Consider the following 72,089-nt stretch of genomic DNA (forward strand, 5'->3'; position numbering starts at 1 on the left):
TATATATTTATTGTTTACATTTAATGGACACATTTGTATGATATATTTTTATTATTATTTATGACAATAATTTTTATAGACATACCAATTGAAGAAAATATATATTATGTTTTGATATTTAGTGTAAAAAACATGCTAATAAATTGAGTGGAAATTATTTTTTTAATATAAAGAATAGTATTATATGAATAAATTGTATTTATGTTGAATAAAATGAAGAATGTATAAATAAAAAATAAAACTAAAGTAGTGTTTTAATCTTTTTAATTATTATAATTAAATTAGTTAGATATATTAATTAGAGAGAGATTTATTATGGTTATATTAGTTGTATTAATTGGGGAGAGATAGTGCATTTATTGTTGTATTTACATCTTTTTTATTTATTTTTAAATTTTTAAAACCTAAAATAAAACTAGTGACTTATATTCATTTCTCTCATTTCTTGCAATAATTTGATTTATTTCTTGAACATAAACATATATATATATATATATATATATATATGATTGATTTCTTTTGAGAACTACTTTGAGTTTTAAGAACTCGAAAGAATTCATCGTAACAATTTTTTTTCTCGAATTTATTTTACACATGTGTAATATGTAAGTGTAAGTGATGTACAAAAAATTACGGTATTTATTTACATACCGAATCGACTTTTTACACATGTGTAACTAACGTTTAAACTTGTGTAATTATCACAAATATTTATTCTCTCTCCTGCTTCATTTTTTAATCAAATTTAATCTCAGCCACATATTTCATATCATTTAATTAAATGTGTGGTTCAAAATTGAGTTTTTAAAGTTCTTAAAACTTACCATAGATCTCAAAATAACCCTCCCATATATATATATATATATATATATATATATATATATATATATATATATATATATATATATATATATATATAAAATAAGCTATATTGGGTACATCGGGTATATAATCGGGTAAATGAGTTTATGTTATCGGGTATATTATAAATCCCAAACCTGTCCTAAACCCGCGAAAAATTTCAAAACTATTTCCAAACCCGTCCCAAACCCTAATGGGTCGGGTATTACCCGTCCCATTTATGTCGGGTTTCGGGTTTTCCCATCGGGTTCTGGTTTTATTGCCATCTCTAATAAAAACTCATTATTTCGGGTATTAGAAAATTGTTATCGGGTGTAACCGGGTATAGGTATGAGGTATGACCGGTTTCAGGTATTTACGGGTATAAATCGAGTACGGTTCCAGGTACGGGTATTGAGCTCAAAAAGCATACCCTATTCATATCATACGGGTAGGGTCGGTTCCGGACTTCCGGTTTCGAGTATAGAATACCCGGGTATAAAAAAAACCGGTTCCGGGTATTTTTTTCGAGTCCGGTTCCGGGTACGGGTTTTTTGTGCACCGCTACCGACAACGTCGCTACCGATCAAACAATATTGGCAACCCTAAGCTGACATTAACTTTCAATATTTTTTATTTAACCTCAATGAGTAACTCACCTAACCCAATAAATCAGAAACCTGATTAACCTTAACCCAGCAAACCCGAACCTTAATAGGGCCAGGTAGCACTGTAGCAAGTTAATTTTAATTTAAAAAAAAAACCCGATTAACACCCCTAACTGGTACCAGCTTTGGTATTCATTTTATGGGGTTCAGTTTCGATAGGAGTCGTATTTGAAAATTTTGGGTATGTTTCACTACTTGTTCCGAACTAGGACAATGCCAACAAAATTGGGAACGTATTCAGTTTAAGTATTTTTTGCGCTACTAGCTGATATCGTCCCACCATACTTGGTACGTTATTCGGTTTATGCTTTTACTCAACTTCGGTTTCGGTAACTTATAGTATTAGTACTAGCCAATCTTAATTGAACTACAAACCCACTTGTAATAGCATTAATTTTTATAGTTTTCAGTGTTGATAAGAGTCAGTTTCGGTATTTTTCAATATTAATCACTACTTCTGAATCTTGACTATAATTAATTGAAGTACAAAGAAAGTTTCGTTATAGAAATAGTCTCATAGGTTGCGTATAGTGGAAAGATGCATAAGGCGATTTCATGCCATGTAGGCATGTTAACATCCAAAACACCACTCCGCTCCAAGTAAAGGTGGTGTTTGATGATGGGTCCACATAACGAGAGAAAGAAGAGAGGAAAAACACGGGACCACATATCATCCAATCAACATTTTCTATCTTTTTTTCTAATAATTTTCTTTACCTTTTTATTTTAATTTTTATTTTCTAAGCCATCATAACTAACTAGTTAACGAGCGAGCTAGTTAAAGCTCCAATACCTATGTGGCACTAACATAACTTTATAACTAACCCTTGCATTTTAAACCACAACACATAGTCATATAGCTTTAGAACGGCGGAATAAGAATATGTTAGCGGTTAAACCAAAAAAAAAAATATGTGAAGTGTTATAAAAATAAGACTAGGAGTCAATGAGATACCATTAAGAGCAGGACAATTCACACAACTTAAACCTATTATTATTTCAATTAACCGAAATAAGCATCAAGCATGTTTTGCAAAATCCTAATTCTTTCTTTAACTTATTATGGATAAATAATTAATTATGTTAGAAAAATAAACAAAATTTAAGTAAAATAATACGATAACTATGATTATAAATATAAAATTTACAAATAAAAATTTTATTTGTTTCTCGACCAATTTGAACTTGTACGTCTTTATGGATTTGTTCTTGATTCTCTAGAACCAAACGTGTAACTTGAGTCGGTTGGATGCTAAAATGAGTTCACACGTATCAAAGTCAAAACCATATACGATTTTAACTTTTATTCATAATTTTCGTTCAACAACATATGGAAAATTTAACTTGAAGATATAAAATCATATACGGTTTCCGTCCGTAGGGTTTCGACGAAACTATTGGGTTTTATATCAATTTTCTTTTCACGTATTCATTGTCCGTGGTTTTTGTTTCTCGCGTAATATTTTAGTGGATGAAACTAAAGCTATCAGTATTCGGTTAAGCGGAATGATTTTGGTATTTTCCCTTAATAAAACAAATAAGGTAGCTCCACTCCCAACGACCATCGCCACACCAGTTTCTCTCATCTCATCTCCTTTGTCTTCGGCCACCCCCTTCGTCTCTGGAGTTCAATGTTCCTTTTATTTATAAAAGATCATTGAGTGTTCTTTGATTCTCTCATTGTATTTTCCATATTTGACTAAACTAAATTATCGTGATTATGCATCATCAAGTATAGTGATGACACACATGTCTCTAAGGTCACATAGTAGAAATATTTTTCATTTTAACACAAGAAACAAATGTTCTTAGTCTCATAAGCTAAAGTATTAAGTAATTGATATTGACAGTTAACCATGAAAATAATAGATAATAATCGAGATTATCACTCTATAATTATGATAAATCTCAAAATATAGAACTCAAATCGATATATAATAAAAAGAGTTATACACTTATACGATACATTAATCATCAAATTAAAGTTTGATCAAAATAACTTAAAATATGATATCTTCCTTGATATTTTATCTTATAATTATGGGGGTGAACTTGTAACTTATGAGTGATTTGCTATTTGTAAATCATTTACCAATAATAACCCAATTAGGCTAGGGATATTTCTATGATTACATTCTTTTTCAAATTTGTTAATCCCCTAATTAGGTCGATGAATAAGGACTTCCAATAACTTTCCATATCAATTGTCGATTAGGGTTACGAATACTTAATTTGTCAATTTGCATCTCTCTATAACCATAAATAAGAAACCGGATAAGGAAAAAACTTAATCAAGCAAGATATTTGTTATTAAGACGTATTTCAGACGCGCCAGCCCTAACAACATCAAGATAAATAATACATATACTAACAATTGTAACAAACACCTGATTAGATGGTTGAGATGAAACCACTTAGTTTGCCAACCAACGTTTGTTTGAACATAAAGCAATTTAGCATCGGGGAACAACGTTGGTTCGAATAAAATCATCCATATCATCAAGATCGTGTTGGTCCAAAATCCTAATAAAGGGTTCGTCCAAACCCGTGTAAAAAGTCATTGTGAAAATTATCACTCCCGTCTCCTTCCTTCAGCGACGCAACCACATTGACCATTATTCCAATCATATTTTCCATCGACTACCACATAAGCGCACACATTATCCATTCAAAACACACGCTCAAACATAAAGGGTTATCACCAATCAGCAACCATAATCATTTTCATATTAGTTCAGTTACACATTTTTTTGCTTTGATAAAAACAAAATATATATGTCCTGACAACGATGAATTTTACGAAACTTTATGTTGTCAGTTATTCATATCAAATTAAAGCTTTATCATGTTTAAAATATTAACTAATCAGTTCAAAACTTTAAACATAAACATTATGACCAACATAAACTAACAAAAACCATCTTTTCCGTAACGTGATTAGTCAACAAAAATAACACCAACAAAAAGTTGACTTCAATATTTTAAAACCCAAAAAAGAAAGACAGAATTACAAATTTGTCCTTTAAAAAAAACCAAATTACGGTTCGTGTCATTTTTTTAGTTTCTTTGCAGGCGGTGTCCTTTAAACATTTTTTTTTTACACATTATGTCCTTTACGCTAATTGGGTTAGAAAAACTCAGTTAAATACCCTCACGTGAGGCGCATGTGAGGGCATTTTTGTCTTTTCGTCTGTACCTGCAAATTTATAACTCCTTCCCCTCATTTCTCTCTTCTTTCTCTCTCTACGCCACCACCATCACCACACCATCACCATACCACAACCACTCCGACCACCATACCATGACCCACTCCGGCCACCATACCCTGACCCATTTCTAAACCTTAACAACAGAAACAAAACTAAATCAAATACCCCCTACCTATATGCTAATTCTTGAAATTAACTTAGGGCTTTGATAATTTAGATGGTTATGAAGAATACCCAGAAACAATCTGAGACAACTCATCATCGTGATGCTCGATTTTTAAAGCCACGTCATCCATATCGAAAGCCACGACGACTTTAGATTTCCGGTGTTTGATTTTGTGATCTGGGTCGGTGTTAGATTTCTGGCGAAAGCAAAGGCGGCAGAGATACCGGCGGTGGCGGCGATGGAATGGAATGGAATGGAATCTGCACGATTTTTAGTGGGTTGGAGTGTTGTAGAGGATGATGGGCTAGACACGATTTTTCCGGCAAGGGTTTCAGATCTTGGCAAATTGAAGACGTCCGTGAAGGGGCAAATTGACCGGAAGATGGATCTGGGTTTGTGGGTTCTCCGGCGAGTTGGATCTGGGTTTGTGGGTTCTAAGCCGTTTGGTGTTGCAGGTTGGCCGGGATAAACGGTGGTCGGATCTAATGGTGGTCACAGAGATGGTGACACTTGTTGGTGGGGATAAGCGGTGGTGATGTTGGGTGTTGCAGCCTTGCAGGTGGTGGCGGTGGTGATGGTGGCCGGGAGAGTGGTGGAAGAATGAAAGAGTTTGGAGGTGGAATGGAGATGAAGATGGAGATGGGTTGGAGAGAGAGAGAGAGAGAGAGAGTTTATTTTATAAATATGAATTATTAATATATATTAAATTATTTTGAACTACTTCGTTGAAAAGACCAAAATGCCCTAACATGCGCCTCACGTGAGGGTATTTAACTGAGTTTTTCTAACCCAGTTAGCGTAAAGGACATAACGTGTTGGAAAAAAATGTTTAAAGGACAAAAAACTAAAAAAAGAACACGAACCATAATTTGACTTTTTTTAAAGGACAAATTTTGTAATTCTGTCAAAAATCAAAAAAAAAAACATACACACACAAGCATTCTAATATTTAATGAAAAGATATTCTCATATTCTAGAATAGACGTTTACAAAAATATTACGCGTTTCACATCTAAATGGCACTCCCGTAATTAACCCCAAATTAAAGGGCATAAACATAACAATATTCACCGATGAATTAGCGCGGCCCTATAAATTGAGTGGCTGGGTGTTTCACCATCTTCATCTTCATCTTCATCTTCATCTTCATATTCATACTTGAAATTGAAATTAGGGTTTTTTTGGAAGATCAATTTGGGGAAAATGGCATCTGAAGAAGGAATCGTGATTGGTGTACACAACCCTGATCAGTGGAAAGAGCAGCTTGAGAAACACAAGGGTTCTCAGAAACTGGTATAATTATAAATATATATATAACTATAACCCTAAAATTATTATTATTATTATTTTGTGTAATTGGTTATTGTTTGTTCCGATCGATTGAATTGTGACATACCCTTTTTGGGTTTTTGTTAATTTTGCTATTTGGAGGGCCAATTAGGGTTTTTTTTATGTTATATGATTGATTTTAATTGATTGATTTTGAATTGATTGACAGGTGGTGGTGGATTTCACGGCGTCGTGGTGCGGTCCGTGCCGTGTGATTGCACCGATCCTTGCTGATTTCGCCAAGAAGATGCCACGTGTTGCTTTCCTGAAAGTTGATATTGATGAAGTGGAGGTAAATGTTTGAAATTGATTGGTGCTTATGTCGTTTACGGGTGTAAACGAGCCGAGTCAAGCCTGAGCTTTTCAGGGCTTGAGCTTGGCTTGTAAGTAGTTTTAGTTTTTAAATGTTTGAAACTCTTGGAAGAGAGTAGTTTTTCAAGCTCGAGCGGTCCGGAGTCATTTATTATTTGTTTATTAAATTTTTGTTATACTTAAAGCATTTTTGATATTGAATTTGAAAAGGCCTTTTCAAAAAGTAATTGTGAAAAGGTAGGATTTGAGCTTTATAGAATACTGTTTTTTAACCCTTTTCAAAAACAAAAAAAAGGATTATCATAATTGCCAAACACATTTTAGCTTATCGGCTTTTTGAAAACACCATTCAGTCAATAAGCATTTTTCAAACTTAATGCCAAACATGTTTTTATACTTATCTTTTGTGTATGTCTTAATTATTTATTTTATAATATAACATAATTTGTATTATATGTGTTTTTCACAATTTTATTTATAACAATAATTATTATAAAATTAAATGTATAATATATTAACAAATAATACATTTTCGAGCTGGCTTGATCTTAACAAGTGAAGCTTGGCCCTAGTCTTGTTTACTAAACAAAGCTTAATTTTAGGCTCGAGCTCGTGTCAGCTTCGAGCTTTGATGAGCCAGTCTTGAGTAACTCATGAGCGGTTCGTTTGTTTGCACCCATAATGTTGATATTGTTTTAAAATTGGATATTATAAGCTTGAAAATGACGAATTGATTGGTGTTTGTTTGTTTATAGAGTGTTGCTCAGGAGTATTCGATTGAAGCAATGCCGACTTTCTTGTTCTTCAAGAATGGTGAGGTGATTGACAAGGTTGTGGGTGCTAAGAAGGATGATCTCCATGCCTGCATCGTCAAGCATGCCGCACCTGCTGCAACTGTATCCTCTGCTTAGATATGTTTATGATGATGATGTTTCAGCAACTTGTTTGAATCTTTTTTGTAATGGATGATGATTATGAACTTTTAGGTCTTCGTAACCTGTTTGGTGATTGTGATTTGGTCTATTATGCATAAATTAAAGTTGCTGAAGTTTTATGGTTTATAAGTTTGTAACTTTCTTTTTTGTGTTTTGATTTATTTGTCATTGGATAGAATTTATTTTTTATTTATATAATATTAAAAAGAATATTTACTAGACCATTAATATTTTTAGACCATTAAATGGAAGAATATTAGCATCTTGACCCTTTTAAGACCAAAAAGACATGTTGAGTTTGAAAATGAGGAAAATAGGTCACAAGACTTAAAAAGGAAATAACCATAATGGATATAAGTATATGCTTTATGCGTATGTTACTATATCGTATGGTTAAAAGATAGATGATTGTCATTGTTTAGCCAGATTCCCGTGTGGCTATTTTCAATGGCTTGTCACGTACTTGTCACGTAGAAGATTCCGTAAGTTTGGATTTGTCTTTAGTCTTAATGAGTTAAGAGTTAGAACATAAATTGCAATCACAGGAAACTTGCTATAGGGTGCAAGAGCTTGAAGTTTATATACACTTTGTCTCTCGACTCAAATCAATACATCTGAGAGAAAAATATATAATATGTATATTATTAATCATACAACTATCATTATTTTTTTACCCACAATCATGTGAACATATCTTAGATATTTTGATATGATGGTAATATTGTACAGTAATTCGATACAATTATATTACATGTGACAAATGATAGATATTTTGGTGATATATAACGTAATTAGATACATGTTTTTCGTGTGAACATAACGTGATGTAATATATTGATAAGATGGAAATCAGATACATTTATTATTAGATGAAAAGTTACTTTTTTAGTCAAATTATTATTAAATGATTAGTTGTAACGGATTTGCTCATTAATGATTTATTTTAAAATTAACTTTTTTTTAGCGAGAAGAAACTCTAATACTTAAATTCACACCATTAAAAGTTCAACATGTTGTAAATGAGAAAAATTATATTTATCACCAAGGCACCAAATACACACAGCTTGATAATAATTTAAATATAATTGTAAAAGTTTTATTTATTTTTTTTAAATTAGCGAACGAGAAGCAACTGAACTCGGGAAAAAAAGATAAATTCATTCTTTGTAGCACAATGACTCAAATGTATCATGGGTTTTATGAAAGACAAAAGCGTCGAGGAAAGAAGACAACAACTAAGCCCTTTATTAGTTGTCTGTATTAAAACAAGGTACAAGCTATAGTGTCGAGGAAAGAAGACAACAACTATAGCTTGGTAGCACAATGACTCAAATGTATCATGGGTTTTATGAAAGACAAAAGTGTCGAGGAAAGAAGACAACAACTAAGCCCTTTATTAATTGTCTGTATTAAAACAAGGTACAAGCTATAATTTAGTGATTATTTAAGCTCTTCTCTCCAACGTTATTTTTATATCGGAAAAAGCATGCATTAGAAACAAGCTCATATGTTTTATTGTTTTATCGAAAAAATGCATGTTTTATTGTTGATACACTTGTGAAGTTTTGCATATAATGAAATTGTAAGAGGACGTTTTGTAATCAGCCCCTCAATATAATCAATATTGCCTACTTTATTTACTAAAGGCTCGAGACTTTATGCTTTGGTTACTAGATGTAGACTTCTCCAGAGTCCAGAGGTCATCCATCCATTAATTGCGAATACCTGAAAATGCTTAACTATGGAGTTTTGCTATCATCAATAACTAATAAGCCCAAAACGTGTTAGTTATTTGAGTTCATATGTTTTATTATGAGGTTGAGTATCTCTCATGTCCATGAACGACATGAAATTTTATATAGAGTGTCACAAACATCCTCCTTATGGACTCATCATCTTCAATGAAGCTTGTCCCCAAAATCTTGACTAGAGATGTGAGATATAGCTAAGGTGTTCCAAACACCTTGGGGACACATCGTTTTTGAAGAGGTTTTGCCCACAACCCCGAACGAAAAGTGAGTGCGCTTGATACCATTTGTAACATCTGACCGTTTATACCAATTAATACTACATGTTTTTACTAGGAGTTAAGGACTTTTCCTTTTATTATCATAACAAATACTTTCTAAGAGGTCACTCATCGGACGAGTCTACTAAAATTATTTTGTTATTGAGCTCTTCTTTCATCTATAGTCAATACTCGTAAGATGTATTAGTGACAGATAAGGTCATACATTTCTTTTGAGCTCATATGATTGATTTGAGATTTGATAGGGTGTTACAAATTTTATATGACATATAAGGATAAATGATTAAAGTGGATATGCAGCCACACTATCATGTAACTTCCAAATATACGTGTAATATATTGAAAAAATAACTAGTTTTATGATTTCTAGGAATACCAATCATCATACGACTGATGAGCTTGATCTCACATATGTTATGAGCGAAAATAGTAACAAAACTGAAAAGAAAGGGACTATAATTTAATTAGTGAAGATTAGGGACTTAATACATAACTTTTTATATACATAGATGACTATTTTTGTGATACAAAACAAAGAAAATCAACTTTTATGGTAATTTGGTTATCTAAGGTTTCCTATTATTGGTAGTTAGCACATACTAATTTGGCTATCTAAGGTTTACAATAATTTCCTATTTAATTAACCTGTCTTACAAATCCCATGCTTTGTTTTCTTTTGTTCAAATGAGGTCTACTTCATTTCAAATCCTTTTTTAGCGAGTTTAACTTTTGTTAGAATGTTAGTAGTAGGACCGTCCAAACCGCTCGACGCTCGAACTCGCTCGCCGCTCGCTCGAAAATTGCTCGGAAAATGCTCGCTCGTTTTTTCGCTCAATTGAAAACGAGCCGCTCTGCTCGGTTCGGTTTGTAAACGAGCCAAGCAACGAGCAAGGGTCTGCTCGGTTCGGCTCGGCTCGAATATTAATTAATTTTATATATAATTATATATGAACAAATATATATATATAGACAAAACACATAAATATAAGCTTACAATTATTTTCATGCCTTTAAATTTTTCATATTCCGTTAATTTTATAGATTTATTTGTTCGATTCAAGTTTTCAGAATAATAAAAGTTTGTTTGCATGATCATTATATCTCACTGTAAACTTATTTATGATAAAAATTTACAATATATTACATGTTTGTCTAAAAACTACTAATTTATTTATAAAATATATTATTTACAGCATTCAAATTTGTTTCTTATTGAATTTTTAAAGTGAAAAAGAAATAAATAATGCTCGAAATTGCTCGATGTTCGATCGAAAAATGCTCAATTCGATTTTGGCTCGTTTCGGTTTTCGCTCGGTTTGAATTTCAGCTGCTCGGTTCGATTCGGTTGTAAACGAGCCAAGCAACGAGCAACGCTTCGCTCGGTTCGGCTCGGCTCGTGAACAACCCTAGTTAGTAGAGGTTGGTCTTTAATGTATCTTGATTTGTTTAGTTTATCGGTTTACTTTGACCATTAACCGTTTTGAGATTAAGATTTAAAAGGTTCGGACTCGAACATTCATATTGCTTTGAAATTTTTAATTGGACATAAAGATAAACATGTGTAAGTGTATCTTTTTTGTTTTTAAATATTATTAGAATGTATAATTTTTAAAGAAACAATTTTATTTATTTTTTTATATTATTATTTTCTAAGATTGAATTCTAAATAGACCTTTTGAACTAAGGCTAATCGGCGAGGGCATTAGCTGGTCTAGGTAAGTAAAACGTGGAGGCGTTAAACACTGCGTTGGTGGGGCGGTAATTAGTTAACGTTTGAAGGTTTAGAGGGGGTGACGTTACTCGTGGTGGCGCCCCCCTACGTTATATGCTCGGCCTAAGCACGAAAATAAAAGTTTAAACAACTATTCAATCGCAAAGAAGAAGCGTGGATCGGCTCACTGGTAGACGATCAACTTTCCTCGGGTATGAGTGTGCTAGATCACCGATGGTTTTCCGGAGTATGAATTCTTCCACCTACAAAATGAGCAGCACCGTGAACTTACCCCTCAGAAAGGGACAGAGGGGTCCTCTTTGGGGTAACCCTCCGGTGTGAGAATAAGAGATTGTAGGAGAATAATAATAATAATCTGAGAGTGAGTAAGGAATTAGAGTGTATTTTCTTGCTTACCTCCCCTTGTGGAGGTGGTGTGGTATTTATAGTGTTAGGGTTTCCAATGATTGGGCTCAGATCCCATTAGGGCCTTTTTGGCCTCCTCCTATTGCTTCGCGCCACGTGTCCTTATGACACCTGGTGCTTTTTCATTGATTATTCTCTGACCAAGGTATTTCACCTGACCCATGTGCAATCACGTGGTAGCACATGAGTTTTGCTGAGTTGTCCACCTTTCATTGGCAGCTGTCAACATCAGCATATTCTTTATTCCTTAAAGGATACTTTCTGGAAGGTTGTCTGATGAGCACAATCAGGGTTGTCCTTATCCTGATTTGGATAAGGACGAGGTTGATTATGTGCATGTGTGATATGCGCCTATCCTGAGGATGCGCGAGGTCTTCTCTTTATTCTCACGCGCAGATGTTTCATGCGCGGATGTTTCATGCGTGAGCATATGTGATATGCGCCACGCGCAGATGCGCCACGCGCAGATGTGATATGCGTGAGCATATATGGTGCGTGAGCATGTGATACGCGTGAGCATATGTGATATGCGTGAGCATATGTGATATGTGCCATGCACATAGGTTTTGGCTTTGTGCCTTCATGACATCTTGATTTCAAGCCTCTTGTCTATATCTTGTGGGTTGACCCGCCCCGCTCGATGTTAAGGCGGGTGCATACCTCTTCAGTAAGCTTTTGAGATAATGGGTAACAACTAGATCCTTCTCGAATAAAAGGGGCAAAATGGAACACAAATGTATTATTCCATGACAACGACACGTGGCAATCAATCGTTAGATAACCCCGTAGAATGCACGCAGTCTATTTGCATCAGTTAACTCCAACCGTCCGATCAAGACCAACTTTTTGACTGCACACTCAATCACGAGTTCCACTTTTAACAAAAGAGACTTTTGCCTTATGGTCCCTAAATTATTCGTTGTTCGCAAAATATACACTAAGTAATTAAGGTGAGTTTGGTTTAGTTTTGTATGAGGAATTACCTTTGATATTCAAATTAAAGAAACATGGAATTTAAAAAAACTTGGCACCCATAAAAAAATGAGTTTGTTATTCATTTTGACGTCAAAATAATAAAAAAAACTGGAATATATCATGTTATCACTATGACTAATAACCCTGATGTAGTCCCATTTTTTGAATCGGTGCTACTACACTGAATTCCTTCACATCTTAAAATGAAAGTTAATTTTTTTTGGCATGTAAACACGTTAAGAATCTAAATCACATTCTAATTAATCAATTTTTTTCAACCAGACAGGTTATAAAATATTTTACAGTTACGACTCCTTTAAATTCTACGAACCAAGCGGATATTTGGTATACCCATTTCCCAAGAAACTTTATACTTTGAAACTAAGAGCATCTCCAATGTTGGACATTCACAAACCATCTCATAAAATATTTAAACTTGTACGTATATGTGTGTGTGTGTGAGATGGGTCCCCCATTCAAGACCGTTTGGTAGTTTGCAGCCACAAACTTGGTCCATGGACTTCACGTCCACAATGGTGAAGTTTGTGTTTCGTCGTCCGCCCAATTCCACCTCATCCAAACACCAACTAAATCCAAGCATTAGAGATCCTATTAAGGGTGTGTCTGGCTAAGGCTGAGCTTTGCAAAGTTGCTTATTTTCTTTTCAAAAAACAAATAAGTAAATAATCATCATAAAAGCGTTTCTAGGTTTTGTTTTTTGTTGTGTTAAGTAGATGGTTTTCAGAAGCAAGAAATTTAAACCTTTTGTTTTGCTTTTGGAATACCACATTACCAATATACACACCATTTCATTATCTGTAAAACTTGTAAATATTTAAGAGTGTCTTTTGTTGGTCATCTTACATTTTGTTTTTTCCAAACACAAAAGCTAATCAAAACACTTTTCTTAAAAAAACTACTTTTGAAAAAACCATAAGTAATTAAACACTTTTATCAAAAGCAATTTCGGAGTTAAATAAGCTTTAACCAAACACCCTTTAAGAGTTCAATCATCATCCTTCTAAAAAAACCACACCACAAAAGTTAAAAACCTCACTATCACAAATTTATATGGGAGATATGAGGGATGACCCTGACTTGCCATGGTTCGAGTCCCGATCTCACCCGGTTTTACCGGCTCCTTGCTGTCGTGCCATTTGGCAGGCGTGGGGGTCGGGTTTTATCCGCCGAATCCCTCAATAGGTGGACCGCTAGGGGATCCGTCCGTCCAGACTTGTTGCCGGATCGGGCTACACACCAAAGTTAAAAACACGAAGTTATAAACTTACATTGCCATTCTCGTAAACAGAGCATAGTTCCAGGTCTACTTGATACTTCAGTTATAGTATGAGGACACAAAAGTAAAACTTGCTCTTTCAGAAACACTAAAGCCCTTTTCACACACACACCAAAACACACACTCATCTCTCCAGAAGCCAAAGCCATGACAAGCCCCTCAGCTTCTTCTCGCAAGGTATATTATTATTAATTAATATTAATATTATTATTATTATTATACCTATACATACATCTCTAATTCCAGATTTATTATTATTATTATTATTATTAACGATCGGTTAATTATGGAACAAATAGCAGGTGTTAAGCAAGATCGCAACGAATCGGCTTCAGAAGGAGCTAATGGAGTGGCAGGTGAATCCACCTGCTGGATTCAAACACAAAGTCACTGATAATCTTCAACGGTGAGATCTTAATTAATCTCTGTTTATTTTGTTTACCGTGTGTTAGGTTCTATTTAATTTGGTGGTACTTAGGGTTTAGTGTTTTGGTATTTGGTGTGTAGATGGGTAATTGAGGTCAACGGTGCACCGGGGACTTTGTATGCTAATGAAACTTTTCAATTGCAAGTTGATTTCCCTGAACATTACCCTATGGAAGCCCCACAGGTAATAAACACTCTTGATGATGATAGTATTTATCGGACAAACGAACGGTTAACAAACAGCTAATTAAACGAAATTGCTTGTTCGTGTTTGTGTTTGTTTGTGTTCGTTCATTTAGGAAATAAACTTGTTTGTGAACGGTTTGCGAACACACACGAACGAACACAAATGAACACAATTGAACGAACATGGTGTTTATTTGTAAATAATTTTGCTTAAATCTATATGGTAAGATTTGGAAAGTCATTAAAAAGTATTAAAAATGAACAAAACCAACCAAACAAACATAAACGAACATAAACAAACAAAACTTCTTGTCCATGCTCGTATGTTAATGAAATAAATTTGTTTTGTGAACGGTTCAGGAACACAATTGAACGAACATGGTCTCTATTCGTAAATAATTTTGCTTAAATCTATATGGTAAGAACAGAAACATCATTATAAAGTATATAAAACCTTTAATGAACAAAAAAAACGTAGACAAACACATTACTGGACGTTCACGGTCTCTGTTCGTGTTCATTTTTATAGTAGATCGAACAAAATTACTTGTTCATGTTCGTTCGTTTATTAGAGGAACTTCTGGCTGAAAGTTCAGTTTGTTGACAACCGTAATTAAGGTGAATGAAATTGTGGATTTTGTGAATGTAATGAATGGTTTTGTGTATTGAAGGTGCTACAAAACTGGAAGAATATAAGTTTCATCTTTATTGTGGAAGTTTAGGAGTGTTTGTAACTATTGCAGTTAGTGATTTTATTTGTTTGTTTTACTCTGTTGGTGTGACAGGTTATTTTTGTTCCTCCCGCTCCGCTTCATCCGCACATTTATAGCAACGGCCACATTTGTTTAGGTATGTCTCATTACTAGCTGATTATGGTTTTCATTTTCTTTATATAGGTTCAAAATCTGTTGCATAAAGTAAAAAGCCTTAAGTGTGTGTAAATGATGGTGTACTTGGTTTTTAAAAGCGCGTGGTCATCCAATGCGTTTTGATCCCAAAAGCAGATGCATAATGCACTAAATAAAAATTTGTTTATAGATGATATATGAACTTGCTTACTTTTAAGCACTAAAATATAAAATATTCTCAATATCTCTTGTCAGATTTGTTGAATAACTAGTCTAATTTTTCAAATACTCAAACTTATTGTTCAATCGATGGTCAGATTTGTTTAATCAGATTTAAGAAACACAGACTCATTGCAATCAAGGTTCAATTTGTTTAAATACTAGCCAACTGTATAAGTCGTAACATAAGATTGCATCACGTGATGCGATTTCATCACCGCATCATGTGATGTAAGCTGAACATGCATTATGCACTCTTAATGTGCGCATTTTAAAACCAAGATGGTATAATTGTGATTGTATTGACAATGATATAACTAGGGTTTCCAAATGAGGGGGTGATTTACTATGACCCATGTTTACATAACGCTACTTTAGACATTTACTAGTTACATTGTGATGCAATAGTTTGTTGGTGTTGTATTGTGATGTAATAGATAGTAGTTAATATCTCACCAAATTGTTGTCGCTTCATGTGATATATCCATAACTGCTAGCTGTTATTGTGAAACCAAAATTTATTCAAATATTGTTGGATTTTGGGCATTTAATCCTCGATCTAATAATGAAATCTGTACATGACTGAGGGATTTCTTTTAATGGAAGATTATTTTCTTACTTTGAAGTTCATTGTTATAGGTTTTGGACATCTGGTTTGTAGAATGATTTTGTGCATAAACACATGAGTCATGGATTCATGGTCCCCTGCCATTATGGGGAAGGTGTTGGTGACCACATATCACTCCGATTTTAACTAAATAATTTAACTAAAAGGTGTCAAAATGTCGGATGCTTTATGGTCTATTATGTAGGCCCCATACACATTTCTCATAGTGTCAAGTTAATAGGACCAACCATATCATTTTCATTTATTCTCACATTATGCAAATGGGACCATACATAAAAGTGGCCTAAACGGATAAGACCTTAAGGTAATAAACTCTGTACTTTTGGTTTTCTAAATCTAACATATTATGCTATGAATGTAGTAAGTAAAATGAGAAATTTATGTTTTAACTTTGAAAACAATGAACTTTTTTACGTGTGCTGGAGGTTTCCGTACGTAATCTTTACAAGCATTGGGAGTTAGGCTGTAGTATAGTTTATGTTCCGTTGTGATTCTATTCTGAATAATAAACATTTGAGCTACTAGTCGTCATCTACTATTAAAGTCAGAGATCTGTGAGTATATATCTTGATTGATTGTTGTGTTTGCCTACTGGTGCAGATATATTGTATGATTCATGGTCCCCTGCCATGACTGTGAGCTCTGTATGCATCAGCATCCTCTCGATGTTGTCAAGCTCTCCTTCCAAGGTTTGTTTATTAAAACTGTTATTATCACGCTCATCTCTTTTGTCCGACTACAGTTATTCAAACCTTTACCTCTTCAAATCTAAATTTAACAAGGAAAACAATTCCAGTCAATTTGGATTTTGAATTGAGGCATTGTTAAAAAGTAGAAATGTAATATTTGGGATGTATTGGTGTTACAGACACGTCCAGCTGATGATGAACGCTACGTGAAGAACTGTAGGAATGGGCGATCTCCAAAGGAGACGAGATGGTGGTTCCATGACGATAAAGTATAACGTTAAAAATATAGGTAAAAGATATTCCAGTGTTTGTGATTTCATTGGATATCCTCTCTGCTTCCATATCTGGAAAAAAGAAAGAAATCATGAGATTAAGGTTTACATTTTAAACAGTGTTTTAACTTAAGTTATGACTCCAGTAAAACTGGTATGTCTGTGAGTCATGAATGATTGAATGAATGAATGTCCTATGATATGATGATGTACTTGTAAAGTGGTCGGCATTAATGACGAAGCTTGAAACTATTATTATTCGATGCAACCATTTTAATCCTCATGATCTAGGTTTAGGTTTCAGGCTAACAATTACAAGGATTAAGGTCTGCCCAGATGAAATGTGTTGCCAGCTTTGATAACTTACAGTTACAAAACATCATTATCATGTGTTTGGTTATATCATGTATGATAGATCACAACAAACATCATTCCCCTTGACCCTTGTATTCCATTTAGTTTTATCTTCATTAGCCTATAAGAACTTAGAATCTCATCTTAAGATTTTCTATATATCTTCAATAATATTTAATGGTAATGGAAAGCGTGAAAGGCTATACTACATATTTTTCACTTCACATTGTTAAGGGTTAAAACCACTCCCCATTCTAATATTTTCTCAAAAACACTCATGTTCTTTGTGTTCATACAAACATCCTTATAAATGCTTAATTTTTTACATCTACCACTTTTTACATCTAATCAAATTATACTTTTCTATACCAAATGAAAATATTTATATAAATAAGCAATAAAAAAATCTAACCGTGAAATAAGCAATAAAAAACCATATTTAAGCAACAAAAGATTTAACCACAAAATAAGCAATAAAATTGAACCATGAATAAGCAATAAAAATTTAACCATAACCACAAATATGCAATATAAAATATAATCATAAAATAAAGATTAAAAAACATATAGCCATAAAATAAAAAAAAATCTAACCATACAACAGAATATAAAAAATTTAGCCATAAAATAAAAAAATAAAAATATTACCCATTAAATTGCTTAATAATAACTTAGGGCTAGAAAAACCGAAATATAAAATATGATGAAAGAACACGTTGTAACTAAAGTAGCTACACGCAGTAGATATGGAAACAACTTAGTTTAATCTTCTTATTCCACCTATTCCCAAGTGAACTCACCCCCCATGGTCCAAATGGCCATAAAGAGTCATATGGTTTCCATTCGAGTGCTAGAAAGATCAAGTTTTAGGAAGAAAAATAATGATCAATAAAGAGTCAAATGGCCATAAACTGTCAAATTTTATTAGCTTATATGATAGTCTCTTTACTGCCTAATATATTCCATAAATATTTGGAGAACAAAGCATAGTTCATGGTTCTTGGAGACTTAACTACCAATCCACCCACACTTCTATCACAACAAACCTCACTCCATTTAACTCTTATATTCTCTTTAATTTATTTTATCTTCGTTAGCCCATAGGAAGTTAATTAGAATCTCATCTTAAGCCTTTTTATACCTTCTATAATATTTATTGGTAATGAAAAGTGTGAAAGACTATAGTCCATATTGTTCACTTCGCATTGTTAAAGGGTTAAAACCACTCGCAAACACGTTCGGTTAGTACATGGCCGGCCTCGAGAAAGCGAAAATTTTTTTGGGCCAAAGGCGAAAATTCTTTTTGGGCCTTAAGTAAATAAAACATTTTGTTGGGTTTAAACAATTTAATTTTAAATGAGCTTTTCTGATTATGATTTGAGTTAAGTAAAAAACTTTTGTATAAAAATAAGCTTAAATTGTCTCAAATAATACTGAAACCCACAACTTTCTGGTTAGATGTCATAGCTATTTACCACTAGAATAAACTAGTGGTTATATAAATATGTTGAAACATTGATTACACATATTTTTTGATAAAAATACATGTAATTTTTTTGAAATAAAAAATAAAATTTCGGGCCTAGCTGGATGTCGGGCCTATGACCGTCGACTACCCTGCCATGCCTCAAAGACGGCCCTGTAGTAGCCACGTTAGATTTCTACTAATTTTTCTAACACTCATTTTCTCTCTATTCGAACAAACATCCTTACAAATGGTTGACTTCCACGTCTACCACTTTGTACATCTAATCAAATTATACTTTTTTTTTTACCAAATGAAACTATTTATATAAATAAGCAATAAAATCTCTAACCATAAAATAAGCAATAAAAAACCATATTAACCATAAAAACAAATCTAACCATAAAATAAGCAACAAAAAATTCAACCATAAAATAAGCAATAAAATTGAACCATAAATAAACAATAAAAAATAAGCAATTCAAAATTTAACCATAAAATAAAAAATAAAAAATATATAACCAAAATAAAAAATAAAAAATCTAACCATAAAACATGATATAAAAAATTTAGCCAAAAAATAAAAAAATATTACCCATTAATTAGCTTAATAACTAAACACTTACTAATAGAAATATAAAATCATATGAAAGAACACTTTGCATATAGAAGTAACCACTAGTAGATATGGAAGCAAGTTGGTTTTCTACTTCTGATGACATTGATTATTAGTTATTGTTGCAGCTAGGTGATCTTGCAGTTGCTTTTATATATTGCGTATATAACTAATAATCTCTCTGTCTTTCACTACCATCTTTATTTGGTTCATCTTCTCTAGATTATTCACCAGGTACTGGGAATCACGGTCTGGTTGTGCTCAACGTGATGTTGTAAACCAAAGAACACTAAATGTTTCCTCTTTTCAATCAGATACTTATGCACTGAATATTTGTTTGGATGGATTAGTTAAGTGCATTATATGGCCATATGTTTTTTTTGTTGTAATACTGATGATGATGAACTCCATCTTTTGAGGTTAGATTTATATGGACACCAACAGTCTTATACAAATTACCAGCAGCAACAGCATGCACTACCAAACATGCTTCCGGTCATCAACAGTGGATTTTTAAATCGAGTCCCACAACTTGATTTTTTCGGGCATAACATTGTAAGTTTCTTACACCTTATTATTAGTTATATATTATCAGCGGCAAAATAGGCGGTTCGGTTGGGTAACGGGCCGGATTGGGTTTGGGTTAAAGTGGATATTTTTAAAAAGGTATCGATTGGGTTCGGTCATTTTAAGAAGGCACCAATTTGGTCCGGGTCAGAACATGTCATCTTAATGTATCAATTCAGTTCGTGTCAAAACGAGTCACCTCAAAACGTATTAATTTTGTTCAAATCAAAATGGGCCACTTAAAATGGTAACGAATTGGTTCGGGTCAAAACATCTGATCGTATCAATTTGGTTTGGATCCAAATGGACCATTGTAAAAAAAGTAATAATTTGGCTCGAGTCAAACTGGGTCATCGAAAACCCTTTCATACGAGTAACGTGTTGAATTTAGTTATTGCGAAAGAGGTAGTAACTTCTCATCTCATGTTATTATAAAGTACTAGAGTCTGCAAATCTGACCCATTTACTTTTGAATCGATCTGTTTGAGTTACATTTGTCAAACAGGTCCAAAGGGTAATTACTGTAGGCAATATATATATATATATTTAAATCGGTTTAGTAAACAGATTCATAATGACACTTTACTGTATAATGATAGAGATCTTGGGATAGTTTTTAATGTCAAGCCAACCCAAACTGTTACTTGACTCCAATTTTCCATCTATTGAAATCATTCAATGACTACAACTGAACTTTTTTGCATATGTTGAAGTCTGTAAACTTTATTAAAACTCTTCAAATATGCCCATTTTTCGCCTAAACTTGTATGTAAGACAAGAAGCAAGCATCAGCTGAATTAGTAAGTGAACATGCTTTTTTCATGCCTTGACTCTTTCATATACTTGCTATTTTTTTACAGGGTATATTATTTGATTGAGGTGGCCAAATGAATGGGCTGGGCTGCGCACGGTTGAGTAACAGGTGAAAACGGTCAAGTTTTAAGTGCAGGACATAACGGGTTGTTTTCATTAATAATCCTGCGTGATTAGAACTTTACTAGAAGATTTTTTTTTTAGATAATGACTAATACATCTTGGAATCAGATAAACTACCAAACTTATTAGCTTGAACAATAGTGTCTTTAATCTCCGTTAACTTTTATATCTTCTATAAAATTTATTGGTAATATAAAAGTTTGAGAAATAATGGCTATATATTGTTCACTTCACATTGCTAAGGATCAAAACATATATAAAAGGTGTCCGGTAACAGTAGTCGTCACATCACATTAGATTTCTACTAATCATTCAAAAACACTCATTGTCTCTCAATTCCTACATACATTTTACAAATTCTTATATTTCTACATCTACACCACTTTTTACACTTTTTTTTTGGTTTTTTAAACAACAAATTATTTCTATCGAAAGTCCCCCTAACCTTGCATTGCAAGGATTTAAACCCACTACCTCCATTTTAAAAGAGTGGACACCATACAACTAAACCACTTTTTACACTTAATAAAATTATTTTTCGTACCAAAAGAAATAAGCAATAAAAAATTTAACCATATTTAATAAGCATAAAAAGTTTAACCATAAATAAGCAATAAAAAGTCTAGCCATTAAATACACAAATAAAAATCTAACCAAAAATAAGCAATACGAAAATTAACCATATGATAAAGAGTAAAAAATCCAACCACAAAATAAAAAATAATAAATCTAGCCATAAAACAAAAAATAAAAAATCTAAACATAAAATAAAGTATAGAAAATTTAACCAAAAATAATAATAAAATAGTTTAATAATGAAAATCTCAGGGTTAAAAGTATAAAATATGATGAAAGAACACTTGTAAAGTAAAGAAGTTACACGCGTAGTAGTTATGAACACAACACAACTTAACGTGGTTTCTTGCTTCTATACGTTCATAAATTGCTGCTGTTTTTCATCTAGAGTTGCATCCAACTTTCATCTCCAATATCTATCTATGAGTTTTTACCATTCTCTCCATTATCATTATTATCATGGTAATTAACCATACTTATTATTTAGTTTACCACTTTTCCCCCAAGTTTCCGTTTCTTACTTTCTTTTAAATTCTGCTTACAAGTTTCATTTGACGCTTATATATTTATTTCTGTTCCACGCTCAAATTACTAATCACTTGTAAATTGTAATCGTTATGCTTTTAGTTTGGCATTGATATCCTTCATCCATGAATATGTAATTGTGAAAAATTTGCTATTAGTTGGAATTTTTGGTTTAAAAGAGTCATAATTATGTAACTGGTTTGATTATTGATGCATAATAATCTCCATATCTTTCACAACAATCTTTATTCGGTTTGTTTTCTCCCAACCATTTACTAGACCAAACAACATTGTAAGTTTTTTACACCTTATGATTGGTTATATATTATGAGTGTAAAAGCGGGTGGGACGGGTAACGGGCCGGGATGGGTTTGGGTCAAAAACGGCCAGATTTTTTTTTGATTCAGGTCATTTTTAAAAAGGTATCAAATTGGTCCATGTTAAAGCAGGTCATCTTAAAAGGGTATAAATTTGAATGCTCTTGTTTTGCCTCTTTGCTAGAGGTGGGCCATACAAATGGTTCGGGTGTAGGGATGAGCAAAATGGTATTGGGTACCGAGCTCATCCCTAGTCTGATAGTTTGAGTAATCGGTCAAAACGGTTAACTTTTAAGTGTGGTCAGAACCTAGAATTAGATGTGCCAACCTGCAATAACCTTTCTTCATTTATTTGTTTTTATCTATTTTCTTTGAAATTTGAAACTATCAATGTACAGAATATGACTTAAAAATCTACTACAAAAATATTCCTAGTTTGTTGTTTTTTTTTATTATTCATTTATTTGCCAACACAACCCGGACTGTATAATAATTTACTTCTTTTGACTCTCAATCTTGTTACTTAACTCCAATATTTCCATCTCTATTGAACTTGTTTTTTCCAAGCCTTATAATTGCGGTTTTTTAATAGGGTATCTTGTTTTGAATTTTTGATAAAGGTGGTCGAATGGGTTGAGTAACTGGTCAAAACGGTCAAATTATAAGTGCAGTCCCCCCCCCCCACCCCCCCACCCCCTCTTTTGGAGCTAACTAAAGCTTAAACAGAAAATGCAGTAAATGTCATGAAGCACATGTTTGACAAGCATGCAAGCTTCATTTAAAACATGCTGCCTCTTTAAGTAAGTTCTTTACTAAATATAAATTAAAATTTATGTTAAATACGTTTATCGTAAATATGGGCCAAAACATGTGACCAATATGTATGACAAACTAAGGAAATCTTTTTAGCTTCAAATCGAATAATAAGAACAAACAAAGATTTATAGGACTCAGAAAATATAGAATGATAACTACCCTTTTACTGTATTTTCGTTTCCTTATTCCATGTATTTTCAAGTGAACTCACCCCCATGGTCCAAATGCGCTATAAAGACTTCAAATCAGAAAGATAAAAGTTAGGACTTTAAACAAGTAATCTGATTTCCACTCTAAGATAAGAGTTCTAAAAAAAGTCAAGTTTTTGGGAGGAAAACGATGACTAAACAAAATCGAGTTTTTGTGAGGAAAATAATGACTAATACATCTTGGAATCAGACAAACTGCTAAATCTGATTAGCTTGAACAATAGCTTGTTTATTGCGTAATATATTCCATAAATGCTTCGAGATCAAAGTAACATTCATGGTTCATAATCCACCCACACTTTTATCACAACAAACATCACCCCATTTAACTCTCATTTTCCCTTTTATTTGTAAATGGTAACATAAAGTGTGAGAAATCTTGGCTATAGTGCATATTGTTCACTCCGCGTTGGTAAGGGTTTAAAACACTCGCGCCCGATTAGCCACCATATTAGATTTCTAACAATCCTTTAAAAACACTCATTTTCTCTTCATCCATATAAACATCCTTACAGACCCTTTGCAGCATAAATCTGTTGGAAGGCCAAGAAAGATGAGGAAAAAAGTTATTGAGAAAGAAGATGGAATGGTGAAGCGGCGAAAGCAAGTAGAAAGGGAAGATTATGACTTGTGGAACATGTGGAGTAAAAGGTCACAACAAAAAACACGGGTCAAAAACAAACAACAACATCATCATCCGCAACTAATTGAATGGCTTTGTTTTAACTTCTATGTTGGAGAATACGTTCTAAGTTTTATTTTGAATGAGTTAAGCATTTTGAATGTATGCATTTGAACCATCTACTATGTATTCTGAACCAAGTGTTTTGTAATTTGAATAATCTGTGCTTTAGTTACATTTCTTTTGTGCCTTAACAATTATAATGCGTTTGTCATATTTGCTTTGTACCAGGGGTATAATGGTCCATGTATTAATTTTTGAAAGGTTTGACTTTTTTAGTCCCTATTGGTCACTTCGAATTGCTAAAGATTAAAACATATACAAAGGTGTCCTGTTAGTCATCATGTTAGATTTTAACTAATCATTTAAAAATACTCATCTCTCTATTCCTATAAACATCTTTACAAATTCTTACATTTCAACATCTACATCACTTTTTACACTTAAAAACAAATTATTTTTTATGTGCCAAATTAATGAAATAAGCAGGCCATAAATAAGTAATAATTTTTTTACCATAAAGTAAGCAGATACAAAGTTAACATAAATAAGCAATAAAAATTTAACCATAAAATAAGCAATAAAAAAATTTAACCATAAATAAGCGATAAAAAATTAACCATAAAATAAAAGGTAAAAAGTTCAACCACAAAATAAAAGAAAAAATCTGGCATAAATTAAAGTATAAAAGATTTAGCCAAAAAAATAAAAAAAAATTACTCATTAAATAGCTTAAATAGTTAAAATAAGGGAAAATTCTGAAAATAGTCCAAAATAAGAGGGATAAACTGAAAATAGTCCAAAGTAGGTTTCATTCTGAAAAAAGTCCTCCAAAATCTATCTCCCACGTAAGATTGGGATTCGTGACGTGAGATTTGGGTATCCTATCAGAAACTGACACGTGTCCTTCACAGATAAAGTTTTATTGAAATTTGACTTGGCCGATAGTTTTCAAGTGAAAATAGTTTTATGAAAAGCCATAGGTTTGTAATGAAAGTTGTCCGTCACGTGAAGTTTCAAAGTCATCGTTATCCGCGTTTTTTTTTGAAATGCATCTCCTCGGACGCATTCCAAATGAATTTCGTCTACTACGTGAAATTTCAAAAAAGATGGAAAAAAACGATACTTTTTCAGTGAACTTAGTTTTGTTAGATGATTTTCAAAAAAATTTTAAAAAACGATAATTTCCCAACGAATTTAATCTCCTTAGATGATTTTTATAAAAATTTTAAAATTATGGCAAGTGTTAAGAATGTGGTGGGTGGTGGTGGATGATGGCGGTGCGTGGTGGTGATGGATGATGGCGGTGGGTGGTGGTTGATGATGGCGGTGGGCGGTGGTGGTTGATGATGGCGGTGGGCGGTGGGTGGTGGTGGTTATGATGGCGGTGGGTGGTGAATGATGGTGGTGGGTGGATAAATTTTCTTTTTCTAATATATATTCTTTTTATGCAAAAACAGATAAGTTTCATAAAAAACCATCGAATTATAATACTTTGTAACAAAATCTATTTTTTTTGACAACACGTCTTTTTATGCAAAAATAGACGAAATTAATTTGGAATGCGTCAGAGGAGATGCATTTCAAAAAAACGCGAAAATCATCTTTTTTGAAACTTCACGTGACAGACAATTTTCATTCCAAACCTATGGTTTTTCAGAAAACTATTTTCACTTGAAAACTATCGGCCAAGTCAAATTTCTATGAAACTTTATTTGTGAAAGGACACGTGTCAGTGTGTGATAGGATACCCAAATCTCACGTCACGAATCCCATCTCACGTGGGAGATAGATTTGGGAGGACTATTTTCAGAATGGAACCTACTTTGAACTATTTTCAGTTTATCTCTCTTATTTTGGACTATTTTCAGAATTTTCCCTTAAAATAATATCAGGGTTAAAAAATAAAATATGATGCAAGAACACACGTTGTAACTGGAAGCAACCACGTGTTGTGGAAATGAAAACAACGTGGTTTTCTACTTCTGATCAAATACTTCCATAAATTGCTCCTGCTGCTGCGTTTTCTCATGAAAAAATCTAACCATAAAATAAGCAATAAAAAATTTAACCACAAAATAAAAGGTAAAAAATCAAACCATATAATAAAAGATAAAAAATCTAAGCATAAATTAAAGTATAAAAGATTTAGCTAAAAAAATAAAAGAAAAATTATTCATTAAATAGCTTAATAGTTAAAATAATAGGTTTAGAAAAATAAAATCAGAAGAAAGAACACGTTGTAACTGGAAGCAACTGTGGATATGAAAACAACGTGGTTTTCTACTTCTGATCAAATACTTCCATAAAATTGCTGCTTCTGCTGCGTTTGCTCAGGATTCATTACATGCAAATAATTTCCTCCGATTAATTCGAGCGAACGTCTTCACCATTCTCTCCGGTAATTATATTATTCATTCTTATAACCATACTCATGAGTTTAAACTTATTAATTTTCTGCTTAATTAAAGGTTTCGATATTTGATGCAAATTTCATCAGTTGCACCTTCTTACGAATCATTAATTGTTAATTGTAAGTAAATGTGGATGATTCCTAATTCGAATTCAAGTGTAAACAACTCAAAACGTTATTTTTTTGTTTAGTTTGACATGGATAATATCCTTCATGCATTGAAGAAACACTAATCGACCCCAAGCAGATTACGGATAATCTGGGGGTTAAATAGATGTTTCCCACGAGGGGTTAGGTCCGGCAAAGATGGTTCTTCTGATGACCTGCAAAACAGACACCGTGAGCTCGTCACTTAGAAGGGGGGGGGGGTACCTCCTTGTGACCACCCTCCGAAGTGAGAATCAGACTAGATTGCTCTTGAATATAAGTGTATATTAAGAGATTGCTAGAGAAGATAAGATATGATGAGATATAAGATAATGTGTCCATACCATTCCAAGGTGTTGGAGTATTTATAGCCGAAGGTAGGTTTCCAAGAAGGTACAGCCGGCTGAATAGTATTCCTGTTCTACCAACTGTGGGCTACGCACGTGCCATGCTGATGGTTGGTGGGTAGGCAGCGGTTGATAGTGACCAAGCCGGCTGTGTACTATTCCTTTTCCACCAACTGCAGGCTATGGACGTGCCCCGACAGGGGTTGGTGAGTAGGCAGCGGCTAATAGTGACTTTAAGTACTAGAGCGTGCTGCTCGTTGTACTGTTGTCAGTGAGCTGTCGCAGCTTTGGTAAGATCTTTTGTCCATACCTCGTCAGGTACAGTACAAAAGATCCTCCAGTAGCGTACGGACTGGCTCATTTGGGCGGGAGTTTTCCCGGCTTTGTGCGGGAGTATTCCCGGCTTGCTCACTCCTTCTTCAGGTGACATTACTGAATTATTTAAGAGTTAAGTGCCTTGTTGCGCGGGTAGCCTTGCTGCGCGGGTAGCCTTCCCTGATGGCTAGTATCCGTTGCTGCGGGAACAAGCGGAGTACGTCGACCATTGGGAGGCTTTTTCTGCTGGAACAGCTTGCGTACTGCGCGTAAGGACGTCACGTTTCTGAGCATGGTGGGTCATGCAGATCCAGTTGGTTTCTGCGCAGACGTCTCTCTTCAAGGTGTCTTGCGAGTTTAGCCTTTGCGCAGACGTCCCTGTTGAAGGTGAGTCTTGCGGGTTCAACTGCGCAGACGTCCCTCTTTGAGGTGAGTCTTGCGGGTCCAACTGGGCTCTGCTGGGACCTACCTCTTCAAGTCCCCCCAGCCCAATGTTCTTCTCATGAATTGTTAATAAGTGAGGTGAACTTTTGGACTTAAGCAAAGGGTTTTGAAAAGGGTTTAGTTTTAAGGTTTTCCATGGGGATTCTTCCCGCGGAAGTCCTAATGTCACGTGCAGAAATTCCCGACTTTTCTGCTTGATCTTTGGGTATGATGCGGGTAGGTCTGTAACCTCCTCGCAAGTCAGGAGCGTTGAGTTCCACTTGTGTAGATTCTCCATGAGGTTTTGGTAGTTTTGAACATAGTGATCAATTATGTTTAAACAACCAATTCCATCTTGGAGCTTCAAACAATCTAGTTCTCGACGTTCCCGCTATGCGGGGATGTTATTCCCGTTTCCGCAAGCACGGCCCAGAAGATCCTTCTTGGTTTCAATTCCATGCGGAGTGCTAGGTATGTGAAGGGTTTCGCCTTGACACTGTACTGTTGGTGCATAAATGTCAGTAGTTCATAGTCTAGTGTCTGTAATCGAGTCTGTAATGTTATTTATGTTTTTGTTTAAAGCGAAGTTGTTGACAAGTTCGCCTAGGCGAACTTGTTGAACAAGCGAAGTTATGGACAACTTCGCCTGAACATATCAGGCGAAGTTGTCGTGTATTTATATATAGGTTACGGCTTGGTTTAGGGTTAGAGTTGGTTGATCGAGTTGATAGTTGTTAGCAGTTTTGGTTAACGAGTTTGTTCGGTAACGTGAGTCTGTAATAGTGATATCGTATCACGTGTTCGGTTATCAGTATAACGTGTTCGTTTATCGTATCGTGTTTGTTTGATTTGCTTTCTACGCTCGTAACGATCTACGCAGGGATTCTGCACCTGAGTAGACCGGGATATCTCGTGTGATCCGTCCAGGGAACCTACAATTGGTATCAGAGCATTTGCTCGATTGTGTGGTTCGGGATATTCACGTGGGTGTAGAAATCGTCCCGTTTCGACTATTCGCGGGACGTGTTTTCTGTGTTATTGATCGTTCTTACCTCCTACCATCGTGTTCAAGCTTTTACACCGTCAAAAACCTCGTTAAAATCCGATTTACAGATCTGCAGAAACTTCGTGTTCATCAGGCGAAGTTGCCGTCACTGTTCGTAGGGTTTCGGCGAAGATATAAGGTTAAGCGAAGTTATCCACAACTTCGCCTACCTTCTCAAGTTCGCCTAACACAAGCGAAGTTCTCTACAACTTCGCCTACCTCTTAAGTTCGCTTACCTTAAGCGAAGTTAAGAATCAGCGAAGTTAATCAGCAGTGTTATCAGCGAAGGTCTTCAGCGAAGTTCTCTACAACTTCGCCTACTTCAAGCGAAGTTATCCGTAACTTCGCCTACAGTACTTTAATAAAAAAAAAAAAAATTTTTTCTTAATTTTTCAGGTTTTTTACTTTTCGGGAAAGATGTCGTCGATCAACATCTCTGAGTTAGTGAAGATGGAAGTTGAAGCAGGGTCAGCTACCAAGGCCCCAAGATTGCTGAAGGGAACCGATTTCGTTGCATGGAAGGATCGGTTCATACAATACGTCAAATACCAGGATGCGAAGATGTGGGTATGCATCCAGGATGGTTATATTCCACCAGTCATGGAGTATGAAGGTCGTGATCAAATTAAAAAGTATAGTAAAATGGAAGAAGAAGAGAAAAAGATGTATGAGGCCGAGAGCAAGGCTCATGCTGCAATTACTATGGCTCTTCCTCAAGAGATCCTTCATACATTCAGAAAGTATACATCAGCAAGAGAGCTTTGGGAAGCTCTTGAGAACAGATTTGAAGGGAATGTAGGAATTCGTGCTTCAAAGATAAAATTGCTTAAAACCCAGTTCTCAGTCTTCAAGTATTTAAAGAATGAATCCTTAGATGATATTATCACTCGATATTACCATCTGATGACTGAATTGAGCAACTATTCCATTTCCTACCGAGAAGAAGAAATTGTTGAGAAGCTTCTAGATGCTCTCCCACCAAAATGGGAGATGTACACTGTGCTGATGAGGGAAGACAAGGACTTTCCCACATATGATCTTGAAACGGCAGTCAACAAGCTCAGAACCTTTGAGCTTAACATGGTCAGAAAAGAGACACCTATGGATCAGGTTCAAGATCCAGGTATGTATGGAGCTAAAGTCAACACTAGCTCAGGATCGAAGACGGAATCTGCTGCCTACTACACAAAGGGAGAGTCAGGCCCCAACTCATCACATGAGGGGCATGTGTCAGCTATCACAAATGGGGATGTTTGCTATGTAGCAGCTGGATCGAGTGGTTCTCAACCCCAGGTAAGCAAGAGTAGTTGCTCTCCAAGTTCTTCCAGCAACAACTACTCCAAGATGCCTATGAGTGTCAAGTCTGCTGAAGAGCAGTTTGGTCTCTATGCGTCTTTCATTGCTTCCTATGAGAACTACATTCAAGGGAAGATTGTTGATCCAGCTATGTTGGATGAAGATTACGATCAAATTGATGCTGACGATATGGAAGAAATGGATTTACAATGGCAAATGGCCATGATCGTGAGAAGAGTAAAGAGGTTTATGAGAAAGACGGGAAGGAAGTTTGTCGGTGGAAAGCCGGGGTTTGACAAGGCAAAGGTGAGATGCTACAATTGTCAACAAAACGGTCACTTTGCAAAAGAATGCAGGAATGAGCGTGTGGAACGAAGTCAGGGTAGGTCTCCACAGCAAAGTGAGGGTAGAAAAGATTACAGTGCCATGATGTCTAGAGCAGATGGGGAATACAACTGGAACCTGCTTTCTAAAGAAACTTTTGAGCAGGCAAATTTGGCAAAGGTAGAAACTGAAGAAAGTGAGAAGGTTACCGGAGAGGAAAAAGCTCTTATGGCAGATGTTAATGACTAGCTCTCCGAGGTATGTTCTAAACCAACTTGTTCAAAATGTGAGAACTTGTCTGAGCAACTAGCAACCATAACCGATCAGTATGTTAGGTTGGATGCTGAATTTAAAACCTTAAAAGAAGATCATCACTTTATTAAATCAAGAGAAAATAATTATAAAATTAAAATCAAAGCTTGTGAAAAAGATGTTAAAAGTTTAAAAACAAAACTTGCTGAAAAAATTGAAGTGATTGATTTAAGTTATGAAGTTTTGGAAGAAAAGACCAAACTAATTGCTGAGAGAGAAAAACAGATTGCTGACCACCAGGTGAAAGTGGTGGAACTAAATCGAAAACTGGAGCAGTTCAGAAATTCTTCTGCTATTCTTGATCACCTTGTTAGTGATCAAGGTTCCTCTGCTAAGAGAGGAGGAATCGGTTATCATGAGGTTCCACCACCGTACAATCACAATTACACTTTTAACCCTAGTGTTCAGAAATCTGTTGACTTTGAGGTTGCTCAGACAGTGCCGATTAAAGTAACTGTCAAAGAACCAAATGTTAGTAGAGGCGAAACAAGTTCGCCTGTTTCAAGTGTTGAAATTTCTGATCAAAGTCCAGTCTCGTCAGATTCGGATAAGTCATCCGAGTCTGGTAAGGTAAAAGAGGAGGTTGTGTTACCCAAGAGTGGAGAAAAAGATAAAATGAATAAAAAGAGTACTCCACTAAACCCGTACGTCCCACCATATGTGAGACGAACGGCCGGTAATATAGCCTCGACATCTAAAACACCGGTTGATAAAAAAGTTGATTATAGGTGTTGTTTTAGATGTAATCAATTAGGACATCTTGTTGCAAATTGCCCTCTGAAGCAGCGATTCAGAGGTGTAAGGCCTACTAAAGCTGAGAATAAGCCTAATAGTAATTTTCGTGCTGCTAAAAATGAAAACCACTTAAAATTCAAAAATGTGACTAATTCAGGTTTTCATAGAAACAAATCTCAGTTTTACACTTCTAATAACCAAACCACAAGCTATAATTCTTTCAATTCACAGAGGTTTGGTAGGCCTCACAATCAATCTTCAATGAGATATCCTAATGGAACTTACAGGAATTATCGAGATACTAACTTTGGAAAGCCAAAGTTTGGGATGTATAGATCCACGACCAATTGGTCTTGGGTCCCTAAATTCTAATCTTTTGCTTTATTGTGCAGGAACAGTTGAACAGGGCTGCCAACAATCTTTGGGTTGTAGATAGCGGCTGTTCCCGGCACATGACGGGTAACAAATACTTGTTACACGATTTGAAACCTGTTCAAGGAGGGAGAGTTAGCTTTGCCGGTGAAAGTGGTGGCAAGATTACTGGAATGGGAACGGTGTCAAACGGAAAGATGACCTTGGAGAAGGTTAACTTTGTAGAAGAATTGAAGCACAATCTGCTGAGTGTGTCGCAGATCTGTGATAAGGAGTACACCGTTCACTTTACGAAGAATGAGGCGATTGTGTTAAAACCTGGTTTTCAGATACCAGAGGAGTGGATTGTGATGAAGGCTCCACGTGAAAGAAATACATACATTATGGATATGAGATCAACTGAAATGGCCACGGCAGAATCATGCCTTATGACGAAAGCGAGTGAATCAGAGTCCGAGTTGTGGCATAGGAGAATGGGGCACATTCATCTTCGGAAGATGAACCACATTGTCAGGAATGGACTTGTGCTGGGCGTTCCCTTGAAGAATTTCAATTTTGAAGATAAATGTATAGCGTGCAAGAAGGGAAAGCAGCACAAGAAATCCCATCTCACCAAGAAAGTCAATTCAATTGCCAGTACTCTGGAGTTGCTTCACATGGATCTCTTCGGTCCCGTGAATGCAAAAAGTCTAGGAGGAACTTCTTATTGCTTGGTGATCACTGATGACTACTCACGATATTCGTGGGTGTATTTCCTGAAATCAAAAGACGAAACGGCTCAGATGGTGAAGAATTTGATTACCAAAGTTGAGAACGTTATGGATAAAAGGGTTAAGTTCATCAGAAGTGACAATGGAACGGAGTTCAAGAATTTTGAGATGGAGATCTTCTGCCTTCAGAGAGGGATTGAACACCAATACAAAGCTCCGTATACACCGCAACAGAATGGAGTGGCTGAAAGGAAGAATAGAACATTAATTGAAGGAGCCAGAACTATGCTTGCTGATTCGAAGCTTCCTGTGGTGTTTTGGGCTGAAGCTGTTGCTACAGCCTGTTATGTTCTGAATAGAGTCTTAACTGTTAAAAGACTTGGTAAAACGTGTTATGATCTTATGCATGGGAGAAAGCCCAACTTGAGTGGTCTTGAACCATTCGGGTCCCCTTGTTCGATTTTGAAGACAAATTCTAAATTTGGTGAAGTAGCCGATGAAGGAATCCTAGTCGGTTATGTTGTTGGGAATCCCAACAGACGTGTCTTCAATACATCGACCAGCAAGGTTGAGGTGGTGTGTAACACCGATATCACAAGTTACCAACCGCCAAAACCGAGCAACGGACCTGCTGAGTTTTTCGACTATGTTAAATTTTTTAAGTCTTTTAACATACCGTATTTGGATATTGCTGAAGAAGAAGAGAGAGTTGCTACGAAGATGATCCTTGATGAGGAAGAAAACCTATTTCAAAGACAGTTGATCGATAAATGTCAACCTTCCTCATCAAATGCTGTCGATACCCCTGCTACCTCGACTGAAGAAGAATTTTTCAATCCATTTCACTCTCAGCATGAAACAACCATTGACGAGCTCTCTTCTAACTTGGAAGACAATTTGCATGTCGGTTCTGTTCCGACCACGAGAATTCATAAAGATCACCCTTTGGAGAATGTGATTGGTGATGTGTCCTCCGGTGTACAAACAAGACGTAGCTTGAATGAGCACACCTGTGTTTACACAAGCATCAAGGAGACAGGGATAATCAACGAATGCTTGTACACCTGCTTTATCAGCCAGATTGAGCCGAAGAATTATCAAATGGCTTTAAAGGACACCTCGTGGGTCGAAGCCATGCAAGAAGAGTTGGCTCAGTTCAAGAAAATGGAAGTATGGACTTTGGTTGAAAAACCGAAGCATGTGCATGCGATAGGCACAAAATGGGTGTTTAAGTGCAAGAGAGATGAGAAAGGGATTATCATAAGAAACAAGGCGAGGCTAGTTGTGAAAGGATTTAATCAACAAGAGGGTATTGATTATAATGAAGTGTTCGCTCCGGTCGCAAGGTTGGAAGCCATTAGATTGTTTTTGGCGTTCGCTGCTTATAAGAAGATGAAGGTATTTCAGTTGGATGTGAAGAGTGCGTTTCTGAATGGGAAAATTGATGAGGTAGTGTATATTGAGCAACCTCCGGGTTTTCCTGACCCAGACTTTCCTGATCACGTGTACAAGTTAAGCAAGGCATTGTATGGACTACATCAGGCACCTCGTGCCTGGTATTCAACTTTATCAGATTACTTGCTTGAAAATGGTTTTGAAAGAGGGAAGATTGATAGCACGTTGTTCGTTAAGAGAGAAGGAAGCGACTTCCTGCTGGTGCAAGTCTACGTGGATGACATTATCTTTGCTGCATCTAAAGTCTCCATGTGTCAGGAGTTTGAGGACGTCATGAAGAAAAGGTTTGAAATGAGTGCTATGGGTGAACTAACTTTCTTTTTAGGATTGCAGGTTGATCAGAAGAAGGATGGGATGTTCATCCATCAGACCAAGTATGTCCATGATGTGCTCAAACGCTTCAAGATGGAGGACAGCACTCCATTCGACACTCCAATCTGCGTCAATCACAAATTGGGTGCTGAGTCAGACGGTGATGCAGATGTGGACCCAACTCAGTATCGGGCTATAATAGGTTCTTTAATGTACTTAACTGCTTCTAGGCCTGATATAATGTTTGCTGTTTGTCTTTGTGCTCGTTTTCAGGCAAACCCAAAGGAATCTCACATGAAGGGTGTGAAGAGGATCTTGCGGTATCTCAAGGGCAAACCGAAGCTGGGGTTGTGGTACCCGAGAGGAGGAGACTTGGAGCTAGTCGCTTACACAGATTCTGATTATGGAGGGTGCAATCACAGTCGGAAGTCAACAACTGGAGGATGTCAGTTTCTTGGTGGCAGATTGGTGTCGTGGCAATGCAAGAAGCAGACTTCAGTCGCAATTTCAACCTGTGAAGCAGAATACATGGCAACATCCAACTGCTGCTCCCAGGTTCTTTGGATTCAACAACAGTTGCGCGACTATGGTCTGAATTTCTTACTTACACCTATTTGCATTGATAACACAGCTGTTATCTCAGTAACTAACAATCCCGTGAAGCATAGTAAAACTAAACATATTGACATACGTCATCATTTTATACGGGATTGTGCTGAGAAGAAACTGATTCTGCTTGAAAAGGTGGATACGCTTGATAATTTCGCTGATCTATATACTAAAGCGTTTGACAAAACGAGATTTCAAAACCTTATTGAGTTGAATGGGATGATCAATCCCGAGTAACCATGCTTTTCAAGTTATATTAAAAAAAAAAAAAAAAACGTCACTATCGCTTAAAAGTATGTCGGTTACCACAGTTTGAAGGACATGTCTTAGGATATGTTTGGTCCTCAATTCTACTTGTAGAATATGAGGATAGCCATTAACCAGATGACTGAAAGTGACCGGGGCGGTTTATGATGAGTTTTCATTTTTTCGCTTAAAATTAGTCGATCATAATTAGTTAGAAGGACACATACTAGTATGTGGTCGGTCCAGCTGATCCATTGGATCTTCGGGATAGCCGTTTACCTGAAGACTTTGTTTTGGTCGGGGCGATTATGTGTTAACATTTTTATTGGGAAATGAAATTATCTTTCAAGTCTACTACTTCGTAAGAAGTTCGTTAGCTATGTTTAACAGAAAATTGATCCAACCTTGGAAAATGATAGATATACTGATTCTGTGTGCTTAACTAGTGAAGTTATTAGGCTTAAAAGGCTTTAGGACAGTCATTGTATGTCATGGTAACTTTTTATGGTGCGTAAAAGTAGATGTGATACAAACTAAATCTACTTGATTTTACGTGGAAACTCCTTACGAGTTTTGCATGTCTTCATATATATCTTTCCGAATGATAGGCAGAAAAGCGATTACCCAGTCATACACGAGCCCATGTGTGTTCTGATTCCCGTGAAGATAGCGTTTCAAGAAACTGCAGTGATCCAGATTCGGGACTTGCAGTTATTCACTACTCTGAAGTCTATGTAAATGTTTATCAAAAAAAAAAAAAAAAAAAAAAAAATTATGAGTGATTGAAACATTCTAGAATTCAACATATCAAGACTTCTTAATCATGGAGTAAGAAAGAGAACGGGAAGGAGATGAAGTGTAATTACAAACTTAATCAGACACTAAGGGTCGAAGTCAATTCGGGGTGACTTGGGGAAAGCCAAATACGCTTTGAGAATAGATAGGAGGCATCATAATCTCTGAGTTGTTGCCCACTTAATTTTTGAGCTTAATTGAACTTAACTCGTATCACAGACACGATGAAAACCATCTTAAGTTATTTACCTGCTTACAACCTGTCTCTATATGTCATAATACAGCTAAACACGGATCTATGTGACAGTCACGTTGTTAGTATGATTCCTGTTCGGATCTTTTCTAAAACGTAGCAGTCCCTATCGAGACTGAAATTTGATCCCTTATACTTAAATTGTTAAAAGTTTTCTTTTTATGTAGTTGTATGCTTTTATAAAAGGTTACTTGGACTTGATCATGTTAGTTAATTCTTAAAGGGAAGTTTTAAACGTTAATTGCAAAATGTTCAAATTATAAGGGTTGATTTTGTAAATATAGGCGATGTTGTTAAACAGGCGAACTTGTGAATAACTTCGCCTAGGCGAAGTTAACCGTAACTTCGCCTGTATAACTTCGCCCCTATATAAGGATTTTCAAAGGTCATCAGTCATTATTTGAAAATCACAGCGAACTTATCCTCGAACTTCTCAGCGAACTTATATCCGTTTTTTCATCCAATTATCGTTTTTCCGACTTCAATCAGTATTCAAGGTGTGTTTGGGTTCTATATCTTATACTCGATGTTCGATGTTGTTAATCCTAGGTTGTTTCGACACCCGGTTAACAACCTCGGACGTTCGAAACCTATACCCGATTTCAAAACTTGTTTTACGTGTTCATGACCAAACTGATCGTCAACATATCCTTAAAAGCTTGAGTTTAAGTGTCCTAAATCGTCAAAATACCAAGAAAACCTCAGATTTTCGAGTTTGAATCAAACTCACTGTCGCCGATTCAGATTCAGGCGAACTTAAGGTTTAGGCGAAGTTATCCGTAACTTCGCCTGAGTCTAAACTTCGCCTGAGGCGATGTTGTGGTGAGGCGAAGTTAACATTAACTTCGCCTGGACCTTTTAATTTTTTAATTATTAGACGAACTTAAAGATGAAGCGAAGTTGTTCCCAACTTCGCCCCAACTTTAACTTCGCCTATACAGTTTATATCACAACTTCGCTCATGGTGATAAGCGAACTTGTGCTAAACCTTAACGTATATCTAACTTGGTTCGTTTGTTGCAGATATGGCTGCAGTAGCAGGTGCCGGAGGTGCTGGAGGTGATGACGGAGATAATCAGAGACAATTCTTTCCGGGTCACAACATGTTCATCACCTTAGACCCGGAAATGAGCGGTGTTGAAGACTACCGTGAGATCATCACATTCCTCATTCGCTCGAGGATATTCCACGCTATCACGACGACACTGCTGATATCCTTACCCAATATCGAGGACTTCTGGCAGACTGTGGAGTACGATTGTCGTGTTAAGCCCCCGGTTATGCGAGCAACAGTCAACAACCAAGAAGTTCAGTTCTCGTCTGAAAAAATACGGGTGGAGTTACGTTTTGGAGAGGAGACTCTGAACGACCCTACGGAGTTTGTGGCTCCGTTCCGTGATGGAGCGTTTCTCCGAATGGGCTATTCTGGTCCATTAGGTGACACTCAGAGGAGGAAGGGGTTCCTGCTCGATCAGTGGCGCTTCCTCATGCACGTCATGATTGTGTGTATGTCTGGGAGGAAGGCGGGCACTGATGGTATGGGTGCGACCATGCAGTCTGCAATGACTGCTCTGACTTATAACAAACGTTATAGCTTTAGTCAGATGGTCTTTTACGAGATCGACAAACAGAGGAGGGCGATAGCTCGTGAGCGGTTCATAATGTATCCAAGATTCATCCAGATGATCTTGAACCATGTGGCTCCGAATTTGCCTCAACGACGCCCGATAAGATATGTGGAGAGTGTGAGCAAACGTATCTTTGCTCAATGCCGTACTTCGAGTGCGAGGAGCAAGCCTGTACGTCGTCCAAGGCATACTCCACTCTTTGGGTTCTTAATAAACCCGGGGTATGTGCCAGCTAGGGGGGATGAGTTCAGAGACCCTCAACCACAACAGGCAGGAGCAACTCGAGATGTACCTACTGTGCCTGTGGTGTCGGCTGAGGAGGATGTAGACCTTGATGCTGCATTTGGCGGCCAAGGATTCTTCGACATGGATCGTTTTGATCCACAAGAAGAAGTGCAGGTTTCTGCTGCACAGGTTCGGGAAGTGATTGTAACTAGAGCAGCTACGACGGTGGCTGACTCAGATCTTGACGTTGTTATGGATGAGACGAGGAGGATGTTGGTGACTAGAGAGAGGACGTTGGGGAAGAGGAAGAGGACAGTGGATGATAGTGAGTCAGAAGAAGAAGAGGAGGATATACACAAGTTGATCAGACGATCAAGACGTGAAAGGACAGGTGCTGGTATGGGAGCTGGAGAGACTTCACGAGTTATACGTTTTGCTCCATCCGCACTGTCAGGTATGTCGATTGTTCCTACTTCTGTACAGGTTACAAGCACCGCATATGTTCCTGTGGTGGCTACATCAGCTGTCGGCATCCCATCCATCACACTACAGACGACGACTCCGGAGATTGTGTCGTTACCACCTCCAACGCTTACTCCTTCAGAGGTGGTGGCACGGTTTGTAGAGTCGACGGTCGTCGCAACTGCAGGGTTGTCAGTCACGATACCACCTGCGGTTACGTCCACAACTGCTTCTGATGTCCCGGTTACATTCGAGATCTCTCCTCAGTATACTCAAGACACATCTAACATGAGGTTTGATTTTGATGCAACCCTCTCAGACTCGGAGAGAATAGCTGCACTTGAGCGGGTCGTGGCAGAGCAATCGAGGACAAACTTTATCCAGACCCAGGCTATTCAGCGCCTTGTAGCAGAGAATCAACTACAGTCGTCCCTCCTGGTTGAACATGGGCGAATTATAGATGCTATGAAGGAGTTCTTGGCATCTCAGGGGGAGACAGGCTGTAGAGGCGACGAGTTAAGGACGAAGAAGAGAAATGACAGAGACGATGATCCCAATGCACCGAAAGGTGCAGGTGGTGAGTTGCCAAGAACTACTCAAGCTCTTGGGACTTCCACAGCTCAGGGGGAGTCTGCAGGTGTAGTTGGTGGTGATGAGGTGGTGATGGTTGATGATGATGATGATGTGATAGATGCGTTGAAAGAATTGAATGATGATATGCTAGAAGATGATGATATGTTTGATGATGATGTGCTGCCGATTGAGGAGATTGAGAAGATTGGCGCACAAATTGTGATTGAAGATAAGATTGAAGAAGGTGAAATAATTGAAGAAAATGTTGAACACGAGATCCCAGATGTTGAGAAAGCCGATATTGGTACTGAGATGGAGAATGATGAGACAGAGTGGGAGGAGCAGCCTAGGTGGAAAGAAGGATATGCTCATTGGTTTATTAAGACTAAAAAGCCTGCTGTTCCAACCATGTTCAAGAAGAATTATAATATCAAAGGCTATGCTGAAGCAAAGAAAGGGATTATTTGCTGGATCTATGATGAGCAGCTGAAGCTCTTTGTGCTCAAACGGTATGACGGCGTTCAGTATTTTAAAAGAATGCTAAGGTCGTTGAATACACTGCCGGAATGTGAAGTGAAAGACTTAGCCAGATTGGGGTTAATCAATCGAAGTGAAGATAATATGGCTAGAGTCATTGAGAAAATTGTTTGGAGAGAGAGTATAAAAGAGAAGAAGTTTGAGCTGTTGAAGCCACAAAAGGGAAAACTTGTTGAGGACAAGGATAGAGGTCTAAGAACTGATGGAAAACCTTGGATGGTAATGAAGTATAAACCGATCCGGTGCCTGAAAGAAGTACCGATGAAGCCAATGCCCAAGGATGTGCTTAAAGACCTAAAGTGGTGGTACGTGGATTGTGAGACAGCAGAGGCGGTGATGGAAGACGAGGATGAACAAGAGCTCCTTAGAGTTTACGATCCGATGCATTTGGTAAACTTATCGCAAGCTGATCTGAAGGTGCTTAATGAGAAGAAAATCTTTTATATTCCTGCTTGGAAGGATGAAGCGAGGAAGTATCAAAGAGTCGTGTCAGTTTGTGTTAGAGAAGGAGTGCATGCGTGAAGATACAGGATTACAAGACAAGAGCTTAAAGATCAAGATATGAAGCTACTGCCAAGGGGGAGTCTGTTGGTGCATAAATGTCAGTAGTTCATAGTCTAGTGTCTGTAATCGAGTCTGTAATGTTATTTATGTTTTTGTTTAAAGCGAAGTTGTTGACAAGTTCGCCTAGGCGAACTTGTTGAACAAGCGAAATTATAGACAACTTCGCCTGAACATATCAGGCGAAGTTGTCGTGTATTTATATATAGGTTACGGCTTGGTTTAGGGTTAGAGTTGGTTGATCGAGTTGATAGTTGTTAGCAGTTTTGGTTAACGAGTTTGTTCGGTAACGTGAGTCTGTAATAGTGATATCGTATCACATGTTCGGTTATCAATATAACGTGTTCGTTTATCGTATCGTGTTTGTTTGATTTGCTTTCTACGCTCGTAACGATCTACGCAGGGATTCCGCACCTGAGTAGACCGGGATATCTCGTGTGATCCGTCCAGGGAACCTACATGTACCCGCACTCGTCTTATTGTTACTTTACTTCCAAGGTATTCCTGGCTTCAATTCCCTGCGGGTGCTAAGTATGTGAAGGGTTTTGCCTTGACACTGTACCCGCACCCGTCTTATAGTTACTTGGTTGCCGAGGTATTCTTGGCTTCAATTCCCTGCAGGTGCTAAGTATGTGAAGGGTTTTGCCTTAACACTGTACTCGCACCTGTCTTATAGTTACTTGGTTGCCAAGGTAAGGGGTATAGTCCCGCTTACTTTTGAATCTTTTTGAAATTCGAAGAGTTGGTGAAAGGATAAGAACAGTCCAAACTGTTGAAACGTCGTCCGACGGTTTCTTCTGACAGTGTCAGGACGTGCAGGAAGTTATGGCGACGTGACAGTATATGGTCATTCCAGACGCTTTTTCAGGCGCGTGGGCGCGAGTTTTCGGGCGCGTGGCCTCGAAGTTTACGGCACGTGTCCTGTCAACAGCTGTTGCCAGCTTGCTTTTTCCACGTGTCATAGTTTCATTGCACCAGCGTTTTCCTCTCTCTTCCGCATTAAATTCATCGCATTCATTGCGATGAGTATATAAAGGGAGGAGAGGTTGCATCTCAACTCACAGTTTCACCTCTCTTCTTCTTCTAAACGATTTCCGGCGAATACTCTAACTTTTCTGTCGAGCATTCTCCTGAAATCGTTCTTCTTTACATTCAAAACATGTCTTCCGTTCATGATCTTGAGGCTACCGCCGAGGAGTCTGACGTGTATGCCGAGAATCCGTCGTCTACTTCTGATAAGGACGATAAGAGTACTGCTGGTGAGTGCCAGTGTGCTCTTACCGTCGACCTGTACCAGTACATTGTTAGAAAGTTCATGCTCGAGCCTTTCGAGCCTGAGTTTCCTAAGCCTCATCAGACGGTGTACGATGCCCCCAAGGGCAAGATAGGGGTGTATGCCGCATTCTTCGTTTATGGGAATCTCAGGTTCCCATTGACGAAGTTTGTGTACCGTGTTTTGGAGAGACACGGTGTACATCTGACGGAGGTACACCCAATGGCGATCGCCAAGATTCGCCATTTTGAATGGGTGTGCCTCATTCTGGGCGTGGAGCCCTATGTCGACCGCCTGATGACCTTCTATTCCTGGAGGTGCATCCAGGGGTGGTATACCTTGGTCACTCGGATCAAGGGTTTGAAGATCTGCGCTACCGAGCGCAGTCTTCGGTCTTGGAAGCGGGAGTTCTTCTATATCTCCGCTCGCGTCGTCCCCATAGCGATGACGTTCAAGAAAGGGAGAGCTCTCCCGAACCTTCACGCCTTCAACTACGAGGAGGCGGAATGGTTCTCCAAGATTTCCCGTGTCCGGTCTCCGGTTTACCGCTTTGCGGAGTCCGGGATAGTGATGCTCGGGATGAGCCGGGTGTGGAAGGATGCTGGGGCGGAGGCGCCACAGATTCCCATCGTCCTTGAATACGGTTTGAACTCTATCCCTTACGGTATGCTCCGTCTTCTTTGCTTATTTAAAGTTTTCTTCTAACTGTTTTTCTTTTGTTTTCAGAGGGAAACGACCTACAATCGCTCCTGCATCCGCGGGAGGCTGGTGGTCCCGCTCGGCTGGGACTCGTGCTCTTGATGAGAACGAGTTGCCCATCCTTGAGCAGACGGTGGATCGGTTTGTGGAGGTCTACCCGCCGGGCCACCCGATTCTGAGCGCCACGCGGCCAGGTAAGGAGTTATTTAACCCTCGCCCTGTCAATGCTCAAACCTCTGCTGGAATTCCTCTAATTTTGTCATCTTCTGATGAGGAATTCGCAGATGGTCCTTTCTTCACGCGGAAGAAGAAGGCTGCCGGCGGGAAGGGTAAGGCGAAGGTTGCCTCCACTGCCGATCAGGGGAATCGGTCAGAGTCAGAGACCGAGAGTGAAGAGGTGGCGGGGAACCCTGGTGGTGATGAGATCACTGTTCCGGAGGTTGAGACAGCTGTCACCTCCGGGCCGCCTAGGATGACGACGGTGAGCGGCGTGAAGAGGCCGGCTCCATCGGGTTCGTCCCCGCCTATCAGAACTTTCAAGCTGAAGAGAACTCGTAAGTATAAACTTTAACTTTAACTTCATATCTTTCCGCCATTATATTTAAATATGTTTTCATGCAGGCGTGGATGCAACCGCATTCCAGGGTGGAGCGGGGAGGAGCACCTCTGGACCCATGACGGTAGGTTTGGTCAACCTACCCGAGGCGATGACCCAGGCGACTGCGCCTGCTTCAAGTGTTGGTTCAGTTGCTCACTCGGTTGAGGCAACTGTTCCAACTGTGACGTCGTCTCCGCTGGCTGTCAGTGCCATATTCACTGATTCCTTCACTGAGCCGGCGGTGAGTTTTTCTGCGGGCTCTTCCGCAGCGGCGACCACGGTTGTGAGTTCACCTCCGTTGGTTTCTACGACGGCGGCTTCAACCGTGCCTCCGGCACCGGTGACCACCTCGCCCCCGGCCGGTTCAGCATGTATGTTTGGGGCTTCTAGCCAATCTCTGCCTCCTTCCCATCTGCCTGACCTCTTGGATGGATATCCATTAGGTTCGGGTGATGGGTTTGGCGGCTACAGGCCTGTCATCGACCCTACAGGTGCGTAGGGTTATTTTGGCCTGTTATCTTTTTTTTTTTTTTTTTTTTATATCTCATCTTTTCCTAAATGTTTCTTGTTTTTACAGTGTCGGATTCCAATGAAGTGTATGTTCCACGTTGGAACATCCGCCGAGGAACAACCCTTCGGACGGCTGTGGACTGCGTCGAGTGGGCGCGCCACGCCGCTCCAAGTGGGGCGCTGGGGGGAAGCTATGTCGAGCTACCAGGAGGGTAGGCTGACAAACGAGCTTCGAATTCTCCTTGCCCGGATGCAGCCGCGCGTCGAGCTGCTTTGTCGTGAAAACGACAAGTTAAAGGCGGCTCGTATCCAAGAAGTAGCTCAGGCGCGGGCTATCCGGGAGTAGAACAGGAGACTCTCCGCCGTTGCTGCGGAGAAGGAGAAGGCCTTCAAGGCCCTTGAGGTTGAAGTTCAGGCCCGTCTCGAGGCCCGTTCCAAGGCTACCCAAGCTGTTAACGAACAGCTTCGGTTGGCTAAGGAAACTGCGCGGAACGCAACCGAGAGGGCCACCAAGGCTGAAGCTGTTGCGGAGCCTCTGCGCGCCGAGAATGAGGAGCTCAAAGCCCAACTAGAGAGGCTCCAGCAGGCTCATGACGCCTTGGCCATGGAAGACGTCAAGAAGCTTCAAGAGATCTTGGACCAGAGGGGTATGCTTGACCATACTGAGCGTAAGCTAAAGGGCGTTGAAGAGGCTGCTGCTAAGGAAGTGTTGCTTGCCAACCTTAACAAAAGTGAAGCCGAGCGCGCCCGTAACCAAGCTCAAGCTGCCCTCAAGGAGGCTCTGGTTACCAAGGAATGGCTTCTACGAGAAGCGTTGTCGCAGGTAAGCTTAGCTTCATAACGTCTTTACGCTTTCCTTTGTACTTAGAAAAGGTTTTCATACTTGGTATTTTTTCTTGTTGTAGGTTGTGCATCGAGTCTTCACGGACACATCATATGAAGATGCCATGAGCGCAGCCCTCAACGCTTCTCATGAGGATGGGGAAAAGGCTGGCTTCCTGCTTGGTCTAGGGTTCGTTGAGAAGGGCATCCCGCCTTCCAACTTCCCTTTATATGATGTGGATACTGAAGCTGTATATGACCAAGCAGTGAACCAGTATGCCGCCTTCCCGAACCCGGTGGTGGAGAAGGTGAACGAAGTTGCTGCTGCTGATGATGGGCTAACCATTCTCAAGACCTTCCTTGAACCGCCACAGCCAACTGATGGTGCGGGTACAAGTGGGTTTGGAGGGAGTGGTCCTGAAGCTTGAACCTTTAGATCCCTTCCCACTGTTAGGATAGGTTTATGTTTTTGTATAGATTTACACTCTTGTAGGCGGGTAGATACCCGGCCATTCTTGTAATACTTGAATTTTTATGGAATGTATAAATCTTTGTGCGAGTAGGACCGCCACTTTCACTGGATGACTTACTTTATAGACGTTATATGACTTGCTCATGCATATTATAGCTTAATTTGGCACTTGTTTTGCCGCATAAACCATATATGATTCGCTCGTGCATACTTTAACTTAGCAAATTTCCAAGTGTTTTGAACAAGTTAACCGTTCGACGCGCGGTTGTCAATAGGTTAGTGTTCAGTTTCCTCTATCATGATTGTGCGGGTAGGACCGTCACTTTCATTTAGTGGGATGACAGATCTTCACCTATAACTGACCTGCGTGAAGGTTTGCCGTTTTTTGTGTTTATGCGGGTTTTGCCGCCGTCCACACGCAACGAGTTCTTCACACTTATTTATGCGGTGAAAACCGGCATATCAGTGTTTTGAATAAATTAACCGTTCGACGCGCGGTTGTCAATAGGTTAGTTCGGTTTCCTGTATCATGATTTGTGCGGGTAGGACCGGCACTTTTATTTAGTGGGATGACCCAACTTTACCTATAACTGACCTGCGCGAAGGTTGGCCGTTTTTTGTGTTTATGCGGGTTTTGCCGCCTTCCACACGCAACGACTTCTTCACTCTTATTTATGCGGTGAAAACCGGCATCAGTGTTTTGAATAAATTAACCGTTCGACGCGCGGTTGTCAATAGGTTAGTTCGGTTTCCTCTATCATGATTTGTGCGGTTAGGACCGGCACTTTCATTTAGTGGGATGACTGAACTTCACCTATAACTGACCTACGTGAAGGTTGTCCTCATCTGTTTTTTGTGCTTACGCGGGTTTTGCCGCCGTCCACACGCAACGATTTCTTCACACTTATTTATGCGGTGAAAACCGGCATATCAGTGTTTTGAATAAATTAACCGTTCGACGCGCGGTTGTCAATAGGTTAGTTCGGTTTCCTCTATCATGATTTGTGCGGGTAGGACCGGCACTTTCATTTAGTGGGATGACCCAACTTTACCTATAACTGACCTGCGTGAAGGTTGGCCGTTTTTTGTGTTTATGCGGGTTTTGCCGCCTTCCACACGCAACGACTTACTTCCCCACTTATGTATGCGGTGAAAACCGGCATATCAGTGTGGAAAGTTCATAAGTATAAATGTAAAATTATCAGCGTCAATATGATAAGGAGAATCATTTTCATTAGAAGTGGCTCTGGGCCTTTTCTTTTACAAGTTTGGAATTGATCTACATGCAGACTGTGTAATTGAGCTCCCTTCCATGTTCTTGGGATGGGAGTGTCATCGAGCCTTTCGAGCCGATATGCACTTGGTTCGGAATCTCGTTGTTTACGCAGTATGTAGTCTCCAACATTGAAGCTGCAGTTTCGTGTTTTTCCCAACTGGTGTTCAACACGCATTAGCCTGCTCAGCGTTCATTACGCCACGAGGTGCGTGAGCGTCCCATCTCTGACAAATGCTTCGACGATGTCCTTCAAGTCTACGCATTCCTCGGTGTTGTAGCCTCTTGTCCTGTGGAAGTCACAGAATTTGCTTTGATCAGCGTTTGGACGCTGTCGGATAATTGGAGCCTCTGGCCATGGGAGCCTCTCAGTGGCGAATATCTCGGTGACGCTTTTGGTGAGTGGCGTCCATCTGGAGTTCCGGTTCGACTGCATGTTGTCCTTTCCGCCTAACCGAGGATGCGAGCCGGATGAGGTGTCAAAGTTTACCCTTGACTGCCAAATACCTAGCTTCCTCTTTTTGTTTAGTCGGGCGGTAAGGACGTTGTTCTCTCTTGTTTTCTGGGTGTAGAGGTTTGTGCTTTGGGGAAGATCTCTACCCAGTTGCTTTTCCGTTTCCGCGAAGCGTTTAGCTGCTGTCATGATGGCATCCCATGTGGATGGTATGCCGTCTTTACCCGTTAAGGTGCGGATGAGCTCTGGATATTTCGCGCCCTGAATGAAAGCAGCGCGAATAAGATCTTCGCTAATAGCGCCCAGACTCAGCTTCTTTGAGTTAAAGCGAGTGATGAAGTCTAGCAAAGATTCATCTTCCTCTCGGATGCAGTTGAGGATCGTCCATTGCTCTTCAGTGTACTTCCTTTGTTGACTGAAGTGTTGGCTGAACTTCTGTTGGAAGTCTGCCCAATCGTAGATGTGGTGGACCGGTAGACGGTCGAACCACGCTCTGGCTGCTCCAACCAGCGTCATTTGGAACATATAACACCACGTGGGTTCCGTCCAGTTGCTGACGGTTGCCCCCGCTATGAATCTGTTCAAATGATTTTCTGGGTCGGATATACCATCATAAGTGCCGATGTTGGACATCTGTTTGGCACTTCTTGGGGCGATTGCTTCCGCAATGTCCCTTGCAAACTTGGAGGTTCCCGCATTTGCAGTGGTTGGTCTGAAGGTTTTAGAGAAATCACGTGGGTTTCCACCTGCGTTTTTTGGTTTGAAGGTTTCTCCAAAATTCCTTCTCGGTTGGAAGTCCGTTTCCTTACGCTTCCCTTTTGCCCTGTGGTGAGGGTTCACGTCGGTGTCGGATTCCTCCCGATCATCGTCCGAGTACTCGCACTCACTGCTCGTGTTGAGCTGCTGTCGAGTGCTTCCGAATTCGTCAGCCTGTTGGAGTGAACGTAAGCGTTCATCCAACTCAGCTTGGAATTCCCTTTGACGTTTTTCCGCCCACGCTTTAACTTGTTCGAGTGTTTGGCGGGGGGGCCTCGTCTGTTGTCTTTCCACCTGGGTATCAATGAATCCCAGGGGAGGATTGTTTACTGCACTTGCCCCGGCTCGGGTAACCGAGGTAGTGTTCGTAAAATTTACTGCACTTGCCCCGGCTTTAGTAACCGGGGTAGTGTTCGTCAAATTTGTGTACTCGCCGGTGTTCCTCCCAGTAGCTGGGGTTGTGGTTACCGGGGTTTCTTGGTTACTCCCTGGCCTTGGGATCGGAGTAACGTTAACCATCTTTCCAGAATTTTTGAAAAAACTGAAAAAGAAGTAGTTCTAGCTTTTATGCACGGATGGCGCCAATGAAGAAACACTAATCGACCCCATGCAGATTACGGATAATCTGGGGGTTAAATAGATGTTTCCCACGAGGGGTTAGGTCCGGCAAATATGGTTCTTCTGATAACCTGCAAAACAGACACCGTGAGCTCGTCACTGAGAAGGGGGGGGGTACCTCCTTGTGACCACCCTCCGGCGTGAGAATCAGACTAGATTGCTCATGAATATAAGTGTATATTAAGAGATTTCTAGAGAAGATAAGATATGATGAGATATAAGATAATGTGTCCATACCATTCCAAGGTGTTGGAGTATTTATAGCCGAAGGTAGGTTTCCAAGAAGGTACAGCCGGCTGAATAGTATTCCTGTTCTACCAACTGTGGGCTACGCATGTGCCATGCTGATGGTTGGTGGGTAGGCAGCGGCTGATAGTGACCAGGCCGGCTGTGTACTATTCCTTTTCCACCAACTGCAGGCTATGGACGTGCCCCGACAGGGGTTGGTGAGTAGGCAGCGGCTAATAGTGACTTTAAGTACTAGAGCGTGCTGCTCGTTGTACTGTTGTCAGTGAGCTGTCGCAGCTTTGGTAAGATCTTTTGTCCATACCTCGTCAGGTACAGTACAAAAGATCCTCCAGTAGCGTACGGACTGGCTCATTTGGGCGGGAGTTTTCCCGGCTTTGTGCGGGAGTATTCCCGGCTTGCTCACTCCTTCTTCAGGTGACATTACTGAATTATTTAAGAGTTAAGTGCCTTGTGCGTGTAGCCTTGCTGCGCGGGTAGCCTTCCTTGATGGCTAGTATCCGTTGCTGCGGGAACAGGCGGAGTACGTCGACCATTGGGAGGCTTTTCCTGCGGGAACAGCTTGCGTACTGCGCGTAAGAACGTCACGTCTCTGAGCATGGTGGGTCCTGCGGATCCAGTTGGTTTCTGCGCAGACGTCTCTCTTCAAGGTGTCTTGCTAGTTTAGCCTTTGCGCAGACGTCCCTGTTGAAGGTGAGTCTTGCGGGTTTAACTGCGCAGACGTCCCTCTTTGAGGTGAGTCTTGCGGGTCCAACTGGGCTCTGCTGGGACCTACCTCTTCATGCATGAATATCTTATTGTGTGACTATTGATAATTTGCTTTTAATTAATTGGAGTTTTTGGTTCAGAACACTCATAATATATTAATATTTCATCTTATGAAATTGATTATTTGGTTATATGCTGTTGCATGCAGGTACAACCTCTTGATATTGCATAATATGTCTTACACAAACATCATGTCATCTTTATTCGGTTCGTCTTCTCAGGACCATTCACGCTCTGCTTTTCCTCTCAATGTATTAAGCCAAAGAACACTAAATGTTCCATCTTTTACCCCAGCTGGTACTTATGATAATATCTGTTTGGATGAATTTGTTAAGTAAATTATATGGACATACTAATAATGATGAACTCCATCTTTTGAGGTTAGATTTATACGGACAGCAGCAGTACTTTAATGCATGTTATCAGCAGCAACAACAACATGCACTACCAAACACGCTTCAGGTGAACATTGGATTTTTAAATCAGGCGCCACAAAATGAATTTTTTGGGCATAACCTTGTAAGTTTCTTATACCTTATGGTTGGTTATATATTATAAGTCGCAAAACAGGTCGGTTGGGTAATGGGCCGGATTGGGTTTGGGTCAAAACGGGTTGTTTTAAAAAGGTATTGATTTGGCTCATGTCAAAACGGGTCATTAAAAAAAGTATTAATTCTGTTTCGAGCCAGAATAAGTCAATTAAAAGGTATTAATTATGAGTCAAAACGGGTCAATTTGGGTTCACATATATTTTGTTTGGATTCTTGAGTCTCTTCAAAGTTCTTGATTGCGTTGACTTGTACAGGGGTGTGCTCCATATCCATGTTATGGTGGAATGATGGGAGCTTACGGGCCACCGATGATAAGATACACGATTTCATCTATCTATATGTGTTTGTACATCTCTCGCTGTATGGTCTTATTTTGACTGTCTTAACAGATTCAACCTGAATCTATGGATGTGCCACCAACGATACTCTTGGCACCTGAAACGGGCCCAGAGCCTGTTTTTGTAAACCCCAAACAATACGATGCGATCCTGAGGCAAAGGGCATCGCGCGCTAAAGCAGAGAATGAAAAGAAGTTAATAAAAACCCGGAAGGTGAATTATGACTTTATTATATAAAGATGAATTTGTTTGTTTGTGTAAAACGGTAAATAACATGTTATGTTGGTTTTTATATACAGCCGTATATTCATGAGTCACGACATCTACATGCAAAGAACAGGCCAACGGGTGCTAGTGGTCGTTTTTCCAAGAAAGATGAAGTTGATTCCTCAAACACAGCCGCTTCAAGTTCTTCACAGCGCGTGCAGCCAAAGCCTTTTGAAACAGCAAGGCAGAGCAACCATGAATCACCAAGCTATCATTTTCTATCTTTGGATTTAGGAGATGAATATCTAAACATATCATCACCTAACCAGGGTTTGGTGTAGTGTTGTTTATTGTGTGTGGGTTGATGTCAAGACTCGAGAGTATTGAGAGGATGCAGGTGCATGCGTTTATGAAGAATTGAAGTTTATGTTGTTTTAGATAGATAGAGAGAGAGAGAGGAGTTAATGTAATCTTGATGCTCAAAATTTTGTATGTATGTAGAATGTGAATAACTTTTGTATGCATAAAGAGATAAGAAACGTTTATATAAAATTAAATCCATCAAATATCATTGCCTATTCCTTGAAGGTAACTTAGCTTAGATGGATTCTCTCTGATATCAACATTACTCGTTATATAACTTTTGCTACTAATGCAGGCAGGAATTTATTTTCTTTGTTGCAGTTTCATATATTTGTTTTTTCAAGTGTTTGTATGATGATGATGAGTTTAGCTTTTTTTAAGCCAGTTCTGGATATCATACACTGTTATTAACTGATTACTACTGCCTTTTTTCCAAAGAGTTATCTTGTTTAGCCTTTTTGGTTGATTGTTTGACTATTAAAGTCAAAAAGTTAATATGTATTATATATTTGAATAGTTTTTTGTTTCTTATTGTTAATGCAAACACAGAGCAGGGATTAGGTGGAAATAACTTTGTTACTCAGGATTGTATTTGTTTATTTGACTATAAAAGTCAAAAGGTAGATGTTTCCCATGAGGGTTAGGTCCGGCAAAGATGGTTATTCTTCTCAACCTGCAAAACAGACACCGTAAGCTCGTCACTGAGAAGGGGGGGGGGGGATTTCCTCCTTGTGACCACCCTCCGGCGTGAGAATCAGACTCGGTTGCTCTGAATATAAATGTATATAGAGAGAAATAGCTAGAGAGAAGATGATAATACCGTTCCAAGGTGTTGGAGTATTTATAGCCGAAGGAAGGTTTCCAAGCAGGTACGGCCAGCTGTATATAATATTTCTTTTCCACCAACTATGGGCTACGTTCGTGCCACGATGGGAGTTGGTGGGTAGGCAGCGGCTGATAGTGACATTTTGTACTGGAGCGTGCTCCTCCTCGTACTATTGTCAGTGAGATGTCACCCTGTGATTGGTTCATGGGCTGCTTTTGTCAGATCTTGTCTATTTGTCCATACCTTGGTAGGTATAGTACAAAAGATCTTCTAGAAGCGTACGGACTGGCTCTTTTGGGCGGGAATATTCCCGTCCTGCTCATTCCTTCTTCAGGTGACATTGCTGAAGTATAAGAGTCAGTACCTTATGCGTGTAGCCTTACTGTTAGTGCGGGTAGCCTTCCTTCTTGGCTTGTACCCACAGCTGCGGGGACAGGCAGGGTACTGTACCAAGGGAGGCTTTCCTGCGGGAACAGCTGGCTTACTGCGTGTAAGGTCTTCATCTCTCTGAGCATGGTGGGTCCTTGTCACTCGGATCAAGGGTTGTTATACCCTTGTCACTCGGATCAAGGGTTTGAAGATCTGCACCACCGAGCGTAGTCTCCGCTCTTGGAAGCGTGAGTTTTTCTACATTTCCGCTCGCGTCGTTCCCCTTGTGATGACGTTAAAGAATGGGAGGGCACTCCCTAATCTTCCGGCTTCCAATTACCAGGAGACGGAGTGGTTCACCAAGATTTCCCAGATTCAGACTCCTGTTTATCGCTTCGCGGAGTCTGGGATGGTCATGCTTGGGATGAGCCGCGTGTGGAAGGATGCCTGGTCTGGGACGCCGCAAATACCCATCGTTCTTGAATACGGTTTGAACTATATTCCTTATGGTATGCCCCGTCTTATGTGTTTGTTTAGGGTTGTCCTTCTAACATTGTTATCATTTTTATTTCAGAAGGGAACGACTAACAGTCGCTTTTGCACCCGCGGGAGACTGGTGGTCCCGCGCGGTTGGGTACTCGTGATCTTGATGAGAACGAGTTGCCCGTTTTGGAGAAAACTGCGGATAGATTCGTAGAGGTCTTGTAAGGCCCCGAACCCGGTAGCCTTACTTTAGCGTCGGATTTACTCATAAACACAGTTCTTACAAATCAGAGTTCATTAAAACTTTCGCGGAATATAAAAACTTTCATAAAACATCTCATAACAAAACACGTCTTGCCTTAAAACATCATTTTGTCTTTCAAAATAAACGAAACATTAAACTTAAACGTCTTGAGTCTTCCGATGCCAGCCTCTTATTCAGTGCCACGTGTCTCCTCAAGCGAGCTGCCTCATCCTACTCACCTGCGTGCATACTAAAAGTCAGCTACGCTGAGTGAGTTCTAGTTAATCATACACTATACAATACACATAAACTTATATTCTTTCATTCATACTTTCATACTTTCATACTTTCTTTTGTATTAACTTACTTTCATATCTTACGTTATAAAGAGCATTACGCCCTACATTCCTCGAGTATTATTAGGGCTCGGTACCCTCCTTCCTCGAGTATTATTAGGGCTCGGTACCCTCTTTACTCGAGTATTATTAGGGCTCGGTACCCTCTTTCCTCGAATATTATTAGGGCTCGGTACCCTCTTTCCTCGAATATTAGTAGGGTTCGGTTCCCTAGTTCTCGAATATTAGTAGGGTTCGATTCCCTCTTCGTTACCATACAACCATACATCATACCTCGAGTATTATTAGGGCTCGGTACCCTCTTTCCTCGAATATTAGTAGGGTTCGGTTCCCTAGTTCTCGAATATTAGTAGGGTTCGATTCCCTCTTCGTTACCATACAGCCATACATCATACCTCGAGTATTATTAGGGCTCGGTACCCTCTTTCCTCGAATATTTGTAGGGTTCGGTTCCCTAGTTCTCGAATATTAGTAGGGTTCGATTCCCTCTTCGTTACCATACAACCATACATCATACCTCGAGTATTATTAGGGCTCGGTACCCTCTTTCCTCGAATATTAGTAGGGTTCGGTTCCCTAGTTCTCGAATATTAGTAGGGTTCGATTCCCTCTTCGTTACCATACAACCATACATCATACCTCGAGTATTATTAGGGCCCGGTACCCTCTTCGTAACCATACAACCATACTTTCCTTCTTTTATTAACTTTATCACATTCATACACATAAACATACATATCATACTTACTTATACTTAGCGTTACAACCTGACAGTACGTGCAATATCCGAAGATCGTTCACGTACCGTCAAGCCATCATTCATACATATCACATCATTCACATATGGCATACACTTATCTCTTAGGATAAGCGTATTAACAAACATATCGAGTATGCACACAGCCCCGAAAACATAACACATAAATGGGGCTAGAACTCACCTGAACTCTGCTTCTTCCTCCGATAGTTGTAAATCCCTTCTTTAACTAAGCTCGGCTGACTGTATAAGTTACACGTATCAATACTCGCCTGATTTAATCTGGTGGCCTAGTATTAGCTTACTTTTACTTATCGTTTTTAATTTATTTTCTAATCGAACTTGACTTTAGGCGAAGTTAAACCTTAGGCAAACTTAGCTTTAGGCGAAGTTAAACCTTAGGCGAACTTAGCTTTAGGCGAAGTTAAACCTTAGGCGAACTTAGATTTAGGCGAAGTTAAACCTTAGGCGAACTTAGCTTTGCATGCGAAGTTGTCATCAGGCGAACTTAGCTTTGCAGGCGAAGTTCATCAGGCGAACTTAGCTTTGCAGGCGAAGTTGTCATCAGGCGAAGTTAATCAGGCGAACTCAGCTTTGCAGCGAAGTTGTCATCAGGCGAACTTAGCTTTGCAGGCGAAGTTCATCAGGCGAACTTAGCTTGCAGGCGAAGTTGTCCAGCTGCAGGTACTGTTCGTCCTTAAATCCCTTAATCATCTTCGTTTCTTAACCAAATAACTCGATTTAGGTATCCACGGAATCGTCTGACCAGCGCCTACAACCCCAACCATCAAATCGACCTAACATCGATGTTTAAAGGGTGCGATTTAGGCATATAGGTTACGGGTTCTTTTATCAATCGATTAACCCATCAAATCATATCCATTTTCAGTAAGTTTAGCTTTGTTGGATTCGTTTTTACCATACAAACACAGATCTATCATTTCTATACTAATCCAAACCTAAACGAACAAGTTCTCGATATAAACGTACCGTAAATGAGTCGAACTACGAACACGAGCTGGTCTTGTTGCTTTGGTTCGTCACGACGATCTAGCACCAACGAGCTCGGGTCCTCGCCTTTGGATCTTGGTTCGGGTTGTGTGTGTTTTGGAGTGTGTAGAGTTTAGGATGGATAAATGGATGGAATGGAAAGGATTGGGGTTTAAGGGGGTATTTATACTCCCTTAAGCCCATAGACCGAAGGCCCATATTTCCTTTTGGTCCATATCTAATCCCATCTAATTATCCTACTAAGTCTTCATATTTTGCTATTATTATTATCGTTCCACTAACTCGTTTATTTCACCCGACAAAATAATATAATAAATATTACTTTAGAAATTTCGGGATGTTACAGGTCTACCCGCCAGGCCATGAGATTTTAAGCGCCACTCGGCCAGGTATGGAGTTCTTTAATCCTCGTCCTCTTCATGCTCACACTTCTGCTGGAATTCCTCTGATCTTGTCATCTTCTGATGAGGGATCCGCAGATGGGCCTTTTATTGTGAGGAAAAAGAAGGCGGCCAGCGTGAAGGGCAAAACGAAGGTTGCTACATTCGTTGACTTGGGGAATCAGTCTGATTCCGAGACTGAAAGTGAGGAGGCGGCGGGGAACCTTGGTGGTGGTGACGAGACCATTGTCTCAGAGGTTGAGACGACTGTCACTTCCGAGCTACCAAGCGTTGCGAAGGTAACTGGCGTGAAGAGGCCAGTTTCATCGGGTCCATCTCCGCCTGTCAGGGCTTTCAAGATCAAGAAAACCAGTAAGTATACTGTGTACCTTTTCCGCATTTCCTTCCGCCTTTGTTTTTTATATCTTTGGTTTTTCTTTATGCAGGAGTGGACTTATCTGCTTTTGAAGAAAGTGGTGCGGGAGGAGCTAGTTCAGGACCCACGACGATAGGTTTGGTCAACCTATCCGAGGCGATGACCCAGGCGGCTGCGCCTGTCTCTGGTACTGGTTCAGTTGCTTATACTGTTGAAGCAACTGTTCCGGTTATGACGTTGTCTGTCATGGCTGCTGTGCCGACGATGGCGTCCACTTTCGTTGCTGCGTTGAGCAGTTCAACTTCTTCGCCGGCCGTCAGTGCCATATTTACTACATCATTCACCGGACCGGCGGTGACTTTTTCTGTGAGCTCATCTGTAGCGGCTACCACGGTTATGAGTTCATCTCAAATGAGTTCATCTCCGATGGTCTCTACCTCAGTGGCTTCTACAGTGTCACATTCGGCGTCAACGACTACCTCGTCCTTGGCCGGTTCTTCAGGTATGTTTAGAGTTGGGACCTCTAGACTTACCTCTGCTGATGAGGGGGTCCGATCTTTGCCTCCTTCCCATCTCCTTGACCTCTTGGATGGATATCCTTTAGGTTCGGGTGATGGGTTTAGCGGCTATCGGCCTGTTATCGACCCTACAGGTGTGTGGGGTTACTTTGGCCTGTTATCCATCCTTAGTCATTTTTTCTTAACTGTTTTTTTTTGTTGCAGTTTCAGATTCCAATGAGGTCTATGCCCCAAGGTGGAATATCCGCCGAGGAACGACTCTTAGGACGGCTGCAGACTGCGTCGACTGGACGCGCTATACCGCTCCAAGTGTTGCATTGGGGGAGGCAATGGTTAGCTACCAGGAAGGCCGGTTGTCCACCGAGCTCCGAATTCTACTCGCCCGGATGCAGCCGCGTGTCGAATTACTTTGTCATGAAAACGATAAGTTAAGGACTGCGCGTAGCTTGGAGGGGAATCAGGTGCGATCGCTGAGGGAAGAGAACAAGAAGCTTGCCGCCGCCGTCACTGAGAGAGAAATGGCCTTCAAGGACCTTGAGGCCGAAATGCAAGCTAGGCATGAGGCCCGTTCCAAGGCTACTCAAGCTGTTAACGAACAGCTTAGGTTGGCCAAGGAAACTGCGCAATGCTACTGAAAGGGCCTCAAAGGCTGAAGCTGTTGCTGAGCCTCTACGCGCTGAAAATGAAGAACTGAAAGCTAAACTGGAGAAGCTTCAGCAGGCTTATGAGGCTTTGGCTCTGGAGGACGCCAAGAAGCTACAGGAGCTCTTGGATCAGAAGGGTGTGCTTGATCGCACTGAGCGCAAGCTTAAAGGCGTTGAGGAAGCTGCTGCCAAGGAAGTGTTGCTTGCCAACCTAAACAAGAATGAGGCCGAATGCGCCCGCGATCAAGCTACCCTTCAAGAGGCTCTGTCCAATAAGGATTGGCTTCTACGAGAAGCGTTGCCGCAGGTACGCATAGCTCCATTATTCTTTGCTTTTTGCTCTTTTTGCTTTTTATACTTAGAAAAGTTTTTTTTTGTAGGTTGTGCATCGGATTTTCGCGAACATATCCTATGATGATGCCATGAGTACAGCCCTTAACGCTTCTCATGAGGATGGAGAGAAAGCTGGTTTCTTACTTGGTCTAGGATTTGCAGAGAAAGGCATCCCGCCTTCCAAATTTCCTCTACACGATGTTGACACTGAAGCTGCCTATGACCAAGCTGTGAACCAGTATGCTGCTTTCTCTCATCCGGTCGTGGAGAAGGTTAATGAAGTTGCTGTTGCTGATGACGGGCTAGCTGTTCTCAAATCTTTCCTTGAACAGCCGCAACCAACTGATGGTGCGGGTTCAAGTGGGTTTGGAGGGAGTGGTCCCAAAGCCTGAATCTTGACTCCCCCAAGCCGTTAGGATAGATTTGTACCTTTTGTAGACGGGTAGATACCTTAGCCATTTTGTAATGTTTGAACAGCTTTTATCGTGAATATAAATGTTTTGTTAATGCCTTGCCTTGTAAACATTATCTGATCTGCTCATGCATATTTTAGTTTAACTTAGCAATTTTCTAAGTGTTTTGAATAAGTTAACCTTTCGACGCGTGTCATATAATAGGTTAATGTTCTGTTTCCTCTATCATGATTATGCGGGTAGGACCGTCACTTTCACTTAGTAGGATGACCAAACTTCCATCTATATCTGACCTGCGTGAAGGTTTTCCTCATCTTCCCCTTAGAAATTTTTACTGTTTTTGTGTTTATGCGGGTTGTGCCGCTTTCCACACGCAACGACTTACTTCCTCCCTCACTTATTTATGCGGTGAATACCGGCATATCAGTGTGGTCAGTTCATAAGTATAAAGGTAAGGCTATCAACATCAATGTGATAAGGAGAATCATTTCCATTAGAAGTGGCTCTAGGCCTGTTCGTTACAAGTTTGGAATTGATCTACATGTAGCATCTGCGTAATTGAGCTCCATTCCATGTTCTTGGGATAGGGGTGCCATCGAGCCTTTCGAGCCGGTATGCGCCCTTTCCCAGAACTTCTTTAATAATGTATGGCCCTTCCCAGACCGGGGCCAGCTTTCCTGGGCGCTCCTGGTTCGAAGCCTCGTTGTTACGCAGTATGTAGTCTCCGACATTGAAGTTGCAGAGTTTCACCCGCGTGTTGTAGTACTTTTGCATTTGTCGCTTGTAGTTCTCTTCACGCGCTGCGGCTAAGTCTCTGCGCTCTTCGGTTAGCATAAGGTCTAACCGTCTTTCCGCATCATTGTCTTCTGGTTGAGTTATGACTCTTGGTGATGGTAGACCAATCTCGATTGGAACCATGGCTTCAGTGCCATAGGTGAGGCTGAACGGGGTTTCGCCCGTGCTTGCTTTTTTCAGCGTTCTGTTTGCCCAAAGGACATGTGGAACTTCGTCCACCCAGCCGGATCTATGCTCCAAGAGTCTTTTCTTTATGCCGTCGACGATGCTCTTGTTTGCTCTTTCCACCTCACCATTACCCTGCGGGTGTGCCACTGAGGTAAATGTGTGGGTGATTTGAAGCTCTTTCAGCCACTTTTGTAGCTTCTGGTCAGCAAAGTTGGTGCCGTTATCGCTCACCAAATTCTGTGGAAGTCCAAAACGACAAATAATAAATTCCCAGATAAATTTTTTGATATGTTTTGCGGTTGTTTGGGCTAGGGGTTTGCTTCTATCCACTTGGTGAAGTAGTCGATGGCTACCACTAGGAACTGAACGTTCCCTGCTGCTGTGGGAAATGGGCCTGTAACATCGATGGCCCACTTCTGGAATGACCATGAAGAAGTGACTGGAACAAGTTCGTTTTTCGGGCGATGCGTGTTGGGTGCGTAGAGCTGGCAGGATCTACATTTTCTGATGTAGGCCAGCGCATCCGTATGCATCCCCGTCCAAAAGTATCCCGCGTTGTTTAGCTTATCTACAACCGTGCGTGGACCTGCGTGTACTCCACAGATGCCTTCGTGTACTTCCCTTAGGAGGTAGTCGGCATCTTGGTCGTCAACGCATCTGAGGAGTGGGCCAAGAAAATTATGCCTGTAAAGTATGTCATCAACAAGTTGATAGTTCAGTGATTTACAGCGTATCTTTCTTGCCTGTGTCTTTGACTCTGGTAGTACACCTGTCGCAAGGTAATTTATGATTAGTGTCATCCATGTTTCCGTGCCGGTTTGGATGACACAAATTTCCTTGTGCGAGACTGATGGTGCTCCAAGAAGTTCAACGCGGATGTCCTTTCCCAAGTGGGTGAAGGCTAACGATGCAAGCTTGCTTAGCGCATCCGCAGATTTGTTTTCGCTTCGCTTGATGTGTACAACTTTGCAATCGTTGAAATCGCGCATAAGAGTTTTTGCTTGTGCGAAGTACAGGGCCATTGTGTCGTTCACGGCCGTGTACGTCCCGTTTATCTGGTTGGCTGCTAGCATGGAATCCACGTGGGCTTCCAAGTTTTTCACCCCCATCTTACACGCAATTTTTAATCCGGCCAAGAATGCTTCGTACTCCGCTTCGTTATTCGTACTTGGGAAATCCAGCCGAATAGCGTAAGTGTATTCTTCGCCTGATGGGTTAGTTAGTTTCAACCCTGCGCCTGAACCTTCGTTGTTGGCTGCTCCATCAGTATAGAGTCGCCAGACATCGTTAATGTCTTGTGCTGGAGAGGGTTGAGCCTCTTCCTGGCACTCTTTTTCCCGCGAAGCGGGGACTTCTGCAATAAAGTCGGCCAAGACCTGGCCTTTTATGGCTGGTCTTGGCTTGTATTTTATCGCGCATTCTCCCAACTCAATTGCCCATTTGGCTAGGCGCCCTGACAACTCGGGGTTTGCCTAGGACGTTTGCAAGTTTGAAGTTGGTGAAAATGGTGATTGGGTGGCCTTGGAAATATCGTCTTAGCCTGCGTGAAGCCTGTACAAGCGTTAAGACTAATTTTTCCAGGGTGGAGTATCGGGTTTCCACGTCTGTTAAGACGCGGCTTACATAGTAGATGGGCATCTGGATGCCCTTTCGTTCTACTAGTAAGACTGCCCCAGTTGCTCTGTCTGTGGTGGAGAGGTAGAGAATTAATTCCTCCCCCACTTCTGGTGCTGTGAGTGTTAGGAGTTCGATCAAGCGTGACCGAATCTCTTGAAAAGTTGCTTCCGCTTCTGGTGTCCAGCGGAAGTGCGTTTTCTTCAAACAATTTCTCAATGTTGACACGAATGGGAACGACCTATCCGCATGGTTTGCCAAAAAGCGGTTAAGTGCGACTAGTCGTCCATTCAGTGTCTGAGCCTTTTTGATGGTAGTAGGTGATTCCATTTTCATAATGGCTTCAACCTTTTCAGGGTTCGCTCTGAAGCCATCTTTGGTAACGATGACTCCTAAGAACTTCCCATCCTCCATCCCAAAGGAACACTTGCTCGGGTTGAGCTTCATGTTTATTTTTCTGAGCGTGTTGAAAATTTCTTCGATGTCTTTCAACATCGCCTCTGGCTCGAGGCTTTTGATGACCAAGTCATCCATGTAAACTTCCAAGTTCCTCCCGATTTGGGCATGAAACTCTTTGTCCATCAGGCGTTGGTATGTGGATCCGGCATTCTTTAGTCCGAATGGCATCATTTGGTAACAAAATGTGCCATCGGGCGTCCGAAATGCGGTTTTATCCTGATCGTCAACAGCCATGTGGATTTGATGGTACCCTTTATACGCATCAAGGAAGCATTTAAGGTGAAACGGTGCTAATGAATCTACCTTAAGGTCAATTTCGGGTAACGGGTAACAATCCTTGGGGCATTAATTAATATCCACAGACATTAAACAATTCTTGTGCTCAGCTGCAGCAATTCATAATAATTTCAGTATCAAGATTCAATCAATTGTGTTATTCCAAAATCCAAATAGAGCATGATCAAAATAATAATAACATGATCAAAAAAATCTCTTTATAACAATCAAAGTAAATGGTATTCATTATAAGCTAACAACTGAATTACTAAGAATCGAAGTAAGTAAAAAATCAGTAGTACCTTAAAATTATATTTCTGGATAAAGACAAAGATCCTGTGACAGAAGGAAAGGGGGTGGACTGAGTACTTATATATTATTTATAACTTATAAGCATGCAACTAAAATACTTGGTACCTTTCTTTTAATATTTAAGTATTGGAGAAAATGACAACGACTTCCAGTGGCCGGTTCGAATGAAATTTTATTTGAGCCGGCTAACCACTAATTTTAACTGGTTCTGCTTATTATTTTCTTGAGCAATATAAAGTGAAAAAAACCATTGCTATAGTCGATACTGGGTTAAAAACATTCATAAACATGTCCCGTTAGCTGGCACGATACATTTACACTAATTTTTCCAAAACACTCATTTTCTATCCATTTGTATAAACATCCTTAGAAACTCTTACATTTTCACATATACCACTTTTTACATCTAATCAGATTACTTTTTATATCAAATTAAACTACTTTTGAAAATAAGATATAAAAAAATCTAACCATAAATAAGCATTACAAAATTTAGCAACAAAAAATTCAGCCATAAAATAAGCAATAAAAAAAACTAACGATAAATAAATAAGAAATATAAAATTTAACTACAAAAAATATCCAGCCATAAAATAAAAATCTAACCATAAAATGAAATATAGAAAATTTAACTAAAAAATCAAAAATAAGATTAATAATAAAATAGCTTAATAATTAAAATATACAATCTTATAAAAGAACACTTGTAAAGTAAAGAAGTTACAAGCGTAGTAGTTACGGAATCAACGTGGTTTCTTGCTTCTGATGGCTTTTGATACATATACGTCCATAAATTGCTACTTCATTTCGTCTTCAATTACATGCAATAGTTTGCTCCGATTCATCTCCAATATCTACCATTCTCCAGCAATTATTATTATTATTATTATTATTATTATTATTATTATTATTATTATTATTATTAACCCCAAATTCTCAGTTTCTCGCTTTTAAAATAAACATCAATTAGACTTGGTTTCTGCTTACAAGTTTCTTACTAATTACTTTGTTGTGTTGAGTTGAATAGGGATGTGCTCCATATTCATATTATGGTGGAATGATGGGAGCTTACGGTCCACCTTCGGTAAGATATACGATTTCATATATCTATATATAAGTATGTATACCTTCAAAGATCATCACTATAAGTGTGTGAATTTATTTTGTTTGTCTTAATAGATTCCCCCGCAATCTTTGAATGTGACAACAAGGGTACTGTTGGCACCTGAAACGGGACTGGAGCCTGTTTTTGTAAACGCCAAACAGTACGAAGTGATCCTTAGGCGAAGGAAATCGCGTGCAAAAGCACAGAATGAAAAGAAGTTAATAAAAGGCCGTAAGGTGAATTATGACTTTATAATTTAAAGATGAATTTGCTTGTGTAAAACGGTAAATAACATGATATGTTGGTTGTATCCTACAGTCGTATGTTCATGAGTCGCGCCATCTGCATGTGGTGAACCGGGCTAGGGGTGCTGGCGGTCGTTTTACCAAGAGTGAAGAAGATGATTCCTTAGAGACAACCACCTCTTATTCTTCAACGCGTGTATCTTCTGAAACGCCAAGGGGTGAATCTGTCAATTTGCAGAATTACCATGCATCACCGGGCAATCATTTCATGTCTTTAGATGTAGAGGATTTACTAAACATATCTTCACCTAACCAAGGTAGGTGTGGTGTTGTTTCATATGCTTGGAAGAAATGAATTTACAACATGAGAGCAGGTTGATGTCTAGACTCGAGGATGCGAGTGCACGCGTTTATGAAGAATTGAAGTTTATGTTGTTTTCGGAGAGAGATGAGTCGATGCATTCTTGATGTTCAAACTTTTGTATGTATAAATTATGTGAATAACTTTTGTAAATTGTATGCATGAAGAGAGATGAGAAATGTCTTAAAAATCTGAATCCATCAAACTTTGAAATACTAATAATGACAGGAGCTAATGTTCATCAAAGATCAGTCAATAATCATCAAGTATAATTTATTTATAACTCTGGTTTGCAGGTATTGAGTGTATGCACTGTTGGATTTTATGGACGTTTCGGGTCAAGTCGACGTGACCGACCCGAACGTGATCCGGATAGAGTTACACCGGGGGTAACGAGATAATGGCCTACTTAAAGGTTAATTAGGCCCGACACATAAAATAATTATATAGACACGGTTATGGACTGGACTTTGTTTGATTGGGCTCAAGCCCAAGATGATTAATTGTTAAACCCTAAATTAATTATCTATAAATACATACCCTTTATCTATTTATAGAAATCAATCAAAAATATCAAAAACCCTAGCTGCCACTTGATTCCGGCGCCGAAATCCGGCCACCCGATTTTCCGGCTTGCTACTCCGGCCGCCGTGGACATCATCCAGCCACCCCCACACCCCTTATCAGTAACTACAAACACCACCGCAGCCCCCCCCCCCCCACGAGCAACAGTGCTGTTTAAACCCTAGACCCGATTTTCCGGCGAACTGGGTCATCTTCTCCGGCGAGTTGTTCTTTCCGGCGAACTAGGTTTGTTTATTTTGGTTGCTGCTGGGGTTGCGTTGTTAAGGGAATCATCTCCTGATTGTTGCCGTCAATTGCTGCTGCCCTTATACACATCGGAAACCGCCGCCGCCGCTGCTCACAGCCACCGCCGCCGCCGGACTTCCATTTGGGTGATTGATTGTGTCTCATCTCTAGTGTGCCTCGTTTACTCCTCGGTGTGTCTTCCCGGTTCTTGTCAACCGAGGTATCGAATAACACCCTATGGTTGTTTATTTACTCGTTTATTCGTACTCGTATTGTTGTAATCGGATCCGGGTTCGGGTTTCCGTTTATGGTTCGTATACTCGTTTTTATCCGCTGCGTTTTATTGTTCGTTTATGTGTTTGATTATTAACATGGATTAATAATTATCGAAACGAAATATTAACTAAAACGGGTTCAAATAGTTTAACCGTTCTTGTCTCGAACCACCGTTGGATCCCAACAGTGGTATCAGAGCCGAGGTTACAACGTACTAGTCGATCCCGGTTCGTTTAAAAACGGATTTACATCTTAAACTTTAAATCGTTTAAAGTTTATAGATCTAAATTTTTTTTTCGGGTGATTTTGGATTGGTCAAAGTTTTGTTTATTTTATTTGACCAAGTCAAAACGACCCGAAATTCGTTTATTGTGAATATGTAAATCCGGCCCCGACCTATGTGATTGATTGGTTGTGTTTGGTGTTTGAGCTTGTTTTGGCCATATGGTTGGTTCAAAAGTTGTAAAAAAGTTATTATTTAATTTTTGGTTTTTTTTTTGCCATAAAGATGGTTCAAATTTGTAATAGGACATATTAATGTTAGTTTATAAATTTGTAATTAAGAAGACGCGAAGATAACCGAGGACGAGCTCGAGGACCTTTTGGAGTTAGTGGGAGTTCGGACAAGACGACGGGATGCACGGAGAAGTCCATCCTTGTGGTTGTTTGTGTCGTGAACCCCTTGACCCGATCTGTCTCCCTAATTGGCTCTAGCGAGACCGATCAACTTTTGGCCATAAGGATTTACATATTATTTTTATTTGCTATTTGTGGTTGATTGGTTTGATTATAATAGGATTATAATATCACCAACCTAATACCAAATAAATTGGAAAATAAACATTTTTTATTAACCGATTTTGTTTTGCAAATTAAAAGCGTTTTTATTTCCAAAACTAATAAGTTATTATAACTTAAAATTGGTTAGTCGTATCGCTACAAACTTAGTTTTAATAGGTTATTTAAAACTAAGTATCCTGAGAGATGAAATGGTTCATCTATTCGTCCCGATAATAAATACAGTAAAATTTGACTTTTACTCTATTTGGTAATTTTAAAATTTATCCCAATTTAAAACCAATAGTTTATGCCAATCCTACTACAAGTCACACTTGAGGCATACTGCGAAATTTCAAGTGTTTGGAGCTACAGCACCGCACTTGTTTTCTAGCCTATCCCATCAAGGTGAAAGCACTTCGTTGACACATCCGGCCCTTTCACAAGTCACAGTACTAGGACAACTATTACTTTAATCTCCTGTTACGTGCTAAAGCTGTCTGGAGACTTAAAGTGGGCAAAGATGAGGCTAAACGTATCTATACAGACAATCGTTGTCTCTATAGGCCTCATAACCGAGAGTTGTGCTCTATTCACAATTGAAAATCGTTGTCGGTCTGCCTAACCACTTATTAATGTTGTGTGCTACAGCTGCCTTTAATAACTGGAAGCCAGACTCTCATACTCCTAATTAATTAATGTTATTGGGTCATTAATAATAGAACTACAACGTCGAAAATACTAATTAAATTTACTTTTGCTTAATTAATCAGATGTCGTCAAACGAAATTTCACCCTACGCCCTTAAGACTATCCTTGAAAAGGATAAACTGAATGGTACCAACTTCATCGAATGGCACCGCAACTTAAGACTTGTTCTCACCATGGCAAAGCGCCTGTATGTTCTCGATGGACCTGTTCCAACCGAGCCTGAAAACAACACAGCCGCTGCACGAAAAGTTCTTGACAAACATAAGGATGACTCGGCTGAGGTCTCCTGTATTATGCTAGCCACCATGACTTCTGAGCTTGCTAAAGGCTTGGAAGACTTTGGTGCCTATGAGATGCTTGAGCAACTCAAGGGCATGTTCCAGAACAAGCTCGTCAAAAACGTTTCGACACCATGAAACAACTCATCAGTTGCAAGATGGCAGAGGGGTCTCCCGTCAGTGCTCACGTTCTAAAGATGAAGGGGCACATCGATCAGCTCAAGAAACTTGATTATCCCATGCCCGATGAGATGACATCGGATTTCATTCTCAACTCTCTCCCCAACTCATACGACCAGTTCGTAATGAATTTCAACATGAATGGTTGGGTGAAGACAGTGCCGGAGCTTCATAACATGCTCAAGACGGCTGAGATGAACATTCTAGGACCAATCAAGTTCTGATGATTCGATCTGCTGGTGTCAAAAAGCCAAAACCAAAGAATCGGGGTTTTAAGGGAAAAGGCAAAAAGAAAGTTACTGTTGCTGCCCATGTTGCCACCATCACTAACAAGGTAGTTGCAAAGAAAAAGCCGCCGCCCTTTGAGGAGCGCAAGTGCTTCAAATGCAACCAAATGGGGCACTGGATGAGAAACTGCCCCGAGCACCTTGCTGAGATCAGAAAGAAGAGAGCCAATGGTGAAGGCTCTTCTGGAGGTATTTCCATATACGTTATTGAACTTTTCACTGTCTCTAGCAACACATGGGTATTTGATACCGGATGTGGTTACCACATCGTTAATGTCTTGCAGGAGCCTGAGAAGTGGAGGAAACTGAATAAAGGCAGCATGGAACTCATCGTTGGAGATGGGAAGAGAGTACCAGTTCTGGCAGCTGGAGTATTTCATTTTACTTGTCCATCTGGCCTAGTTTTTCCTTTAAATAATTGTTTGTATGCTCCTGGTTTGACCAGAAACATCATTTCAGTTTCGTTGTTATTTGAACAAGGATTTAAGTATGTTCTTAATGGCATGGCTATTTCTGCTTACTTAAATGATATCTTTTATTTTGAGGCTAAACCTCGAAATGGTATTTATGAGATTGAATGTAAATTATAGGATGAAGAGAAAAATGTAGTGATTTTTTTGTAAATTTGGAGAACATTGTTTGCCCCTATTTATTTTTTAATATTTGTTGGATTGGTTGTGAGTGGATGAGAGAGAAAACTGTAACAATAAAGTTATAAAAAATATTATTTAATTAAACAGGAGAGAGAAATGTAGTGTTTTTTAGTGTAAATATAGAGATAAGGATAGGAAATGGAATGAGAATGCTCTTAAACATCAAATTATTTCAACTGAAAATCCCCCTAACCTTGCATTTCAAGGCTTTAAACCCACTATCTTCGTTTCGAAAGGGTGGACATCATACCACTAGATTACTTTTTACACTTAATAAAATTATTTTTTGTACCAAATGAAATAAGCAATAAAAAATTTAAAGTTTAATCATAAATAAGCAGTCAGAAGATTAGCATTACATACACAAATAAAAATCTAACCATAAATAAGCAATAAGAAATTTAACCATAAAAATAAAAGTAAAAAATCCAACCACAAAATAAAAAATAAAAAATCTAGCCGTAAAACAAAAAATATAAAATCTAACCATAAAATAAAATATAGAAAATTTAACCAAAAAATAATAATAAAATAGTTTAATAATTAAAGTCTCTGAGTTAGAAATATAAAATATAATGAAAGAATACTTATAAAGTAAAGAAGTTACACGCGTAGTAGTTATGGAATTAAAAACAACGTGGTTTCTTGCTTCTATACGTCCATAACTAATAAATTGCTGCTGCTTTTCATCTAGAGTTACATCCAACTTTCATCTCCAATATCTATCTACGAGTTTTTACCATTCTCTCCATTATCATTATCCCGGTAATTATTATTATTCTTAAACATACTTATTATTTATTTACCCCCAAGTCTCCGTTTTTAACTTTGAAATTCTGCTTACAAGTTTCATTTGACGCTTATTTATTTCTGTACTTCCACCTTCTTACTAATCACTTGTAAGTTGTAACTGTACAGAGTTGAGTTCATTTATGCGTTTAATTTGACATTGATATCGAATATGTAATTGTGTTATTACTGAAAATTCGCTAGTAATTCGAGTTTTTGTTTTAAAAGAGTGATTATTATATGTAACCAATTTGATAATTTGGTTATTGCTGTAGGTAATCTAGCTGTTGTGTAATAATCTCCCATGTCTTTTACAACCATGTTGCCATCTTTATTCTTATTTTTATTATTATTATTTTTATTTTTTTAGCAAGTAAAATCCTTTTATATATAACACAAACCGAGCTATATCTGGATAATGGGTAAGAGAGCAACAAGCTGCGCCGCTATCCCCTTTTGAATCGCAAAGCCTATTCTACTAAATATAAATCCTTGATTTCTCGGGCTCTGCGAGTCACTGTAGACCACCTTCTGCACCCGCTCCAAGAAGCGAACCGCCTCGGGAGCTAGGGATCCAAAAGTGTCGAGGGCAAATGGAATGAACACGTGTTGATTCTCCAAACACGCTGTCTCATGCTTAGCAACCTTCCTAGATTCCGCTCTCAAAACCGTCTGTCCCGGTAGCCACTGTCTCTCAGCCCCACCGACGGGGACACCCCAGTGAGGTTAACACACGCGTGCTTACCCCCTGCCTAGCCAAACACAAGAACATCCGTAGGACGCTGGGTAGATCTTCCCACTCGCGGATCAGTCAAAAAGTTAACAGGTGCCTCTTTCTTGGCTGAGATCCCGGCACGTCTAAGCACATCCCATAAGACATCTCTAACCCAGTCATGACGATACTTGAATCCCGGCAATTCCTTACAGTGGAGAGCATGCTCACCAAATCTATCCAAACAAGTTTTTTTACAAATGGGGCATGATTCATCTGGAGGGAAAAGGGGAATCATAAGCCGGTATTTAAGGATGGCTCTGTATTCAACTGCCGACATCCGTTGCCAAGTCCTTCAATGGGCACAACAGTCAAAAAATCCTGGGCATGAGCCCCCTTGAGACAAGCTAAAACTGCCTTTTGTCTCGAGGTCATATCGAATCGCTCCTCCAAATCATGTATGTGTTTACCATAAAGATCACTCGCCAAGGTTTGTTGAGGTTTATTGGGGGCGGTCTCCTTATCAGTAAAACCGCCTATATCAAGGTCCGGGAGAGTTGTTCCAATATTACCAAGTGCAAAAGAGTAGTCAGGATCTACCCCCATAACACCAGCGTTTCGCAGGATGTGGTACTGCAATTTCCACGACTGAGACCTGGAAGCCACAAAGGCATATGCGGAGACATCCTCAGCCGAGAAAATTCCTAAGCCTCCGCAACGCATAGGGAAGGAAGCCAACCTCCACATCCTGCGAAATGGTCAACTTTTAAGTGTGGTCATATCCTACATTAGACGTGCCAACCTGCAATAACCTTTCTTTATTTATTTGTTTTTATCTACTCCAGTTTCTTTGAAATTTGAAACTATCAATGTACAGAACATGACTTAACTAAAATTTACTACAAATATTGTCACAGTTTGTTGTTTTTTAATTATTCATTTATTTGTCAATCTGTGTGTCATATTGTGTAAGCCCTCTTATGTCATTCTATTCAAGAAAACAGTTTCTTTCTAAAATAATACAATATTTGTAATCTTAGTTATATATTAAATAATTATAGAACACTGTTTTATTCGAGCCGCCCATTTTGCCACTTTTATTGCGGCTTATTACAGTGTTTTTCAATGTTGGTTCAAATCTTAACAAGCTAACAAACCCCATGGAGCTAACTGAATCCGAAACCGAAATTGCCGTAAATGCTATATGTGACAAGCATAATACTAGATCAGTTGCAGGATATATGAGCTTATTATCTTAGATAGCTACTTTCTAAGTAAGTTATATATTATAAAAAGGTAAAATATCTTTCACCTTAATCATGGATGCCTGTTAAAAACCCTTTCATGCGTGTGACGTGTTGAAGTTTATTGTCGGAGGTAGTAACTTCTCAGCTCATGTTATATAAAGAGTCTGCAAATTTGACCCATTTACTTTTGAATTGATCTGTTTGAGTTACATTTGTCAAACAGGTCCAAAGGGTATTTACTGTAGGTAATATATTTTAAAATCGGTTTAGTAAACAGATTCAGAATGACACTTGCTATATAATGATAGAGATCTTGGGATAGTTTTTAAAGTCAACCCAACCGAACTTGTTTTTTCCAAGCCTTATAATTGTTAATTTTTTATAGGGTATCTTGTTTTGAATTTTTGATAGAGGTGGTCGAATGGGTGGGCTGGACTGGGTTAAGTAACAGGTCAAAACGGTCAAATTGTAAGTGCAGTTCTCAGCCCCCTGGAGCTAACTAAAGCTGAAACAGAAAATGCAGTAAATGTCATGAAGCACATGTTTGACAAGCATGTAAGCTTCATTTAGAACATGCTGCCTTTTTAAGTAAGTTCTTTACTAAAAATAAATTAAATGTTATGTTAAATTCGTTTATCGTAAAAATGGACCAAAACATTTGACCAATATGTATGACAAACTAAGGAAATCTTCTAGCCGTAAATCGAATAATAAGAACAAACAAAAGATTTATAGGACTCACAAACGCGCCAGATTAGCCACCATATTAGATTTATAATAATCCTTTAAAAACACTCATTTTCTCTCAATCTATATAAACATCCTTACAGACCCTTTGCAGCATAAACCTATTGGAAGGCCAAGAAAGATGAGGAAAAAGTTGTTATTGAGAAAGTAGATGGAATGGTGAAGCTGCAAAAGCTAAGTAGGAAAGGGTAGATTATGACTTGTGGAACACGTGGAGTAAGGTCACAACAAAAAACACGGGTCAAAAACAAACAGCAACATCATCATCCGCAACTAATTGAATGGCTTTGTTTTAATTTGGAGACTATGTTTTAAGTTTATTTTAAATGCGTTAAGTATTTTGAATGCACGTTTTTGAACCAACTATTATGTATTTTGAACCAAGTGTTTTGTAATTTGAATAATCTATGCTCTAGTTATATTTCCTTTGCTCCTTAACAATTATAATGCGCTTCTCATATTTGCTTTGTGCCAGGGGTATGATGGTTCAAGTATTAATTTTGAAATGTTTGACCTTTTTAGCCATTAAAAACCAAAGTCAAATTATGTGTTTTTTAGTCAAGATTTGAGTTTTTTAGTCAAAATAGACAAAGTCATTTTATGGTGGAATGATGGGAGCTTACGGGGCCACCGATGGTAAGATACACGATTTCATCTATCTATATGTGTTTGTACATCTCTCGCTGTATGGTCTTATTTTGACTGTCTTAACAGATTCAACCTCAGTCTATGGATGTGCCACCAACGATACTCTTGGCACCTGAAACGGGCCCAGAGCCTGTTTTTGTAAACCCCAAACAATACGATGCGATCCTGAGGCGAAGGGCATCGCGCGCAAAAGCAAAGAATGAAAAGAAGTTAATAAAAATCTGGAAGGTGAATTTTGACTTTATTATATAAAGATGAATTGGTTTATTTGTGTAAAATGGTAAATAACATGTTATGTTGGTTTTTAACTTTTTATATACAGCCATATATTCATGAGTCACGCCATCTACATGCAAAGAACAGGCCAAGGGGTAGTGATGGTCGTTTTTCCAAGAAAGGAGAAGTTGATTCCTCAAACACAGCCGCTTCAAGTTCTTCACAGCACGTGCAACCAAAGCCTTCAGAAACACCAAGGCAGAGTAACCATGTATCACCAGGCTATCATTTTCTATCTTCGGATTTAGGAGATGCTTGGCAAATCATATCATCACCTAACCAGGGTTAGGTGTAGTGTTGTTTATTGTGCGCGGGTTGATGTCAAGACTCGAGAGTATTGAGGGGATGCAGGTGCATGCGCTTATGAAGAATTGAAGTTAATGCTGTTTTAGATAGATAGAGAGAGAGGAGTTAATGTAATCTTGATGTTCAAACTTTTGTATGTATGTAGAATGTGATTCATACCGCCTTCTTTTCCAAAGAGTTATCTTGTTTAGCCTTTTTGGTTGATTGTTTGACTATAAAAGTCAAAAAGTTAATATATATTATATATTTGAATACTCAAACGCAAAGCAGGGATTAGGTGGAAGTAACTTTGTTATTCAGGATTGAATTTGTTTGTTTGACTATAAAAGTCAAAAGGTAATCTAGTTTTGTATTTGTTTCTTAACGTTAATGCAGACTGTAGAGCACGATGCGGGTCCAGGCTTCACTACAACATCTGAAGGAGCTCCAATAACCGATCTTGAGAAAGGGTTGGTTGGGTTTGGAACACATCGTCTTTCTTTAGTTATAACTAATGGGTCATATGATTACCAATAATCACATTATATATCTTGAATCAAATTCATTTGGAGGTTTTTATGCATTAAGCATACACGCTGACTCACTAGAAATTTATTTGATTTTATCTATTAAATAAAAGTACAAATCCGATAGAAATGCCCCCCCCCCCCCCCTCTACTTTACATAATTATAATTGTTTTGTCTGATGGTATGTAGTTAGCCATGGATACTTCTGAATGCAGAATCTAGATGGTCTTTTCGGCTCATTGGTTGACCCTTGTCATTGAACTATTGGTCTGGGTATGTTCTTTTGGTCTGTTAGCTAAAGGATGATAATGAGAAGTATGCTATTTATTTTAGCTGAATATTTTAAAAATTTACTGAGTTAACCAAAACCGACCCATAACCGAGAAAAACAAACAGCAACATCATCACTGCAGCTAACTGAATGGCTTTGTTTTAAGTTGGAGACTATGTTTCAAGTTCTATTTTGAATGTGCTAAGTATTTTGAATGTATGCTTTTGAACCAAGTGTGTTATAATCTGAATCATCTATGATTTAGTTATAATTCTTTTGTGCTTGTCATATTTGCTTT

At 39.1% G+C, this 72,089-nt stretch overlaps 2 protein-coding genes across 2 annotated transcripts; both read left to right on the forward strand.

The window, feature by feature from the left end:
* The first annotated feature begins 6,002 nt into the window (after positions 1-6,002).
* LOC143539465 (thioredoxin H1-like) lies at positions 6,003-7,508 on the forward strand. Its single transcript, XM_077032777.1, has 3 exons — positions 6,003-6,176; positions 6,382-6,504; positions 7,280-7,508. The coding sequence occupies exons 1-3, from the start codon at positions 6,087-6,089 to the stop codon at positions 7,433-7,435; spliced, it is 369 nt and encodes a 122-aa protein (XP_076888892.1). The 5' UTR covers positions 6,003-6,086; the 3' UTR covers positions 7,436-7,508.
* A 6,456-nt stretch (positions 7,509-13,964) lies between these two features.
* Positions 13,965-17,418, forward strand: LOC143539466 (putative ubiquitin-conjugating enzyme E2 18). The gene is made up of 6 exons (XM_077032778.1): positions 13,965-14,074; positions 14,200-14,303; positions 14,405-14,507; positions 15,295-15,358; positions 16,805-16,893; positions 17,073-17,418. Exons 1-6 carry the CDS (start codon positions 14,045-14,047, stop codon positions 17,166-17,168), a joined length of 486 nt encoding a protein of 161 aa, XP_076888893.1. The 5' UTR covers positions 13,965-14,044; the 3' UTR covers positions 17,169-17,418.
* Positions 17,419-72,089: the final 54,671 nt, after the last annotated feature.

Source organism: Bidens hawaiensis, unplaced genomic scaffold (genome assembly GCF_021521415.1).
Source record: "Bidens hawaiensis isolate Kalapana, Puna unplaced genomic scaffold, B.hawaiensis_p1.1 tig00011896_1, whole genome shotgun sequence".
In the NCBI taxonomy this organism is placed as follows: Eukaryota; Viridiplantae; Streptophyta; class Magnoliopsida; order Asterales; family Asteraceae; genus Bidens; species Bidens hawaiensis.

What these genes read in the sequence shown, in the direction of transcription:
- LOC143539465 (XM_077032777.1), top strand. Translation starts at nt 6,087, where the DNA reads ATGGCATCTGAAGAAGGAATCGTGATTGGTGTACACAACCCTGATCAG. An exon ending in ACAAGGGTTCTCAGAAACTG is followed by an intron (nt 6,177 to 6,381) that starts GTATAATTATAA and finishes ATTGATTGACAG; the next exon opens with GTGGTGGTGGATTTCACGGC. An exon ending in TTGATATTGATGAAGTGGAG is followed by an intron (nt 6,505 to 7,279) that starts GTAAATGTTTGA and finishes GTTTGTTTATAG; the next exon opens with AGTGTTGCTCAGGAGTATTC.
- LOC143539466 (XM_077032778.1), top strand. Translation starts at nt 14,045, where the DNA reads ATGACAAGCCCCTCAGCTTCTTCTCGCAAG. An exon ending in CCTCAGCTTCTTCTCGCAAG is followed by an intron (nt 14,075 to 14,199) that starts GTATATTATTAT and finishes AACAAATAGCAG; the next exon opens with GTGTTAAGCAAGATCGCAAC. An exon ending in ACCCTATGGAAGCCCCACAG is followed by an intron (nt 14,508 to 15,294) that starts GTAATAAACACT and finishes TTGGTGTGACAG; the next exon opens with GTTATTTTTGTTCCTCCCGC.